We start from the raw sequence: 72,089 nt of genomic DNA, 5'->3' as shown, positions 1-72,089 counted from the left end.
AATATTTAAAATTTTTATTCTACCTACCTCCCCATCCTGTCTGAAACTGTAGACAAACCTGGTTAAATAGGCTGCAGTGCGTTAGGCAATTTATATCAAACTAGACTATGAATAATGTTTATAATGATTTTTGTCAGCAGTGCTATAGAGAATATGTTGTATCTCAATTAAATACAAAATTGCTGAAATTAAACAACTCATCAACATGTTATTTTTTAACATTTGAGATGTTTTCTTTGCAGTTCATAGGTTCCAAAGCCTACAATTTCATGCAAACAAAAATGTGTGACGGGGTTTGTGAATTCGAAATGACATGTGGGGAAACTTAACAAAAACTTAACAAAATCACGATACCCATTTAAAATAAGATAATTAAAATAGGACGAAACCATATTGTGGAAAATCTTACAGAAAATTATCATTACCATATAAATTATGGTACTTCTTTATTTATCTGTGAATCAAATTGGGACAAATATACGATGATAGCCAATGTTTTTGATTTAAAGTTATATATTTTTTTTTTGGTTTAAAAATAAGAGAAGAAACATTTTTGTGTACCTAAATCATATACGACTCTTTGAACCCTTATGCAAAAGTTATTGTTTTATTACGAAATAAAAGCTCATGGATTGTTTTTGTTTCTGTACATATCAATAAATATAAAACAGTGCATTTTGATTCCAATATCGCGTGTTTTAGTTATCGTGAAATTCGGTCAACTGTACCTGACACAGTAACCTTTCAATAAAACCTTGCATAATCGCATATTTTTGACTTTTTTACGTCTTAAATTAGTTTTCTCCAAATCTACCAACTTCACAGAAGGATACTTACCTACCTAATTCCTTTCGTGCTGAGCTGTCTTGGGACCAATGCTGTAATTGTCCCGTTGTCCAACCTCTGTCTTTCATCTCCTCATTCGGTGGATCGTCTCTATATCTCTTTTGGTCTGCCTCCCTTCCTCCTACTCGGTAGTTTCCATCGCATAACCACCATTGGGACGGAAACAGGGTGCATCCTGCAAACATGTGCTATACATCTCCTTTTCTTCTTTTGTATTGCCTTAGATAGAGGTACGATGTTTGATCTCTCAAAAAGTTTGTTTGAGATCTTTTGTGCCCAGAATTTGAGCAGGACCCGTCGAAGACATCGCGTCTGGAAGACATCTAGTTGGTTAATGATGGTATTTATGGTCTTCCACGACTCAGTCCCATACAATAATATTCCAAGGACATTGCTTTTGAAGATCTGTAATTTAGTGCTTGTTCTGAACTTTCCAAATGATCTTCGGAGTGGCAAAAGTCCCTCTCGCTTTTTGTATTCTGGTTTGTAAATTTTTATATACTTTCTATCACCAGTGATCTTGCTTTGGAGGTTCACAAATTCATTCACTTCCTCAATGCCTGCAGCTTTCAGGGTGATTGTCTCTTCAGCCTTTGGGTTGACTTTCATGATCTTAATTTTTTGGTATTGATCTCCAATCCAATTTGTTTAGCTGTGGTATTCATGTCTTCTGTTTTGTTCTGGATGTCTCGGTGATGATGAGATAACAAGACAATATCATCCGCGAAGTCCAAATCTTCCAGCATTTTGGCATCGATCATATGATGCTCCTTTTCTTGTTCTTTACAGTTTCGCTCATTATCCAGTCAATACAGAAGGTGAAAAATAGAGGACTAAGGAGACATCCTTGTTTCACCCCAGTCTTCAATTAAATTTTCTCGGTCAAGGTTGATCCACATATTTCAAGCATTTCAAAATATCTTCTTCCTTTGACATGGTAGGTTTGTTGTGTGGAATTTTCCTGCTAATGTCTTCGTCAAGCGGTATAGGGTTTGCATGTCTTGCTTCGAAGCGGCTGTTTCTGCTTCCTCTGCTGATCTCTGTATATATGCTTTTCTGTCTGCTTTACCACCCTTTTTCACCTCTTTCTCTAGTCTTTTGTACTATTTATAGAGATTTTCCTTCATTTTCTCTGCATTTTTTTCTTTTCCTTTCGTTTTTCCACCTTCTACCAGGTTTGGTCTGAAATCCACTCCTCCATTTTACGTTTCCTTTGTCCTAGTAGTCGTTTCCTAGTCTCCAGCAGTACATCGGTGAAATCTTGCATATCGGTCTCGTCCGTCTTTTTCATCTGCAAAGACTGTAAATATGTTGCGAACTTCTAGTTGGAACGATCGTTTAATTTGATCTTTTCCCTTGGTTTTACCGAGTTTTGATTTCAGTTTTGCCAGTACTATGGAGTGGTCACTACCAATGTCGGTTTTCTGTTTTGCAAGTACATACAATAGGCTATTTCTTAAATCTCCTGTTGATGATTACATGATCGATTTGGCTTTTGGTTTTACCATCTGAAGAGTTCCAAGTTGTCTTGGGGATGTCCTTGCGCATAAAGATGGTGCCGCCAGTCACCAAGTTGTTTTCCTGACAGAAAGTGCTCAGTACGACTCCGTTGTCGTTGTGTCACAGTAGGATAATGCCATACAATGGCTGCTTCTTTTGTTAAACATAAAGAAAAATTCCAATAAGAATTGCAATCATTCTTTTTATTTCGATATATATGACCATATATGATCAATGATGACACAGATTCTCCATGACTTGTTTCCTAACTAATTCATGGGAAACAAACCTTTATGCTCATTCAATCACTCGTTTGACCTTTTTTCGAAATAATCTTGCAAATTGGTAGCTGCTATGAATATAAATACAAAACCACAACCAAATATAGATTGGATTGGCATTGAATTGAGATGAATTCTTTCGACTTTGATATGGGAGAAACCGTTAAATTGCTGTTAAATTAAATGACATATATGTATTATCAATCGATTGAAAACACAATAATAGATATGACACTAAAACTATGATTTGTCGCATTTATTTAAAATACTTATATACTATATTAAATAACTAGTTATACGCATTTAAAAAAAGTAATTCTGCAATGCTTTGAAATAAATCATTTGAACAAATATTGCTTAGACGCGGGAAGATTCGAGGCTATGTCGATTACTGTTTTACATCGTGGTACAAAAGGATTAGCACAACGAAGAACATATCTCTTCATTGCTTTATTATTGAAAATGAAGATTCGAAAGAAAACGTTTAAAACACAAAGTCAGCTAGTCTGTCTTAAATCTGATGCAACTTGTTTTATCCCACAATTCTTCAATGCCTAAAAGTTTGTCTAAAAGATGATTTAAAACCCATCAACAGCTGTATGAAAAGTCCCCGTTGGATGATATCGGCCTAATTGGTTTATTTCTGTTCTACGAAACTCTAATTTAATGACATAAATCATGCCAGTTTTTCCTCATATTGAAAATAAGTGATGTGTTGAGACTTTTTACATGTACAAGAAAACATGTTACAAAATGTGAATTGAATAGCACAATATGAAAACACAGCGACAACTCAGGATGAAAATACCCAATTGGCATTATCTATGTCAGTATCTGAGTGAATGAGTATAACATAAATACTGAGTTACCTGTAAAATGTACTCATGTTATGTTTATACTACTAAAAGGATTATGTTTCATTTATGACAACTTTTGTTAAGAATAAATACATAATTGTTCTGCTACTTTGCACCCATGGTAAAATATATTTGCGCAATACTAGTTTATTACATATTACTTAAAATAAGTAACGATTTTTAAACAGATAGGCAGTCAAGCTGTATTTTGTTCTTTACCACAGCTATGAAAAATAAAGACGGAAGATTTAATTGATATGCATATCATAAAAACACCTTTACACTTATATCAATTTGATTATTAATACCATCATCCCAACTGATTTATTCATATGAAATGCAGTCACTAGTATTCTAGTCTGGTTATCATACTGCATTGCATGTTTAATAGTTAAATTTTCCATTCCCAAAATCGTTTATCACTACCTTAGAAAATCTCCCTAGCTCATGCTTTCAATACAATTGTCGGTCTCCGAGTGGATCATCTACTAAATCAAACGTTTCTTTTTTTTTATTTCATTTTTTTCTTTTGTTTCTTTTACTTTCGAAACTACGAATAATGTTCTTTCTGCACTCCATTGACCTGGATGATAGTGGCGTAATATCCTAAAAACAACAAACAATGTCGTGACAGGTTGAAGCCTCTAAAAATTCAACAAAATAGAAGCCATCCTTTTAATCCTGTCGGTAATGTTGCTCTATATCAAAGTGTACTCATGTTCAATGTCATAAATTTGCTATATTTGCGGTCATCAAGTTCTTTAATGTTGAAAAGTACTTGTATTTTAAACAAAACCTTCGGATTGAATTTATAGTCTTGCAGATTATGTCTTGCATTTAATAAGCAAGAAAGTTGGGTTAGCAGTTCTTTAATGATGAGTTAACGTCATTTTAATGAAATAAGAAAAGACATTTTGGTTGTATTAGGAAGAAAATATAGTCATATATTACCTAGTAAGGGATTACTAATTAATTAATTGGGCGAATTATAACATGTAACATCCAATCAAATGATAGCTTATGTACGAAAACACTCTCATCGAAGGAGAAAGGCATTTAAACTTGTTGTTCTGATATCAATCATTATTACTATTTAAAAAAACAATACGGGAAAGAGTAGGGAATAACTTATCAAGAATGTGGTCAAAATTTTGTCATTACTGTTATTCAACCCGGTTTTCTTTGCCCTATTAACAATTAGAGTAAAAGATTGCACATTTCGTTAGTAATCTGTATAATGTCTTATCAATTTATCTTAAAAGAATTTCAAATTCTTCCTTTGACGATTTAGAAGTCAATTATAATATGGCATGTGTTCAACAGTCCATTTGAGTTTTGTAAGTTCATTAATCTTCGAAAATATTCTAACCACTCATTTTGTTAATGCAGATCCTTTTCTAGAGTACATACTTAATCTATGAGATATTTTTAGAACAACATACAATAAACATTCGTATTAGGCTTAATGGTATTTCAATTTGATGCAAGCGTATTCTTTATTGAATTGGAATAATCATGATATTTGTAAGTTTTCAACTTACTAGAAGTGACCTTGTTTTATTATATGAAATGTCATTAATACGTAAAAAGAAACTTTGAATCCAAATAGCCAATTATTAAGAATCTACAGTGTTTCATTTTTTTCTGTTACATTAGCAATTTTTTCCGAAATATTTTTTTTTACTTCCAGTTAAACCTTTTGTTGAACTCAAGTGAGCTAACCGATTTGATTCAACGTTTCAACACGTTCCGAGTAGAATTATAGGCATTTTAATCATAATATTGCTGTCCAATGAAAAAGCTGGATTATTTCTAATTGAGGATAAAAAGTTTTTCATTTATACATTTATTTGTATGTGGTCCTTAAATGTAACTATCATATTATTCAAAATAAAGTACATGCACTTTATTTTGACGAATAGGTCTATTTAAAAATACGCACACTAAAATAATTTTTTATAGAAGCCAGGCATCAGAAAACAAACAAAATGTGCCCGCAATATCTCATACATTACTTTGGCAAAATGTCCATCCATTTTCTGTAAACTATGTTACAATATAGATGTACAGTTATATGTAAGTGTCAGTTTATGTTTAGGTAGCAGACAGTATGCGAGTGAAAAAAATATAGGAAATAACCCATTCAGGCAGTTTCATTGATCATTTGTACCATCTGAATCAAGAAATAATGCAAGGTTTTGCATTTCATTTGTTTAATGAGTTAGAAATGTATTTAAAATGCTCTGCAATAGAACATTGCAAGAGCTCGTAACGCTCTCAAAAACTCAATTTTCTAAAGTTCTTTTGAAAAAGTATCAAACATACTCAGAGATCAAAATTTCTAATAAAGAAGATTTCTTTTAGTGAAATTTTTTTGTCTGAATTTGCAGTTTTATTGATTTGTTCCAAGGTTTTAGTATAGTCCGAGTTGCTCAAATACTATTTTTGTCTTTGTACGTATTATTTTGGTTATTTCGTACTCTTTATTGTGTGTGTCTGTTTTCCCTGGCTAGTCTTTATCACCGGATTGTTTTTAGTTGAATTCCTCTAAAATCTTAGTTTCTTTCATTAAACTTGTCCAAAGACTTGTTCCATATTATGTGCTTAATTATCATCTTGTTAGAAAATGAAATGTATTTGAACGTGAATGTTTTTTCTCCTGTCCATATGAAAGTATTATGGTATGTTAGTGTGGTTGGTCTGTTATTTATTTGTCAACCGGGATTCCGTTAATTCTGATGAAATGCACATAGTATACACATAGTTTAAGGTGTCTGGATAATAGGAAACTACACTCCTTGTTTTAAATTTTTTCACTGAGCATATGTATTTTAACATTGAAAGCCTAGGCGGTGGCACAGCTGTTAATTACTTCATTAATAATGCATTTAAAATTATTATCATTTCTCATTAAAACTCATTAATTTAAGCCTACCAAGTGTAAGCGATTGTTGTTATAATGGGACTGGGCGGTAAAATATGTTTTAAGATGCAAGCAATAGACGCCCAGGTAAAAAAAATAAATGGTTTGTTCATCTGCTCTGCACATACATGAATGGTCTTAAAGAACAAAATTATCTTAAAAGACACAAGTTATCATCACAAAACAAGCGAATAGTACAGTCAAGAACCAGAATCGAGAATAACAAACAAATAACAAAATAGGTTTGAGGAAATGCATTCAGCGTTGATAAAAAAGACTGATTTTTTTGTTCAGAACGTAAGAAAATTTAGGTTTTTGAGTGCAACGGCTTGCAGTTTCTAAAGGCCTATACTTGCTAAAATCTACTCACTAGGTTATTTTTTAAAAAGGTGTTTCTATTGTTTATCTACTTTGATTCCTTAAAACAGAATCTTCTGTTTTATCAATAGGTTAACGTTACAATTGTGGAATAAGTGCACTGAACAACGTGGATTTTTGTTTTTGTTACAATAAATTAAAAAAAAGTCTAAATAATTTAAAATTAAAAATGAACAAAATTAATTTAAAACGTTTGAATTATACAAAACACACCAGTCCCTATTTCTCAGTCTTCTTTTTTGAATGTATTTGGCGGCATAGACATGTTAAATCTTCAAAAACAGACAGGCAGTTGATATACACAAGTAGAAAATATTTTGGTTGAACAACATATTAAGCAAAATATAAAACAGCACACCAAAAAAAAAATATTTGCAATATACAGTCCCATATGTGGAGTGACACCAAGTGTACCATTAGTGTTAAAATGTCCTGCTCCGCCATGGGCACCTGTCATATTATTGCAAGTGGGTAAATCCGGATAGCCGCAAAGTTTAGGTGGTTGCCAATCCAATGAGACTGAATATCCTCTTCTCTGTGAGTCATAAATTGCATACACTGTCAATTTAATTGTTATGATAAAACTTGTTTTTACATACTTTAACATACCCATAGAAGCTTATCGGACATTGTCATTTGTTGATACAACGCATCGAATAACTTACTCTGATGTTACCGAGATATAAGGTTACTCTTTAAAATCTCTACACAATCCATGGCTAGGTTGACAATACATGTATTTGGTTTAAAGCAATATGCAGTATTGGGTAATGTTTCGTGTTATTCTGTAAATTATAATTAAATTATTATGTTGACTGAAAAAAATACCGCTTATGTAACGTTTCTGTTAATGAGTATTGGTTAATAACTATCGACAAATTAAATCGATGTGCTTGATAAAACCACAGTTGATTTAAGTAAAGAAAATACAATATCTAAAAATGATCGATGTTTCTAACAGACGAGAGGTTTCGATTTCAGTTCAATACGATAACCTATATGTTTAATGGATTAATGTCTCTGAATATAGTACTTATATGTTCAAAATTTCTCTTTTGGATCTGTTTAATGGATGATATATCATGCATGGTGGGATAAAGCATTGTTAATACATGGATTATGTCGAATAGTGTAAAGATAGTCGAAATATTGGCATCTGAAATTTAAATATAACTATAATGAAAAGCACGAAAATGACGTAAATTCCTCTTTGTTTGATGGATTGAATATCATGTATACAGATATTTTTGCATTATTATATATAGATTCTGTCGAATATGTAAAGATTTTCTTAAAATTGAATATCTGAAAATGCGTGTATGGGCCTGTAAACTGACGTCCCTTAACCAGTCACCTCAAGCGAATGGCTATAGACAAATGAGGTGGAAGATGGAGTTTTTGTGTTTCACGAAATATAAAAAGTATTGAATTGAATATAAAGAGTTCATGAGTTGCGTGGTTTCTATTAAAACTAGATCCTAAACATATCACACTCACTCAAATAGTGTTTTTCTTTCAATAGAGAATATCCAACCTTTGGCACTGTTTCTTTCTTTACAAGTTACAAATGCATCATGCTACTGAAAATTTTTAAGGGGCATTTCTAATTTGCGAATTCACTATGTTTGCAACATTTTACAAGTATATTCCCTGTACTCAAATCCCCACTATGTAATTCAATATTGTTTTGGATTATTGTAAATTTGGGGTACGGAGAAACCGAAGTTAATGACGTCACATTTTTACACCGGGTGTTACAAAATAACTTGCTCCATCGAACATTACATGACCATAATGTTTCGCTTCGTTGCTGACTAGATATCATAAACACATCCTTCTCAAATTCATTCATATCTGGACGAAAATGTTTAAAAAGTTGTGATAGTTGATAAATATGTATATATCATACGTACATGTTTACATTAGTGAACACCACAAAACTGAGAGCTATGTACATGTATTTTGGTTTCCGATATATCAAAACGAACAAAGAAATAGCAAAAAAAGTGACTGTACTTACAGAGAAAATTAAAAAATTCTCTTAACTAAACAAATAAAAATAAATTGTTAAAGATTAGGTTTCAGTAAATTGAGCATCATCTTTTCTTACAGTCTGAAGTTTTTTTCTACTTAAAAAAGTATTGAAAATGATATGTTTGAACAGTTCGTTCGGAAAAAAACAATTGAATACAAGTTCCTATCATCCGCTCCATTGCTCCAGTTGCCGTTATCAAGGACTTTACCAACATTGGAATAAACGAAGGTTCAATTGTCATAAAAAAATCAAAGCAAAGCTTTTTAAAAATTGGAAAAGGCGACCATTTTCTTTCGATACTTACATGCTATCAGTTTCATCTGCATGGTGTATTTGTTTTCGGTACAGGTAATTCCAAAGGTGGAGAAATTTGATATTTCCCGAATCTGTACACATTAATCAGATCCGCTGGAACTAAAAATGATGTTCCTTTAGCTGCTTTTAATTTTAAAAAATGAACCTAGTAGTATGGTGAAACCTAAAGTGTTCGAATTTGTAGGCAGCGCCTACCCCATATTTTCTACATCTATGAAATAAACATACTAGTAGATATTTTGTCCCTATCTAATTCAATGAGTTTATATTTTTAAGATATTTGTACCAGCAATCATCTCTGTAGTATGGATAAATTGAAATTTATCACCCTCAAATGATGATATTTCATTGCATTTATCCCTTAATCTTTTACATTCTATGACTTGAGATTATCGATTAAGACAGTGCTGTTCATTGTTGATAAGGGTAAAATAATCAACCTGCTGATTTATTGTAATCTCTAAGAACATTGTTATTGCTCTGAGCCCATAATATAAAATCCTTGATTGTTTTTACTGTTGCATTATAATTATAACGAAGAAACTTAAGGAGGTTTGCTTCTCATTTTTAAAATAACGAGCTTTCTAAACTTTTGGCATAGATTTGTATACAATTGTCTTTGGAACAAAAATATCAAAACAAAAGAAATGCTAGATCAAAAATGTCGGAAAACTCCTCTTGATTTTGCATTAACACATTTAAGCCCTCTTTAAACTATGAGAAACTTGCAAGGATTTGACACATGACAGAACGAAGTATATGGTGATATGAGAAAAAATAAACATTGGGTCAATGAATAAAAAAGTGTTAGGCAATTAGTTTGGTAAAACCTGACGATCTCGAAACAAATTCCAAAATGAGACCGGTGGACATCCTTAACATCACAACAATCAGGGAATAAAAGCTGCACAAGTTTAGAGTTTGATTATTTTGAACACAATTTCACCTGGTCCATGCTCCCAGTTTTTAGTATAGTCCGAGTTGCTCATTTACTTTTGTTACTTTGTATGTATGATTTTAGTTACTTTATGTTCTTTGTTGTGTGTGTCTGTTTTCCATGTCTGGTCTTTGTCCCGGGATTACATTCTTTTGATTACCGCTATAACCTTGATTCCCTTGATTACTCTTTGATTACCGCTATAACCTTGGTTCCCTTGATTACTCTTTCACCTCTACAATGTAATCGTTATTGTTTGTGACTGGTATATGCATATGTAAAATTAAATGATATAACATTAAAAAATTTAAGTTTTGATTTAAGTTTTGTTTATAGATTATATCAGATACTTTATTAGCCCTAGCTTTTGATATCAGCCCAGGACTCGGACGATCAAAAAGATGAAATCGTTGACTGTATGGATAACTCCTGAAGATCTACTGTTTAAAAAATAACTAGGTAAATTTAAAGGGAAATTAAGAGCTTAACATGCATATAACAAAAAGGAATAACATGATATTATTTTTTCAATAAAGCTTTTAGTTTTATTTCTTTAATAAATTGACTCGAAACACGCAGCAGCAAAATGTTAGTGTAAAACCGGATTTACAACCTGTCATTTAGTTGTAATTGTCACGTTTGAAACATTTACACATAAATAATTACTGACAAACAGACACATGTACAATGTGTATTCCTTGAATGAACAATATCAAAACGTGACAGTCTTCCGTTATTTTATGTTATATTATAGCTTTTAACTACAATTAATTTATGACGTTAATTAAGTTCAAGGATCTGTTAATGATGTACTGGTGGAATATATTATTTATACTAAATGAACATTTATTGACAAAATTAAAACAGCGCAACTGCGACGCAAATGATCGTTTTGGGTACGAATACATGTAGTGAATGGTTAAAGCAAATATATATTGTTTTTCGAACACACAAAATATAAATTTAAAAACATTATTGGATAATACAAAACAAATCTTAACCAATTTCTAAATTACAAGAATGTCAATAAAATTCTCGGACTACGTGAAAATGTCGAAAAAGCGTTCAAGTCAAAAGCATGATAGTTTCTTCTCAAATATTTATATTGACCCAGCTATTATGGTTTAGATTTTGTCGACACTGAGGTAAGTGCAACGTCTTAACGTGTCATTTTGATTTTATGATATAGACAAAGACGATAAATGCACTTACATATGATAGGACAATGTCAATATACATTGCTAAGCATGACATACAAAAAGCACCATTCTCAAATGATACTGTCCTTCGTCTCATCCTAGAAATAACCTGGAAAAGACATATACTCCAACTGTATGTTTGTCTGAATTTAATTTTAGATGACTCAGATTTAACATTTCCTGATAATATTTAGTGACAAAGTACATTTCAAACAGGCTTAACAAAATTTCGCATTATTGGGATAATCAAGAAATAATTAAAGTCATTCGGAGATATGACATTTCAACAGTTTCAACGATGAGGGTATAGCACAAAGGTTGTAATTTATGTGCAGAGAAAGGGACTATTGGAGTTGAATTGATATGGTTTGGGTCTTTTTTAAGCACAGTTTGTTGCAAAGATAAAATATCGAAGGCATCAAGCTGTGATTTAAATAAATAAATAATAATAATAAAAAAAACAGGATACGTGTGATTCCTTTTGACAACACTAAATGCAGTAAACATGTCTTGTTGTGATGAATCAGTTATTGTTCTCACCTTATCTCAACCTTACTGTCTGGAGTACTATTCAGTACCTCAAAGTAATGTCCTAACGGCAATTCATTTTTCATTTCCGGCTCGCCTCAACATTATCATCTTACTGAATCAGCTGTCATCTTCCATATCTTAATACGACATTCAATGTCAAAAGTATTCCGACACATAAATATGTGTTAAAAGTCAACCTGTCGAACAACGAAACGATGTCATTTTTTAACTAAGGCACCTTACGTTCTTAGTAGTTAATATATCACAGCGTTAATTTTTTCTTCAATTAATTCTGTCGAACAACGAAACGATGTCATTTTTTAACTAAGGCACCTTACGTTCTTAGTAGTTAATATATCACAGCGTTAATTTTTTCTTCAACTAATTTCAAATGATGTTGGCGTTTTCCGTACCTACTTATTTATTTCATAGACAACAATATCTCGTCCTTTCTTTTCTTTTCAGCAAAACATCACAGTGATCAATACCATTGAGTAGAAATTCTGTGTAGCTTTATTTCCCTACGAAGAGTAAGGAATGGTTTATTGGGGAAGGCTATAGTGTGTCTGAGATATGGATTTAGTCTTTACAGGGTTTGAAACAAAATAGTTTATGTTTTGAGAATCTGTGTTCTTTCTTCATCTACAGCAGTAATAATTGTTTACAATGAAATTGAATTGGTTTTTAAATTATATTGTTAATATGTCAGTCTAAACGAAGTTGAAATTTTGAATCTTGATTTCACTTCAATGATCTATAGAACAAAAAACAGACAAACAAACAAACAATTTAAGCAGTCCATTCCGTGAACTATGCATATTAATTGGTGTGGTTTATCGGAAACGAAACTGCTTTGAATACTCTCAACACGGCCGTACCGTACAATGACTAAAGTTTTAAATTAAACGAATCAACAGAAACGTGCGTATAATTTATAAATTCATTTTCAATTGTTGCAAAGTAATCATAATTTCAGATTTGGAGCTTTTATTTGGGTAGACGAACCTTTTTGAATAAACGTCTGTTCTACTGAATGAAAATATATAGATATCACACAATCTTAGTTTGTAGGTAATGTACGATTCAAATGTTACACAATATCTGGTATATTTTTAAACATAAAACGTAGGAGATAATACCTGATAAGAAATTATGCTGTTTATCATCAAGTATTGCATTCACGTATTGTAATACTCCAATTGGAGAAATCATGATAACGAATACTTCAAACATTCCTGTTAATCAGACATTGGTTTAAGGGTGCAACACCTGTTCTGTTTTTTTCTTCTTTCTTTTTTCTTTCATATAATTACTGGCACAATTTCAAAGTATCTTTTGAAATCTGCACTGTTATTAAACAGACAAATTTTTAAAAATGTGTCTGAACCTTCGGCGTATTGAACGGACAAAAAAAAAATTTAAAAAAAAACCAGAAAATGTAGAAAAAAAACGGCTGTTATTTCTTATTCTTTTTCTTTTTTATTTTTTGCGATGCGTTTATATTTTTCCAAATTTTTGGAACAATTAAAATTGCAAAAATGCAATACGTATAAGAATAAAACTTATGTATTGTAATTAAGAGTGCAAACCTAATATTTCTGTGTAAATGATACCATTTGAAGAAATCACACAATGTGACATTGTATGTTCTTCTGTTGTCTTTTTCTACATAACCATTTTGTTAAAACAAGAACATATTTTATTGTAATAAGTAAGAATGATAGCTTAATTTGTATTTTTATTGATAAAATAACTTACAAGTACAGGGCGTAACACATAAATGTGACTTTATTTTTGTTTAAAGGTGCTGAGACAATTTTATCAGTTGAATTTAAAATAGCATATGTTTTACCAATAAGGTGTTCTATTTACTTACACACATAGTTAAACTCCTTTTATTTTTTTAGTAATTTATATGCACTTTATTACAAATATGATAGCTATTATCTCTAGCTGAACCGATTTTATGTCTATTATATGTATCAAAACGGAGATTTTCCATTTGGAGATTTGCCATTAAATAGATATCAGACGCATCGGAATATCAAATAGTTTTTGCCAAATTTATATAATTTTACTTTATTCATGAGTAAAATCCTTTAATAATGATACTAAATTCTAATTCAGCGTAGTATTTATTGATGTTTAAAAATTAAATGACGTAAAGTCATTTATCATCACATTCCGGACATTAACTACAATATCTGTAATTGACAAATGTTAATTATCATGCTTTGTTTTAGTTTTGTTTTACGTTTTAACATTTATCTATTCAGAGTTTTGCACTTCGTTTCCAGTTTCTACACAATTCATATAAACCCCTCAATTTTACACATACCGAATTTCTTGACCTCAAGTTTGATTAACTTAAGTATTGTACACCAAATATTCACTACACTGGACTACGCGTTCAACCGATATATCTTTTTACTTTGCTTAGAATACGTCTTAGTTTTCTTTTCGCCTTTGTTGATTTTAGTATCACTTTCCTGTAGTAGTCGACATGGCCACTCAAGTAGCTGTATGTAATCTAATATATTGAAATGAATTCATTAATAGTACACATGACTTAAAATAATAAATGCAAAAAAATCAAAACAAAACAAAAACAAACAAAAACAAAAACAACAAAAGACAACAAGACAAAAGTAACTAATCGTATACCCTTTACATAGATTCGTTGGCAATGTTCCCAATTTCCATTTTGATACCTGCAGTTTTATTATTAGGTGAATTTTAAAATTATCCCTGATCTTAGAAATAACGTTCACTGTAACGTTAGAACACGTAATGATAAAACCTTTTGTTATTGTTTTGAACTGCATGAATTGCGCTAGGCGATAAATAAAACAAATAACATTATTTATTTAAAAAAAGAAGACAGGAAATATAAACAGTTTAGCAAACGATGTATTTTGTTCTTGTGAGTATTTTTTTCATTGTTGTATTCATTTTTTGATATTTTGACTAAAGCCATTGTAGAAGTGTGTTCTTAATAGAAGTTTATATCGACTTTCTATAACAGACAATCCATTTTTTCATAAATATATTACTTATCACTGTAGAATTTAGATAAAAGAAGCTTAACTATATCTTCCTTATATTCAATCATACAAATTTGAACTTGTCAGCTAATTCTCAGGCACAAATCGAAAGTTTCTGCAACACCCTGTGCGCAAACATTGATGTATATTATATGAATGTAGGACTAACCCATACAAACCCTTTTGTGATTAATTAATAATCATTTCCTTCATTAATTAATTAATATCCGTTTTCTCCTCGGTCCTATGCTCGCTTCCCTTCCTGCATGGAATAGACTTATCAACATTCAGTATACCGTTAACGTGGAAATATGTTTAATTACGAACTTCAAATTGCTTCGATAAATATCGAAGGAAATGATGGTTTGCATTAGCTATCTGAGTAACTGTTAACCAATGGAAGAGAGCTCAGATAAATTTTATGAATAAATCCGAGAACGCGTCTTTATCTAGTCTTATGATCAGCCTTCAGCATCGTTATCAATAGTAATATTATCGAATGGTATCAAAAACTCCAAAGCAATTACAGAAATTCAAAGATAAGCCGTTTTGATTTAATGGGAACCTTAATGTGATACAATTACCTTTTTTCTGAGATAGTTTGCTTCGAGTCATATCACGATTGTCTTCAATGGGGAGTGGATTCAGAAACTTTTGAGTTTATTAACTCACTATCAGCTAAACAATGGACAACTTTAGTTTTCCTGCTTTGGGAAATACAACTTACACCTTCTCGGTAAGTGAGTATATAATGTAGTTCATGCGACAACGACAAGATAAAACATTCCTAAAACTGTTAAAATCTTTAAATGTACGTATTTTGTATTTCAGCTGATATATCGTAGTTTTGAGAGTTTTGTAATATATACATATATATAATTTATATATAATTTTAATATTGAAGTCCATTGATTATGTATACAATGTGGGATGTATGCAGATATATATTTTTATACTTTTACACAACATCATTTCCAAACATTGAATGTGATATATTGTACGATTAAAAAATTGATACACGTAGTAACTTTACACATGTTAACAATGATACCTTCAAGTAGTGTATTTAACAGGGTAAATTTATTTCAAGATAAATATATTAATTTGTCAAAACTGTCAAATATGTATGATAAATTTTTGGTTATCCCCCCTCCACCACCGCGGGACTCTAACTCTTACTGCTGTGACATATATGGCAACACCGCCTGCACAAAGTCCAGCGGCCTAGTCCACTCGACCAGCTAGGCTACAAAAAACATTCTGAGACATTAATATATACATATATAAATCGTCGAGTCATGAAGATGCAGCTCAAACAAAAAAAAATGTAAGTCTAAAGGATTGCACAATGATACCGAGAAAGATGTTAATACACTATGATAAAACATATAATAAGCAAAATTTTCGGTCAACTAATGACCTTCTTCGGTGCCTTAAATAAACTGAAAGTGTATGAAAGTAAATGGTCTATGAACACAACTCACTACCTAATCAGGTGAATACCTTTGACGTATTAAAATTTTATTGACAGTTAACAAAGATCTTGAACATTATGTTATAGACACACGTTGTGTGTTGATCTTGAACTTTGTATAAAACTATAAAACTAAAAGTATTTGGCCGAGTCGTGTAGGGCGCCGGACTTTGTGCAGCCGGTGTTGCTATAAATGTCATAGCAGTACGAGGCCGAGTTCCGCGGATAAAATGATCAAACATTTAAATACCACTTAAAGCAACAAATAGACGATATTTTATGTTGAAATTCCGTACTTAGTTTTATAAAGACAATTTCCTTTAATGACACCCGTCGTTAGAGAAACAAATGATATGACAATTATATCTATTACACAACCTTGTTAATACAAACTGAATCTATCTTGACGGTAACGTTATGTAAACCTATTATTGGATATATTTCGACATTTTTAATGCAGTATTTACATTGACACTAATTGGTGTTACATAACTACGCAATATATCGTTTGTTATTTATCCGTTCATATACATATGAGACAACTTTTTTATGGCAGTTACTTGCACATTTCCATCCAGCTGCAATCTATAATATCATTTTATTTGACATCATGGAAAGTTCGGCATTTCAACGTTGTTGATATAGGTATGCTAAGCTTTTAGCATTGTCAACTTTCCTAATTACCTGAAACTGAAATAAAACTGTCATTTATTTGATAGATGATGTTTGTTTATATGCTCCAATTTATATATGTATTGGCTATGTATCCCTTTCATACTGTCATATACCTTTTTTGTTATTGATACATATAATTGAAGTGGCAGTCTTTCTAGAAATCAGTCAAAATGGGATTCATACATGTCAAAAGCCCACCGAAAAAAACATTTATTCCTTATTAAAACAACAGTTACAAACCACTTAAACATTGTTAGTTTGTCATTCGGTTGTTGCACTTGTATATATATATACTTGTAAGATTGGCATGTCACAATAGTTTGCGTTCTTGATTTGGTTATGCTTTAAAAAATATGGATGTATAGCTTTATCACAAAATCATGAATGCTGACAGAGTATACAGCCTATTATTAAGTAAAAAACACAAAGACCGAAAAATCATCCTTTGTTCTTTTTTTTTCCATGAACTAACTCTGCATATTACGTAGAGTCTGGATCTTATATGGACTGGTATATAATGCCATTGATCTTGTACAAAATATTTTTAAATATATGACTCCGAAAACCAAAGCTTAGTGGTACATTAGTGTTCCTTATTCCTACAATGTAAATACTTTATTCAGAAAAAAGACAGAAATATGAAATATAATTTAATTAATCAATCACCTAAGCTTGTAATATATGATTGGTATTTTTGTACTTGGAAAGTTTTTCGCAAGTTCTTTAAGACTATAATTCATTATGCTCGTTTCTAAGGCCAGACGAAAAAAATAGAGAAGTGAATGGATTGAACATAAGGGACACACAAATATATGGAAATATTCCAAAATGATGGTAGCATCTCATACAGTTTTAGGACATACAGAGAGTCTGGAATTGATTGAACAAACCTGTTTCGAGACAAAATTAAGAAAGTTCAATTTATTTACAACATGCGATTACATAAAAACAAGACACAATTTTCTGTTGTTTACGCAAAACTGTTATCGTAAAACAACAAACTTGAAGCAAAAGACATGGTATAGTTCATTTAAAACTTGACCCATCGTATTCGTTTTTCTGTTGTTATTACATATGCCTGTCGTCAAAAACGTGTTAAAAGACCACTTTAAACCTGTGAAAGATAACCCTATTCTTTATCAGATTCATCATTCCCTATGAGGAGTATTATAACGTGTTCTACATTTTAATTGAATGGCATAGGCATAACATAATATTCTTGCTTCTTTTATACATGACGGCTATCTTTGCCATCCTTGTAGCATATGTCAATTGATTGAATAGCATAACGTATTTTATTTTTAAAAAAGTCTACTGAATTGCCTAATTTTCATCTGTAAAGTTTAACTTTTGCGTTGAAACGATATTATTTTTTTCTATATTTTTGTCAATATTTTTTTTTGTTTGAGTGTTTCGTTTTTCGTTGTTGTTGTTTGCTTGCGTTTTTACTTTTTCCCTCCTGATGAGGTTGTTCACCTTTGTTCTGAATTGACGGAGAACAATTATCCATCTAATTATATGTCCCTTTATTGACAAATTGAAATAGGTAAACGACGTGGGCTTTGCACGATGCAGATTAATACTAATTCTATCATTATGCCCTGCACATATGTTCATGGGAGATACTTTAACGTCAAAAGTTCGTCAATTACTATAGTATTCCATTAATAACGACACTTCTGTGTATACTTGATTTTTGTGAAACAATTTCAAGGCGTATAGTTATATTCTAATTGTAAATACTTAAAATCAATAGCAAGTAGCTTACTACTACTATGAAATAATTGGTAAATGCTTAATAAACCATTATTTAATTGTAACTTCTACCGCCACAAAACTTGAAACACTATTCTAGTCAGGGAAATTTCTTTAATATATGTGACGTCATCATATACAAAGAGCCAAATAATTTGTTTCGAATAACCGTAAAGTTGCCAGAGACAGTTTATGTTTCGTGTCGCTGGGACCAAAATAGAAAGTAATAAAAAAAAATCATAAAAAAATAAGACAGCCAAGGATATAGTCAAATATTTGAATTTGGAATGCACGGAACCGCAAAAAAATCCTGCCTAATATGTAGCTTCAACAAAAATGTTGGAAGCCTAATACCTATATGAAAAACAACTGCAATCAACAATAATTTATTAGTACATGTAAGTGTACATTTGTTTAAGCAGAAACACAGGAGTATTACTGTTATAATGACTCGCTTCCTAAATAATACAATGTAATAAGTTTATAACTTCTTAACACAAGTAGCCTTAAATAAAAGCTGAATTATGTTTGATGCAGATCATACAATTATCATACAGTCCTAATTAATAATTCAACTGCGTAAATTTACTTCTAACTTAATATGACATCACCATCATGTTATGTAATGCTGTGAAATCATATAACTTTTATGACCGGTTATTTGTTTTTATATTTATAGTTTTCCTTAACTGTGCCCAGTGATCCATATTCATTATAGGTCAATCAATAAATGAGTTTGAGTCCATTATGCCAAATAGGAAACCTTTAATATGATCTTTGCATGAATAATTTGTACAAAGAAAATAATCGGTGCTCATCAATTCAACATGACAGAAGGTCTTCATTCTAAACATATTTCCGTCATAGATTGATTAGTTTGATTTACATGCTGTTGATAATATTTAATGCTAACAACCAATGAAATGCCTGCAACCAAGAGGAAAATATTTATATTCATTTTGTTTTAGGCTGAAAAAGTTGTCACAACGCAGCAACCAGAAAAGTATATGCCTAATCTAAGTCTCCGTCAAGCTTGAAAAGATAGCTTATGAAAACATGTTCTGTTCCTTAAAACTGTAAAGGCAAACACCTTTTAACTTGTGGCTTGGAATCTAAACAGAAAGAGGAAAATGGTTTAAGGTGTTGTTTTATATGTCGATTTCATACAATTTTATGAATAAAGAACTTGGACTAATATTTAACAAATCAAAGTGCATGTAAACTGAAAAGTAGGCTGAAATAAGAAGACACTTAACCGACATTATAGTAAAATAAAACAAATAAATTGATGTTAATGTTCTACAAGAAACCTAAGGTAAACTTATAAATTTCTATAACTGGATTTTTAAAAAGTAGTTATAAGGCATTTCATATCCAACGAGTAATCAAGGGAACCAAGGTTATAGAGGTAATCAAATGAATGTAATCCAGGGACAAAGACCAGACATGGAAAACAGACATACACAACAAAGAACATAAAGTAACTAAACTCATACATACAAAGTAACAAAAGTAAATGAGCAACTCGGACTCCACTAAAAACTGGGAGCATGGACCAGGTGCACCGGTAGGATAAGCGTCTTCTGCTTTTCTAGAAACACCCGCCGAGTTGCTCATAAAAAAGTCAAGTCCGGGATAGACAAACGAGCAAAGGAAAACTATGACCTGTTGAATAAATCAGTTTTCATGGTGCTGATGGATACATCATAATGATCCACGAGTTCATGATGACGACCATAAAACTTCTGTAGTGATTTCAATCTTGTAACAACATAACCCTGTTCCAGAAGCCTATTTGTTAGACTTATAGCGCGATACAAAAAGTCTGCGTTACAAACACATAAATTCACTCAACTGACGATACTGCCAAACAAACCTTTCTGATAAACTACATTGAAGAGGTCATACGGCCACAATCTACATTATATAAGGAGATTAAATGCTCAAGGTCATTCTGCAGACCATTAAAATGCATTTTCGAATTATTGAAGATAAATGAAATATACTGTTTATTTACAACTCAATTGTACGTTTACCACAGTTTTTATTTTATATTAGTATATTAGTAGTATTGTTGCTTTTTAATTCATACACACTTTCATGAGATTTTACAATGTAAGGAAAAATATAATGCAAATACATATTAACCAATTTCTAACCTTTTGTTGTAAATGTCAAACTATAGAGCAAATCACATTAGCTGTTGTACGATATATCTTCAAGGTATGCTTTTTAATGGCGCAGTCGCAGCTGCCTGTTTGAGATCTTGTTATGTAATTCGAACATGTAACTTAACCGATAACTACTGCGGAAATGTTTCTTATATCACGTACATACTGTTTTAGCTGTCTTTGTAACTATGTAAAGCGTAAAAAATATAGTTTTGGGATTAGCCAGGAAGGTTGATTTATGCTAATTTTAAAACAATGGACACAAAATAAAGAAAAACAAAGACAAAGCAAACAAACAAACAAACAAACAAAAAACAAAAAAAAAAAAACAAAAAAACAAAAAAAAACAAAAACAAAAACAAAGACTGGTAGGTAGTGTCAACATACTGTCCTTTCTTGAACAAGATGCTAAAATTGTTAATGATTTTAGAATAAAAACACATTGCATTCAATTTTGCATACTAAACTGTCATGTTGTACCATCGATCGTTAAGAGGGATTTATAGCTAAATCAACAAAAGTGACAAAATGTCATATATTTCTAAATGTATTATGAAAAACTATTATTGACTATTTTTAAGATAGTTCGATATAAATATCGACGTTTCGTTTTGGTACTTTTTAAAATTAAACGATTTAAAATTGAATAATTGCATTTACATCATTAACAAACTAAATCCTCATTAGATAATCGGCTTTATATATGATGTTTCCAGAGTTCTAGGATTTTAAAAGCCCCCACACACTTACTGGAATATTTTTTTTAATTCTTTTTTAAGTTATATAAAAATAACCGGTCACGGTATTCCCCGGTAAGGATGCTTTGATACAGAAAACATATAATTCAAACAACATGCCATATGTTGCTGTAAGAATTGAATGTTTCAATTGTGATGTTTTATTTGCGTTTACCGACCGCATATTTTGGATATTAAGAGCTAGGGCACTTCACTGAAAATGTGCTATGGTCAACGCTTTACATGCCAATGAAACATGAAATATAAATTATTCAATTCTTAAATGAAAATATATTCATCGGAGGTATTGTATATTTGAGCATTTGAACGTATACAGATGTATATATTTTTCCTGTTTTATTACACGATGTAAACTTATATAAATAATACAATGTTAATTTAAAAATATAATGCTAACAATATACTAGTCTAGCTCTTCCATAATTGGACAATAATACAAAATGATATGTGCATTTTAATTCAGTAAACAGGTCATTTGTGACAGATCAGATTAAGTTTTCATAATATACTTTGTGTCTGGCACCTTTTAATATACAAACACAAACTAAGAAAACTGAAAACAGTGCCATGATAATGGAAGCGTATATGTAAATAGTTACCAAATTAGATTGCTGTAAAATAAGAATGAGCTTAATATTCTAGACATGTATTACGGTGTCTATATTCTTGAAAATGAGAGACATTAAAACTTGTGAATGTAAAGCAATTAAAGCCAAGCCTTGGCTGTTGAAAAAATCAGTTATATCGTATTTCGTTGAAAGGTCAACTGACTGGTGTTCAGTAAAAATATCTTTCACGCATGTTCGTCAACTGACAAAAAAAGAATCGTTTTGTCACTATAAATATGATATAATATTTTAAACGAAGGAGGATTTTGATGAAAAAACAATGTATCTGTAAAAATTGTCGGTTATCTCTTTAAACAAATGCCTGCACTTATGCTTTGCAGAAACATACTTGTGTTTTGCAATCTTAAATTAAAAACGTTTTTAGTTTTTCTTTTTTTTTTTATTTAAACCCAAAACATAGAAACAGGACAGAAATAGCTTGTTGCATCTGTTCAGATATCTCTATTTGGATCTTATGTAAAGAGTAATGTTACTATGATAGTTAATGATATAAAACTCAGCATGTCAAAACTGGTTCTTCTATAGTAAAAACTGAACTGATATCGCAGATCAAAATAAAATAATAAAAACTACAATGTACCTTATCAAAACCAATGAAATATCTATACCTATTTCTATTGACGTCATTCTTCCTTATAAATGTAAAGTAAAAATGTTCAATGAAGAATGTATTTCAATATAAACGAATTTGACAGACAGTCACTCGCAACTTTTAATAGCAAGATTGCTTGATAATTCCAAAATAATATTTATAAATTTGATTTGATTTTGTTGTAATTTATCGTAATGAAATGGTCAATATATCATTTTCACAGTCTTGGATGTATCTGCACTGCAATAAAGGGTATCATATTTAAGGAATCGAACAAATATAATATGTACCTCTATGTTAGGGAAAAAAACTAGCGATATGCTTTCACTTGGAACTGCCTTCTCCATTCAAAGCCATGCGACTATTTGAATGTAAAGAAAATGTTGTTTTATATAATTTGAAGAACACTGCTATATATAACAGTTGTCAGCCTTTTATAATTCCATTTTAAATGTACATGGAAATTTAAAATATCGTTATTTACCGGAACAGATTTAGTCAAATCTGTTTTTATTTGATAAAAAAAAATACAATTTACCCTTGGAGTGGTGTTTATTTTAATTACTTCAAAAAAATTTACATATTTACAAAATAATTCACCAGATTTCTATATAACCTGACTACAGCTCGTATGAATGAACATCCGGTACTTTTTTCCTGTATATTTTTTTCATTATAGTAACGAAATCTAATGATTGACGAGGTAGTTGAACTAGGCACTGTTAGATTATCAGATTTATTTTGCACAAAGCAGTTTCAGTAGTAAATATAAACTTGCCGTTGATTATCTGACACAATCATATCGTATCCATCTTCCCATTCTTCATAACATGCGTGCCGTTTTGTTTGCACTATACATGAAATGCAAGATTGTTATTGATCGACACATGTATTAGAGAGTGCTTCGAGTCTTCTATTAATTCAATTCGACGTATTTTGAATGTACTCGACAAACGAAAGGCTTTAGGTCGACAGCATCCACTTAGTGTATCGCTGTTCTATCTCAAGTTTCAGCAGTGTTTAAACCTCAAAGCTTAAACAGTACAATATGTTTCTTTTTCTTCAATACAAATTATAGACTTGAAAAAGATTTTTCTTACACCATGAATATCAAGGCATGACTGGTTGCCTTTAAGTGTATCGACTTGATTTCCCATGATCATATCATATTGACTGCATTTGGGGAATTCATTTTAGAATTCTTTCATTCATGCAGTATAACAGTGCAATAGTTTATTATGTTTTCAGTATATTGTAATTTCACCAATCTGTCGATGCATTTACACTGGCTTTCGGGGTTCTGTAATATCGTAAGGTATAATAAGCCTTGCGGCAAAACAAAATTGTATGGAATGTCATACACAGATTGATTATGAACCTCATTTGTGCCTTTAAAAAAAACTTTCATTTCAATGTAGGCCGTTTCCGCAAGAACATACGGCAGTTCATTCTATAAAAAATAAGCAAAATATCAAACTACATACAGTTGAATACAAGTCAAAATAGTTAACGTAACCGATGTAATTACTTACATGTTTTCAGATTTACGTAAATAAACGTTTAAAATTTAAGAGTAAATATGCTAAAATTGAAATATAAATACTTTTGCTTGTCCTTTATACTCGATGATTAAGAAAGACTAGTTTAACAGACGGATACAACTTTATGCATATTTTATGAACTAAAGCAGTTTATCACAGCGGGTAATTCTGGTTGACCGAAAATTCCTGTCAAATATAGTACGTTTTGTCACATTAAAACGTGTAATTAAAAATAGGATAGATTGAAAGCCATCTATGGCAGAAGAGGATATTAAGGGAACCAAAATATGAATTGCTATCAAAACACAATCTGGTGATAACGGTTAGACTACAATTATATACACATAACATAGGACTTGAAATTATCAAAATTAGATGTACATAGAAACAATAGGAACATGGATAAAATGCACTGGTAGGGTAAAAGATTAGTCAAGGGACATAAAAGACAAACGGTAATCAAAGAACATGTTCCAAAGATAAAGTTTAGACGAGGAAAGACTGATGGAATGCAAACAACTACATTGAAATCTTACTGAAATAAAATAGCCTTTCATTTTACTAATATTTACTCTCCATTATGCAATATGCAATGGTCGTTTTCTTTTAGGGTGTAGTGAGTGTCTATAATGTCTTCAATAACCTCTTCCAAATGCACATCAAATATTGAATTTAGTTGATGTTAGGAATGATGATTGCAATACTTATTACAAGAAAATGCTTTGGTTTCATCTCTGTCAATAGTAGGTATTTTTTGTAAACAGAAATGAATAAACTGCCGGTTATCAATTTTTCCATATCAAAAGTTTCATCAACTTATATACTAACCAGCTGACATGTGTTAAACATTGAACATTGATAATTGATTTGATCATAAAACATTTTGTTGAATGGAATGAAAGAGATGTTTTATTTATTTACAAACTGGCTATTTTATGCGTATAGACATATCATTTCAAACCATCAAATCTTTTAAGTGCAAACGAAAAAAAAAATCTCAATATAATATCTATCAGACAACACTTCTTAGTTTCGCTTTTCCATTGGTAGAATCTGTGTAAGGTATATATGCTTATTGCTATAAAGCCTGTATTGTAGTATTAACAGTAATAACCAAATTTCAAGTTAGCCCTTCGACAAAATGCTGCCAGTCACTGATAAACATGTTAGATACATGTATATAGACGTAGTAATTCACTACAAATGTTTGACTACACATATAAAAGGTTTGTGTATTACCATTGTCTATAAGATGATGTCACAAATTATGTTTTAAAGCAGATAAACATTTTTAAGTTAACATATAGAACATAAAAAAAGTATTTATTGTTTATTCTATATCAATAGCAAGCAGCAGGCAGCGAGTCAACAATACCTTTTAAATCTTTTTTGTAATGTTAATGCATCAGACCTATGTGGCTCTCATTTGTGATGTAAGAGCCATTTAAAATTTCCGCTAGAATCGTGGGTCCGTTGATTATTCTTTAAAATGCAATTCTTCGAAGTGCGCAGTTTGATACGACCGCTATGGTCATAAACAAATATGGCAAGTATGGACACACTATTCAAAATCGGTACAGATATAAATTTGATAGCGATTAGTATTGAACACATATGACTAGAATTAAAGTGGTAACTTGTGGTCTTTTATTCATAAATGGTTCCAGTTACAATCTTCAAACTCAATCTCAGTCTTACGGTAGATGTATTGTAATTTGTGGTACAATTTAATATATATAGTCAATTGTTATAAAGACGAAGAAGATTGCTACCTTCTGTACACTTTTTTAAACTGAATTCTGAACAGCTTTACACAACCCAATCTGGCTTTTGCGGTACGGCACCTTGTAGTGCTTTTTCAAAGAGATTCATTCACTTATGGTCTGATTACTGTCCGAACATAGTAAACATACTTGTTCTGGCAACTATGGTGCTCCTTATTCTTTTGCAGTTCAAGTAACTTTCCCAAGTTCTATTCCCGCAGTCTTTACTTGGTATGAAACCTGTTGAAACGAATTTTAAAAATCTACACACTTATACTCAGTAATTTGTACAAAAAACAAAACGAGTGCCTAACGTCTACGCAGATAAGTAAAACATGACACCATTATACGACTGAAAAAGTTTTAGCAGTTGTTTAAAAATGGAGGTGGATAAAAGAAGATATAAATGACAAGGCTGGGATTTCAGTGATCTGAGTGAAAAAAATCGAGTGGAAATATTATTCGATACAAAATGTATCAAATCCTCTTATTTCGTTTGACTTATTCCTTTACCTGACCTACATATCCATTAAGACTACACCTCTTTATTCTTTACATGCATGAATTTTAGTTGAAACTGTGCTTTACTACTCAACTGTATAAACATTTTCATACGATGGCATTTCTATTTACATCTATTTTGACAATTTAATCACTTAAATGCACCAGTTGATAATGTCAGCCAAAATTTTGATTCGTGAAAATTAATTAATATTCAATACTGACACCCAAGATAATGTTGATATAAAAGCATGTTTAATCTCAGATATTGTTCAGTAACGATCGCAGTGCTATGTTAATTACTAATAAAAGCATTTGTTTGCCAACAAAGGTATTTCAGAGGTATTTCAGAGCTATGCTATTGAAAATAATTGCAATCGAAATCAAAGCCCTAACTGTGCGTCATGATACATTTAAAACATAGATGTTTCAATTTGAGAAAAGAACATAAGCAGTTACAATATGTAAAAATGTTAAGACTTGGGTCTCAATAAATCCGTTGCCCCGTGCAGGTCCGGGTGTCAAAATAATAGGCCTGCAGCAGCGCTAAGCTTGTCGACTAAATAGTGCTCAGAAATCTAGCCGGGGGCTAGGCGCTCTGCCCACAGAGCAACTGGGATGTGTGCCCCAGATGGTGGAATGGGATACCCATGGCATGTTACATGCAGGGGTTGTCAGGCTATAATACGGAAAACCTGGCCGCAAACCATAGTGGTGCACCGTGTTGGGAAAGATGTTATGTTCCTCGCACTTTAAAAAACCCTGCTGTGGTATTCAATAGGAGTAGGAACCTTTGCGCTCCGCATCAACAGCTAACTTGCCCGACCTTACCCATCCATCCATTTTTTTTAGTGGCAATCAAAATTTTTCGACCCTTTTATCCTTGTGTCCCATCCCTTTTTTTCACCTCATCATCATTTCATGTTCATTTTATCATTCATTTCATGTTCATTGTCTGAATATACCTGAAATATTGCTGCTCGAATTTTAAACCCCAACAATCAATCAATCATAAATCCGTTTATTCTCGAAAAAAATGAAGAACTTAATAATACAAAGGATACAAGCTAGGGCTTAAAATATGAAACACAACAAAAGATTAGAAGCTGGCCCATATTTAAAGGAAACAATGAAAGAGTAATGAAGGGAACCAAGGTTATAGCGGTAATCAAAAGAATGTATTCCAGGGACAAAGACCAGACATGGAAAACATACATACACAACAAAGAACATAAAGTAACTAAAATCATACAGTAACAAAAGTAAATGAGCAACTCGGACTCCACTAAAAACTGGGAGCATGGACCAGGTGCACCAGTGAAACAATTCCATTCGTTCTATTTTTGTAGAGACAAACGACTTGCTCTAAATGCATGTTGGTTTAACAGCTTTTTATCGTTCAATGTGTTCCCTTATTTGTGAAGTCAATCATTCTGATGCTGAGTTAATATGTATCTTAATCGTGCGTGCATATGTTCTTCAACAGTTAATCGCACATGATGTAGTTTAATCCAATTAATAAACAAATATAATCACTGATTACTGGGATATAAAGTAATACGAGGAGCTTCATTGACTTGTAGGTACAGCATGGTGAACATTTACTGCAAGCATACAATCAGTAAACTTTATAATGCTATGTCATCAAGTTAAGCGTATTATGATTCTTCTTTCGACTGTAAATGCCAACAGATCCTGCTATGATTTCTTACGTTTTAAATTTCAACTACCTATGTAATGCTAGTCTTCCATAAAACATCATATTCCTCAAATGTATGTCACAGATTTATTTTTTTCATTTTATCTTTTATGTAACAAAAGGCAACCTATTTTCCATACAACGTGATTGGCGTTTTACAGATATTTCCCATGACGAAGCTAGCAATTTAGTATAGTTCATTTAAAGTTGAATGAAATGGAAATACTTGTTTGAAAGTTTTTTTTTATTTTTTAACAGTATTGGTTAAAATGATAAATGTCGTAGGGGGACTTTTTTTATCATTGTCAATTATTACATCCTACCCTTAGAAATGTATTCAGACAACAACAAATTAAAAAAAATACCGAGTTTTCTAGTATGAATGACAATTTACAATACTATACTTCTGAACAAAATGTCAATGAATGAAATGGTGTATGAAAAGGACAAATCACAGATATGAAATAAAAGATCAAAAGACTTAGTGCAGTAAACGGTACTTTCAAAATTTTATGATATTTGTAATGTGGTAGGAATTTATAAAATAATGCAAACCCCCCCCCCCCCCCCAAAAAAAAAAACAAAAACAAAAAAAAACAAAAAAAAACAAACAAACAAATAAACAAACAAACAAAAAACAAAACAAAACCAAACACTCTATGACACTTTTCTTGTATTTATTCAGTTTTATTTATGTACGCTTATGCTTGATGCTGGAATATATTTTATATTTTGTGGTGACATTTGGCTATGCATGTAGAAAAGTCAAAGTCGTCCTTAAAAAGGAAAACGCAATTTCAAGAACCGCAACCACACAAATTCAAGCAATCAAATGAGCATATTTCAATTATGCAAGACATAAAGACTTATGTGTGTTTATTTATCATAATTTGTTTGAAACACATACCTGGATATATTAAGGTTTACATTGAACATCGATGGAGTAGTGTTGTACACAAATTATATTTAGTATAATTCAAATCGATATATTCCAGGAGATTCAGGGTTAATGAATTAAGGCACATAATTAATGTTGTATTCAGGCAAAATTAGTCTGTTCCAAGTTAGGTAAATCAACGATATACGACATTTCATCTGAAGGCGTGAACGACCACAAAAGAACACGAGTACTAACAAGGATGAATAGTAAACAATGAAATTCTTTAATCGTCCCAGTTTTGTGATAAATTTTCATTTTAAGAATGTTTGTTCGTTTTTATTTGATCTATCTTTAAATAACAAAACCTTGTATCAACAAATGGAGCATGATTTCCAAAATTAATAGTAATTTGAAGGTACCAAGAACGTCACAATTACCAACTTGAGTTTAAAAGACCACGAGGGCAAAAATAAGGATTTTCAAAAGCATTACCCAGAAATTTCTTAAAATCCAATTTTACCGTTTGTTGCGTCGCTTTTTCATTCAAACATCTTTTAGTATCATTTTACTATACTAAAGTGTAAATCATGTTACATGTTCCTTGTACCATTCAGAATCGTAAACATAAAGAAAATGTTGTAATCAGTAATATTTACCAGTCTTGAGAATACTAGTTATTTTTTGAAATAGCTTTTGTAATGTGAGTTGAACCAACACTTTGAATAGCTATCATAACGAAACATTATAGGTATGAAAGTATTTCCCAATCCATGTAATAGTTTCCCAAGAATGTCTATAAAATAGACATTAACCGTATTCAAATTCGTCGGTCTCGAAACACATTCTTGTGTGTGTTATATTATATTTACTGTACACGGGAATATTTGTTTTCGAAGATTCTGCAATCAATCTGCTTGCCTGCAGTCTTAATATCGCGATTCTTCCTCATTATATTGTTCTTTGTAGAAAATATTCAAGACCGTTCAATTTTTGTCCTGCCACCTAAATAAACTTCAGCGAAAATATTACGCTTAACAGTGTTCAGTAATTCACATCATTGTCGGTTGTCAGTAATTTTCTTTTATGTCTTCATTTGTATTTTTACTTTTTCATATCGTATAATTTATTCTTTGTATTTTTCCAGCTATGTTGTGTCTATATATAGAGTTCCCCCATTTGTTACTTTGGTATGTACAAAGTTAATCTTTCAAGACTAAAAATTGACTAATTACTATTGAAGAAATAAGATTTTACAATTTACCGAGAATATAGATGAGATAATTCTTCAGAAAATGCTTGCCAACAATGTATGATAGATACATGATTCTTTGGAAAAGTCAAAAGAAAATTTGAAAGTCATTTTAAATGATTATTCATATTGAAATGATTAAATAATTCCAGTATTACCACTGTATGTATTTTCGAATTATCATAATATATATTTTGTACTAGCATTATGCACTGCTATGTAGTTATGAGTTTATTTTCACCACTTTCTTTACTATTCAAAATGTATTTTAAATATGTATCTCCAAACTTAAAAATATTTTCGGCGGTCATTTACGTCACGTTACGTCTAGACCTCCCTAGTTGGTGAAATCATGTCCATGTTTATAAACACATATGACTTGATTGCATAAGTGCTTAACGTCGAATTCGAGTCTAGACAATAACATACACTAGTCAAAATATTATGTTCAAACAAAAGTATTGAATAAGACATTTTAGACGCAACCATCCGTAATAATTAAACAATTATTATTCAAAACCTCTGTCAAAATTTTACACGCATCCGACAACAAAGACAAAACAGGCAACACATATAAAATATTACAAACGATATAGATTAAATTACCTAACAACTTTTTCTTCATTAACGGAAACAACTGTCAAACATTTCTTAAGTACGCCGTTTCATAAACTGTGTTTGAACATTTTTACTGTCACAATGTCTAAATATAATTACATTTATTTACGCTAAAAGCTTCTACAAAGTTTCCTCTAGGAAAGATTTTATCTCCTCATGATATTCTTGATACATTAGTGGCGTCTACACAGATAATAGCTGTGTATATAAAGTCCTATTAATTCTCTTGATATTTTAATCTTTGCCTGTCATCCTGCTATCACGGTTTGTATTGGGTCAGTAGTAACATCAAAGTGATTATCGGCACTTAGGATTGGTATGGAATCCGATTGATAAAACACATAGGTAAAGACAGTGATTTAATTGCAAGGTGAAAATACATCCGGTGCTAAAATGTCCCGTATACTAAAGATCTGAGTTGCAATTCATTTGGAAAGTTTCAAGGTACAAAATAGAGGTGAAATGAAGCATCATGATTTGGAGATAGCAATACATATCGTATTTCCAAACACATATAAAACGTTTCCAACGTCTTCTTTTCTTTTGATAAATGATGTACTGTTCTCTAAAATTATATTACAAAAAAGGCGGTTATTTTGCATATTTTGTGTAAAAGTTGAGTTAAATAACTCACATTTTATTATTTCTTTTCCGTTTAATGCATAAGTAAAATCCAAGCTGCTTTCCAATATGAAATTTGGTAGTTTCATAATTATAATTGGTCAAAGCAATCAGCTGTAATCGGGAGAACATTTTGATATCTTAATTTGTACGTTCCATTCTGGCTCTGCTATCTTAATGACAAATGAAAAGAACAATGAATGATTTTAACTCGGGGAAAATTAGTTTCTTATATACTGGTCATACGTCTTTCCCTCAACATTACCTGGCCTGGGTTTCATAAAAAAAATCTTAATCTGAGTTTTCTTCAAACATTCACTTTAATTGATCGGAATTTGTGTTGAGAGTAATCTCAACATCTTATCCAGTCATTTTTTTCGCATGAAATGCCAAAATTGAAACCAAAACAATGTTATGCCGTTTGCAATTCAACAAATTTTTATTTACTTATATCCGTTTGGTACCTTGGCAGAGCCAAACAAGAAAAAAAAATATTTAATTATCTATTAAATTCATAATTGACATTATTTTGAAATCACAGCATAATAATGACCGGAAGATGTTACGTTTAATGAATTCGAATGCTTTTTTCCGAATGTGTGAAATATCGATCAATTACTTTTCAATATACAGGAAATACCAATCACATGCATTTAACTCGCTTCATACACCAAGTTAAGCATAACATTATATGAATATACAAGTTTACCAGTTTAAGTATCAATTTATTTCTAGTGAAATTGATTTCCACTAAATTAATGTAATCGTTCAATTATTTGCCACGGGCTTTTCATTTACTTACGACCATTACCCTAATGATTGAAATATATTTGCTTAATGTACACCTGTGTTCAAATTAGCACTGATTTTACCAATCCTAATACCCAATTACTCCAGTGTAACTAGTACAACTGGCAAACTATTATATCTTAATCGTGCAATGAGATAAAATGCTTTGCCGTCCCAATAGGAGGTGTCATGTTAAATTAAAAACAATACGTCTGAATTAATAGAAATGTGTATGTTAAAAACAATTCGTCTTTCCTTTTCAATACCATATGATCATGTATTTTAGATGTGTTTATCTATGAATGATACTACCGATTGTAATTATAAAATATGTATTTAAGTGAAGGTTAAAGTATTTCAGAATCAAGACCAAAGAACTTCATTCATAATAAGTTGCCTTTAAGGTTCTATCTAAGCTTTGTTTTTTCTAAGTCATTCTTTTTATTTACAGGTTTGTATGAAGGGAACTTTTTGGTGTAGAAAGTTGTATGTTGGCAACACACTACTTTGATAGAAAAGAAAATTTACTACTTGACTTAGTAACACTTTTTTGTTTCTTATATTAGTGTTGAGAATAAGGAGAATAGATATAGTGAATATTTCAGGGAGACAACCCCCACTCCCCCTACCCGGCTTGAAAAGTATAGTTTTTGATAGCTTGTTGAGTTAAGTTGCTACAACAATCACTGAAAAAGCACATTTTTGGGAGGAGATCTATTTATAAAAAAAAGGTTTAGATTAATTCTATTCTAGCCTCTCCTCAAAACTTATTGGACAACCGCTCAACTAAGGAAATAATGAAAATAATAATGCTAGTAAATTAAATCTCAGGTATTCAAGAAAATATTGTTTTCTCATTCCATCTGTCAAACTAAAAACATATATTTACAACTTAACGCAATATTTGATTTGGAACATTTTTTCAACCTAGCCTGACAATAAATTTAGAATCATACATTTTAATTCAGAACTTCGCTGAACATTTGCCAAAGTAATAGACAAACTAGCTTGTTAGTTTTGCCTTGCTTAATTCGTTCTTAAACCACAAAAATCTGTGTTGTAAGACTGTAAACGATATAAATGGTTCTTTTACTCTCTCAACATGTATAATGACATAGTTGTTTTCGAATTATGTTTTTTTTCTTACACCTGGTCAAATGAGGACAAGGAAGCGGAGGTTAAAATTGCGTAATACGTTACTACGGATCATATAGAAAATTAACAAAATCAGGTCCGAGTATCAAACATAATATATAAATGCAAACAAATCGATACCTTGTAATTAATGTTTTAAAAAAATCGTACAAATGCTGTAAGTCAAATTTACTGCTAACTAAAAGAATAAGGTTGGCATATAAATTATGATTTAATAACAAAATAACACACTGTTTTTTTTTTTTTTTAAACTAATATATCCCAACGGACATGAACCCGGATATTGAAAGAAATAGTGAAAGTAAATATTGTTCATTCCCAATTTAAAAATTATCAATGAGAATATACAGTGTAACATCGTACAAGTGAACAGCATTTCGAAATTTGCACTATAACTAATTGGTATTTTGTACTTAATAACCATTGGGTCGTTGTCACTGCTGCTGGACCATAAGTCCCCGAGGTTATCAACCAAGTAGTAAGACTTCTCTGACCCCGAAATATATCAGAATTTATTTATTATATTTATCAAAATTTGCAGAATCTCAAATTTTAAAATACCTGAAACCCTGAGACTTCCTTACTTGTAATGAACAAGATAGAACCTCCCAGTGAATTTATTGTAAGTAAAGAAAAAAGTACGTGCTAATGGCAGTAGTATTGAAGTGTTTATCATAAAACACTGGTCAACAAAGGGACATTAAAACATATCAAGTTTTATTTTTATTTAGCTTTGAACATTGCGACAACTTTCTGATAAACACCAAAGATAAATTAAATTCCTTATGAATACAATAATCTTTCACAGATTGAACAATATGAGATAAACATCTTAAAACGAATCTTTGTATTTTGAGTTGACGTTTTAATTCCAGGCATATTTACTAATTACACAATACAAAGAACTTTTGCAGCCCTTGATTGCAACACAAACATAAAGCAAATTCAGATTGCCCCATTCCTTTTCCAGTTATTTATGTTAAGAATCTGTATGCTTTTTTTGTTTTATTATTATTATTATTATTATTATTATTATTATTATTATTATTTGTTTTTGTTTTCATGATAGTATTTTTTCTATTCCTTAAATCAGCCTTTATGTAAATTACATTTTAACCCCCTCTATCGGTAGAGCTTACCTTTTCCGTGCATCACAAATAAAGGTAAAGCAGAATTATAATATTTTTTTTTTCTCTTGCTTAGGGTTAAATCATGTTTTAATATTATTTTAAAATTACGACACAGTCTCATTTTTGAACTGTATGCTTTGACTATTTGAAATGGTATGAAAAGATAATTACACTGAAATACAACAGCTTTAAGATGTAAAATAAGGCAATAGTTGGTAACAATTCCCTTCACTAACGCCAACAGTCGAGTCTGAAACCAAACCTTTGCGACAGTGACGAAGTCACTTTTTTCACTATAATGCTTTTGTATAGTTTTACTGAAAATGACAAAACACAAATAACTAGATTGTTTTTTGTTTATTTATTTTTTTTTTTTTTGTTTTGTTTTGTTTTTTGTTTTGTTTTGTTTTTGTTTGTTTTTGGTAAATAAGGTTAACTCTATTTTTCTTAACAGAAAAGGGGCGTTATAATTGAGACGAACCTTGCTGAATAAATAGTTCGAGAGCAGTATCAAAACGTAATTTTAATTGAACCAATAAACTCAAGTGTCGTTCCCGCTTTAATAACTACCCAACACTTTGAATGGAACGAAAAGTATTGTACGTTAAAGGCTATTAAATGTATTTATCACTTTCCAATCATTTGTTTTTTTCCTATTGCTGTGCAGAGCATATAAAAATATTGAATATTTTAGACTGACATAAATTGCAGTAATATCTTATCTATTCAATATTGAAAATTAAAGGAATAAATAGAAAGCTTTTATCTACAGGTAGAATGTTATAACATGCACTTTTACATACTATAATGACGTAGCGTACGGTGTTGGTGTCATTTTTGGTAACGTCGATATCAAATATAACGTTACATAATATAACACACACGACATATTTTATTATTTAATTATCCGATTTGATATTAATTTTTCGTACGTTTTGGTCAATTGAAATGATCAGATTGCATCCTGATATGGTAAATAGTTTGGCATTCATCATTTAAAAATGATTTGAATGAAATTTTATCCTAAGAGAAAAAAATGTTAGAAATTATAAAGACAAATTTCGTGGTGCGCTAAAAATATTAAAACCTATGTAGATTTTTTTTTTTTTTTTTTTTTTTTTTTTTTACCTTAAATAGTCTATTTTAATGTGTTCTTTATTTAATTCGTCTAAACAAATGTACCATGATTGCATATGAACAGACAGCAATGCGTGCAAGGGGGGGGGGGGGGGTAATGTTTATTCATTACGTCCACAGTCGTCATAATTTAATCTAGTATCATAATTTTTCAATACATTTTATTGTTTTTTTTAAATTGACGTTAAAAGAGTTTTTACGTCGCAAAACAACTGAACGTTACTTTGGAAACGTCAAAAATTCGCTTTGTGACATTTTTGTTAGCATGGTTTTACATATATGTATAACCCATTTGGTACGCCAAAGAAAAAATGAAATGATAAAATCATAGGGAAGGATGAATACATTTTTAAGTATATGAAGAAATCGACTCAACATCATTTGCCTTTTTGAACAATTCGTTCGAATTTCGCATGGTGTACGTATGAATAATTAAAATATACAAATTTTAGATGTTGTGACATTTTGGTTAGACGCAGACAAAATGCTGCGCTTAGATACATGTTCAACCAAGTACCAATATTTTTAGAATGTACTATCTGCACCATATATGCATGCTAAATTCAAAATTTCATAGTTATTAGTTCACTCAAAACTAACGAAAAACATTTTTGATAAAAACTGGGTAGCACGCAACGTGTAGAAAACGTCGGGAAAAAGACAATGTGACATCACAACACGTAGCGTATTTACCTACTGGTAGACAATAAAACTCATTATTTTTTGGAATAAACATATTCTGAATATTTATGCTGTTCTTTGAGCGTGAATATACTTTGGTGAAAATTCTAATCGTTGTAATATTTTACAACCGTAAGCAAGAAAGTAGCCAATTGCCGACGTCCAAAAAAATAAGATTTGTGACATAATTGAAATACGGACAAAAAGGCTTTTAACAAAAAGACTGATTGAACATTTTATATGTTTTTTTTTTCATTGGGGTTATGTAATAAATTGTCAATATAGTCATTAAAAGTCCCGATTAAAAAAAAGCTGTTCGCATAACTTTAAAAAATGTCTTACCATTTTGTCTTCAAATTGGTTTCTTTTCATTTGTACAATGTCCACATCAAATGGGAGACATTTGTGATATCGTAATACGCTTTGATCTTATCATTACGTCATGAAAAATATGACATCGCCTGCAGCACAAACTGCCTTTTCCAAAAAAGTTTGTTTTATTAAAAATACGTCAAGAAACAACTTAGATATATTGGTGAAATGGGAAGCAAGCATTTCTTAATGTTCCCGTCCATATATGAAAATGGACGTTCTTATGATCGAATAATGCTTTCCCTCCACAATGACGGCATCTTTCTAAGATTTATGATTGTAATCCTAAAACAACCACCATTTTCAAACATTTTAATATCTATATTGCCTTTGATAACTCCACTTTGTAATAGCAATACTTCGGTTTTCGTAACCAGCCCTGGTTCAGTCGAATGTGACACCAATAGCGTACGCAACGTCAATGCATCTATGATTCGTGATTTCTTTAATTTTTGTATATTTGTTTCGGCTTAGATTTAAAATCAATACGTTTAATGTTTTTTTTTGTTTCGTTGTTTATTTATTTATTCTTTTTTTTTGTTTTTGTTTTTGTTTTTTTGTTTTTGTTTTGATTTTGTTTTTGTTTTGTTTGTAGCAAAGTTGGTCATTATCATCACACAACATTCTTGTTGTTTTATAATTCAAATGACCCCTAACGGAAAGAAGTTCCTGCCTTTGCTATTGATGTTCGTGATGCTTTCAAAACTAAGATATGAAAAGCTAGTCTTCGTTGTTGATGATGAATCGATATCGTTTTTGCCTGTGTTCATTGATTATTCACGGAAAATTTACTTTAAAAAAAAGATCGGTCACTAAAATACATATGTCTATTTACTTTAAAAGGTTTCAAATTTCTTATATCGGAAATGATAGTATTTTAGCTGTAAAATACATTAGCCAAAGATGTCCTATTATAAACAATAACGTCTATGAGCGATACATCAAAACAAGTGTTCAAATGTATGAAGAAAAGTAACCAGTAAGTTATAATCCATTGCATGATTGTGAAATCAATCAGGATTAAACATACAAAAGGATCATAACAAAATGTCCAAATTGTGATTAAAATACTCTAAAATGTGGTCCAATAAGTTGGATTTATGGTTCAAATATCAAATGCGAAGACATTCATTAGTGTCAACTTAGTCGTGCATTGCAATTTATGACGTTTTCATGTACAACTATTTTGTTTTTGAAATTACATTACCTTTATAGTCTTGTTTATAGCGAGTCGTTTTTGTTATCTTGAACCAAATGCCAAATGACAATATAATAGACAGACTATTTCGAAATCTTACCTTTAAAATTTCAACCAAGCATGATTTTATTAGTGCTTGTAAATTCAATTCACACGGTATAAGATTACAAAATTATTGGTTTAATTTTACACTAATGACTTTTGTTAAATGGCTTCAGTTCCGTTATACTGCGATTTTTTCTCCTTTTCCTTTTGCCATCCTTTCCTATTTGTGAGTCACTTGTGTTTATTCTTGCGTGGTTTCTATTTTGAATTTAATTGCTATTTTCAAATTAGCAATATAGAAAGATATTATATTTAGTGATATTGAAAAAGTAATCAAGGAACCAAGGTTATAGCGGTAATCAACAGAATGTAATCCAGGGACAAAGACCAAATATGGAAAACAGACATACACAACAAAGAACACGAAGTAACTAAAATCATAAATACAAAGTAAAAAAGCAAATGAGCAACTTGGACTCCACTAAAAACTGGGAGAATGGACCGGGTGCATCGGTAGGGTAAGCGTCCTCAGCTTTTCTAGAAACACCCGCCGAGTTGCTCATAAAAAGTCAAGTCCGGGTTGACAAACGAGGAAAGGAAAACTATGACTCGTTGAATAAATCAGTTTTCATGGTGCAGATGGATACACCATAACGATCCACGCTTTCATGTTGACGACCATAAAACTTCTGTAGTGATGACATCAAATTTGTAGAAACATAACCCTGTTCCAGAAGCCTATGTGTTCTAGCCCGATACAAAAAGTCTGCGTAGTTTCGACAAGCTCTGGTATAACGTATGACTTGTGGCATGAACACTCCATACGCAGGTGTTGAAGGGATGCTGCCACAGATGAAAGGAAAGCTGACAATTTTGAATGAAAAGTCATCACGTTTGTCGTAAAGTTTGGTCAACAGTTTTCCTTTACCATCGATTTCTAAGTGTAGGTCAAGATATGAGGCTGACTTCAAAGAAAGTTCAAAAAGCTTGGTTATTCACTATATGTGTATATTTGTCATTGTTTTGAATTCTGACATTATATCCAGACCCATTGCCACATTTTTATGTTTAAATGTGCAGGTGTCGCAGGGGGTCATATGAAAGAAATGTTGAAGACTCCAGTAGTGCTTATCCAATCTAAAGTACGCTTATGAACAGTTGTTTAACGAAGTTTTGCTTCAAAGTGAGGGGTGGTAATAATTCCACCCCCTTTTGCCTACAGGTATGATATCATGTCAAAGCAAAGACAAACAAATAAAACATACACAAAAACAAAACGCCAGACACAAGATTGTTTATATATAAAAATTATCATATTATATAAATTCAAAACCTCCTAATATGGGGGTCAATAACCCCTGCCAATATCATACCTTCGAATTGGTTCATTGCACAACCAATCTCATGTTCAAACGTCGTAGCATCAATATAAATGCGAAGTCGTCCGTCCCTAATGCCCCAATCACGACATCGCCATAGATTTAGTTATCAAACCAATGGGAATTATTCCTTACAATAATTTGAATTTACTTCGGATTGAGTAATCTTAGCTTTATTCAAAATAAAATGATATACAGCTTCCTAATTATCTGGTTAACTCTTAATAAAAGCACAATCTTTCTATAGGACAAAGAAATACAAACTTTTGACCCTTCCAACTGTTGTTTGCTTTCATTCAATTCAGTATTATGATGTTTGCTTACTGACCACAGAAATTCGCGTTCTATGCAACGCAATGTCTTTTCTATTTGTCAAAGTGTCAAATAATAACGAAGATTTGATGTTCTTTACCATTTATATTTACTGAATGAATTTGCTGCATCCTGCTTTTTTTATAAGAACCCAACAAGACTAAAACACACTACTGGTTATTACAGTCCTTCATAATGTATTCAATCTTTCTTTTCATCGGTAAATAGATAAGTTTCAACTTATAAAATGGAATAAGATAAGTTGTTTTTTTTATATATATATCTACGTTAAATTACCCAACATTGCAAATTTGAATATCATGATACATACAAGAGTTAAGTAATATCATAAAACGTAATGCATGTACAAATGCATATAACAAAAGTAAAACTTGATCACTCTTCCCTTGATTACTCTTTTACATTGCTGTATAAAAACGGAGTACCATGATATCAGCACTGCATGAATTAAATGGAAAAATATTGTTCTTAAACGGTCGATGAATATGGTTTTTCAAATGTTCCTTTTTATTAAATCTTTGCAGATCATATCTTCATGAACACCATTATCGTAAACAGTGTGCTTAATAAATATTTCATGAATAAAACATAGTGCTTCTAACTAATGCGAACACCCAGATTTTAGTGGAGTACAGGTTATTCATTTTCTTTTGTTTCTATAATAGTTTTATTTTGGCTATTTCACTTGCTTTGTTGTGTAATTCTATTCAATTCTATCAGTAGCTTTCCCTGGATTAAAATGATAAATGTTAGAGTCCTGGTACCCATGACTTTCCTTTTAATTTCGTAAAGCTTAAATCCTAAATTGATATGTGTCCAGTAATGTAAGGGTATAAGAAATCCGAAATAGTTTACTTGTAGTATTTACTACACTTCGAAAGTATATAGCTCTTCGTCGAAAAGATTGGTTTCTGATATTTCACTGTGCACCACTTTTTAGAAATTTGTTTTTTTTTTAATGTAACATTTTTGTTTGATTTGTGAATATTAATTTCGTTTGCCTGTATTTATTTGAAGTTTATTCAATAGGGTCTGCTCAGCTCATAGTACCAAACAGAAAGATCTTACATCTGTGTAGTACTACATATGATCTACTCGTGTATGGATAGTTTTGCGCAACATCCGTAAAAATGAAAATGAAATAGAAAAAAGGCGTTAAATTTATAATTGATTTACACGTAAAATACACATAATTAATATACTGTTAACATAAAATACATCAATCATTCGATGCGTGTTGCGCATGAGGCCATAAAACAAAGACGGTACAAAAGCTTAGTATGTAATATGTGTATTCCATGGTTTTTATTAATTTAAATAACTTCAAATTAAATTATTATATTAAGGAGCTGCGATTGCTAAACTAGTCACTAGTTATTTTTCTGATAAATAGTTGTAATCTGTTTACTTGCTTAGAGAAATCATTTGTTAGACAATTCTTGTATGCAAAATAATAACAAAATAACCGAACTGAAAATCTAAGCAGTAGTCAATTTAAAAGGAAAGTCAGTATGATTATATGAATGTCAAGGCAAAAACCGGAAAGGTAGAAAACCACCACAATGGTTCTAACTTGGTATAGGCATTCCAAAATAAAAGTTGTGTTAAACCAAGTTTTATAGCGCGCTTAACCTCCCGCTTCCATAATGATTCATTTTGTTTTGTATATTTCAAAACAAACGGGTAGCATAAAATTGCCACCTGTCAATATCGGTAAAAGCAGAAGTCAAATCAGAACAGAAGATATGAACAATTAATAAGTGAAAATTAAAGAACTAGATACAATGCATTTACCATGCTGTAAATCCTAGCCACGAGTTAAAAAAAATCTTCAACATTTTGTGAAAGGTGCGTCAATTTCAAGACGAATAATAATAATTTACAAGCAAAAACTACAGAAATGTTACATCAGTGCTATTATTTGCGAAAAGAGTACAAATATGGTTTGATCAATAGCATTTTTCTTAGAATAACAAATGACAGTGCATGCCATCAGATAAAGTTGTCAGAAACAAAGATAGCATTAATTTACATTAGGATACCGATAGTCCTTTCCTATAAACATCGATAAATATGTATTTATGTCGTAGAAAATCTTTGTAAAAAGCAGCAGGAACAAATAATTAATTTGTCTTTGGCATCCGTTGAGTTATGTCTGCCCCGATGTCCTGCTGACTTTATAATTATATTCCCATCCCAGAAACTTCAATGTTTATGTCATTATTTTTGAATTAAGAACTGCTCCTCTAAAAACCATGCAGAATCTTTCTTACATACTATCATTAGTTGATTCGTTTGATTGATATATGTATTCAGTTGATTCTAGCGTATTGTATGAATGAAGTAGCACTTGAAAATACCGTCGTACTTCTCTGTTTAAGAATCAAGCAAAATGTGTGTAAAGTATGGCACATGAAGAAAACACGTAAAGATTTGATGGCATTATTATAATCTTTATACATCATAACATCCTGAAACAACCACCAGAGTGTTTATGAAGTTTGCATTTTTAAAAATATCTATGTTATAAATGCTGAAGGATAAATTCAAATAATGTTTCCGTTGTTTCTAAAAGTATTGAAAAAGACCAAACTGAGAAAAATGATGTGCCACCAATTGTCCGATTCTTACACATAATATTGCCGTTCGAACGTATGGGTATAACCGTTGTGGTCGTCATTAGAAAAGTGACTTACGATGGATCCGGAAGGAGAGAGAAGTAAATTTCAGGCATAAACACATTCTTTATACAAAATCGTGTTATTCGCAAATAGACTGATGTTTTTTATGCAAAATCGTGTTATTCGCAAATAGACTGATGTTTTTATGCAAATTAAAGACTAGCATAATAAATGTCTTTTCGGTACCTGTAAAATTGTAGAAGTTTGTGATGAAGATAACTCCATCGTAGGTTTAAAAAAACTACTTAGTATTTGCAGTTTGAATAAATAAGGTATTATAGTAAGAACAACATGCGAAACATGCCAATCGTATAAAACACTAGTTATGTATTTGGTATTCTTCATATTTATCATTTATGTAAAAAGTTGTCATTATTACGAGAATAGTTTTTGAATTATTATCAACATTTGATAGGGGTATTATACATTTTGTTTTTCGCGAGGAAAATTTACCTGACATTTCACTTCTCATTTTAAATGTAAAAAAAGAAGGAATAAAATAATTTTTTTCAGAACATTCAGTTTCAATACACCACATGCACGTATATCATGTTGTTCTAATTTTTTTTTAATTTTGTCTTCATTTTGTTTTACTCATGGTTTACAAGGACGGTTTAAATATATTATTTTTTTTTAAAGAGTTTGCAACATGTAATTAAGAGTAATCAAGGGAACAAAGATTCTAACGGAAATTAAAAGAATGTAATCCAGGCATAACGACCAGACATGAAAAACAGACCAACATAACAAAGAACATACAATGAATAGAATAATACAGTCAAAGTAACAAAAGTAAATGTGCAACTCTGACTCCATTAAAAACTCGGAGCAATGAATTATCAACTGAAGCAATGCAATGAACAAGTATTCTTACTGGAAATCACTTGGCTCTAAAACTATAATGTTGTTGTTTTTTAAAAGTATATATGGTGTTCAAAATTAAAACATGCACGAAGAAACGAATAGATGTATAAGTGATGTTTCCTGAAAATAATTACACTCTTTACTTTTGTCGTACTGAATCAGGATAGATTATAGTACTTTTATGTCCTCACACGAAAACAACACAATTTATTGCTTTCTTCTCAGAAAGCCAAATGAGGTTATACGTGTACTCCGTGCAATGCGTTTCTACGTACGCATATAACTTCCCTTTTTTTCTGACACAAACGACATTGTGAACAATAAATACTATGATAATAAAAATTATTTATTGCATTTATATTGGAAGAATAATGACACGAAGGTGTAAAGTGTGCAACGTAGGTTTTGCTCACACAAGTTGAATTTCTGCATTTTTCAATCCTCGTTATTGTATTTACAACATTCATTATTTCTGAAATAATGTAAGGTTCTTTTTCACATCTAAATTATGTACAAAGTGGTGGAAAAAAGACTTAAGATATGGTAAGAACCATCGATATAATGTAACTTATGTTTGTGGTGTTCATTGTAACATGACTCTTATATATAGCTGTAATAGAGCGGAGTGGATTTTGGTTACGATTAGTATATCATTAATCAATACACAAACAAATACCTCCTTCGTTTCCTTACAGCTGCCACGATGGCTCATCTTGTTTGATGGCAAGTTTGTTTTGTCATGTAGAAATCTTTGAAATATAAAACGCCCAAATCATGCTTAAAAGATAATCTAAACTTTGGATAATATATTTAGAAATTCAGTTGTTAACAATCACTAGTACAAAATGTCTCAACTTAAATCTCGTCTCATGCGTTCGTTCAATTCCTGGAGCTCGTAGACACTTTAACGCATGCAATAAAGAACTTGAATCGATATGCTTGTGTAACGGAAGAAGCATATCATACCTTGTTTAACCGACCATTTCTATCTGAAATTGCGGTTGCCATGTTCATTAAAGATTTCATTTTAATAATGTTATTGTATGAGCGTTCGTTCTTTTGTCGATTTCCCTTGACTTTTGTCTGGATTTGTTGTCTTTTACTTTGGCAATTTCATGATTAACACTCGTAGCGTAATTGACCGAAACTAAAATGATCTTATTTGGAGACAGAAGCATAACCTATGCGTAAATGATACAATAACAGTGCTTAAGAGCCCAGTATGCATGCGGGTGTCTTCTTTAGGATACCAGTGCTATGTCAGTATAATAAAATAAACGAAATAAAAAACATAACAACAAACGAAATAAAAAACAAAACAAAAGTTGGGCAGTATTTGACGCACTGAATAATCATGTAAGACCTAATTGCATTCTATTGTAAATGAATACCAGCACTGGAATATCATACAGTTTCATGGCATTTGGCATACAAAAATCAGTTAGATATGGTACCATTTCCAGCAGCAGACGCGTATCAGATTCATTGGCTATTAAATTCTAATGGCTTAGGTAACATTGATTCATTCATCTTAGCTCAATAAACTCAGTGTTGACGTCGATTGATTGGCTTAATAAACGTAGATTGAACTTTATTTAGAAAAGTCATTTGATTTAAATTCACGATTTTGTTTAATTAGAAAATCTAACTTGAATTTCCTTTTTTTCAACTGAATTGAAACTAGGTCGCTTGACACGTCGCCCCTTTTAAAATTGAATAATATAAACTAAACTTTATTTATTTACATAAAAAGAAGGGCAGCTAATTTTTCTGTCGGTAGAAGTACAAATGTTTCATGAATTTATGATAGTGATTTGTGTCATTATGTATGGTTGTACAAACATTTAATCACTGGCCTGTTTAATAAAAAATATATTTTGACCTCTAGAATATGCTATATCCTGACATTTTTTACATTCATGAAACATGAGTTGTTTTTAATAGATTACCGTTTTTGGTTTGTTTTGTTTTGTTTGTTTTGTTTTGTTTTTGTTTTTGGTTTTGTTTTTGCTTTTTTTGTTATTGTTTTACTTTTTGACTTGATTTTATTGTATTTGTATCGATATAACTTCTATATTTGCTACAAAGCAGTTGCATTTTCCAATCATATCCCAGATATACCAAGCCAAAAAAATATGTATTTAAAAAAGTCTACTTAGTTTACTTACACATGAACGTTTGTTTGATACTTGTGATTTCGAAATTAATTGCGTCATTCTTAACTCTTCTCGTTATTTTTGAATAGTCTAGATACAAATACAATGATTTAGATATTCCAGAAGTCTCTATTGTCGCGAAGAAACAAGACATTCCGAACTAACGATTTATCAACTGTTTTTTTTTTTAATAAAAGGATAAAATACAGTATTATTAAAACACATAAGTGAATTGCAGTTAGTACGTCTATAGATTTTGAATCATATTATTTTATTGTCCGTCCATATAAGCACAATTTGAGACAATGAATTCAAAATGCGCTCATCTTCTCCATACAACATGTTAAACAAACACAATCTCATCGACTGTCTTCAATAAGAAGTGCTTCTACCCAAGGAAATCTAAAACCTCTCATCAGAGTAAAGGCAATTATCTTGGAAATTGCTACAAGAATTGATAGATGCTTTAATTTGATAGTAAAAAACTACCATTTGTCTGTTTGTTAGAATCAGTTGCTAAGCCTTATTAGCAGTCAAATTGAGTATTTAACCTTTTTACACTTGATCAGGTTTTGCTTGGTAATGACGCTTTATCTCGCGTGCTCTCTGTGCTTAGTACAACCAATGTCTTTGAAAGTATGATACGATATAGGTTTCGTCATCCTATGAACGATTATTGTCTGTAAATTTTGTGATGTTATTAAATAAACCTTTCGTACAACGTTCCCGTTTCAAAACAAGAGTGTGTATAAACTTTTGGTTTGACGGCACAATCGTTACATGTGCAACATTCAGTGGGGTACATTGATACAAAGTGTGGTATGTTTCATAGACTGTGGCTTTGCATTTCTTCATCAATAATTCTTTACCTTATATCATAAGCTTTTCTAAATGAATTATTATTATTCTGGCCCCAAGCTCCACGCAGTGGCAGACGTTTGTATCCTTTCTTCTATACCGGCCTTTAGAAATTCCAGGACAATATTCAAATCAAGGTCGTGTGATCATCGGATAACGTCATGTAAAATCATTTTAATTTGCATATCCTTGCTTTGTAAGAGGACTGGACTGGTTGCAACATCTAAAGTGAATTTCGAACGTCAGACGCTCTCCCGGAGCTTGGTTTTGGTTAATCATACATGTAATTACATTTTGGCTTTTTTTCAGCCGATGGTACAGCGGTTACAGAAATGCAAAAATCGACTCGCCAACCTAACAACGCCTCTATTAGGTACAGTGATTCTCAACCAGTACATGACGGCCAGTCATATTTAATTGCGTTCGCCTTTGATTCGTAATTTTTCCAATATTTAAACTATGTTATGTTTCAAATAAGCTTCACTATGGATACTATGCCAAACAAGAAAATACATGTACACTGTTGATTCAGGCATACAAAGGTAAACCTACGTGAAAATTACAATTCATTCCGCTTGCCAAAGAAATGATTTTCATTTAAGTATCAAACTTAATCTTTAACGAGTTTAACTAGATTGTTCGCTTATTCTGCAATTGAGAAGACAGTAAGGCAAAAAAGAATATATTTGTATGTCATGGTCAACGCTAGGCAAAGAATTGTCTGGAATCAGTTCAAGATACATGGTATAATATAGAAATGAATTTTTAAAGAAAATAAAATAAAAATTGAGCACTAACTTTGTTGTTATAGATAAACGTAATTTTGTAAATTTAACGTACTCAATCAAATTGAATATTTTTGTACTTTTCGAGTTAAATGACTAGATATTACTAAATGACTTTTCATTCTTGACAAAATTAACTTAGAAATAAGAATAAGAATAAATCAAGATGGGTATTTATTTTGCTTTCAGAACCCCATTGTGAGGGAGTATGGGATAATTTCTTGTGTTGGGATCCCGCTCCTGCGGGTCAGAAGGTCAAAATGCGATGTCCTGATTATATAGACGGTTTCAGTAGTTAGTAGTTTTATTGTTAGATAGTTATATATGCAACGGCAACACACATACACACACACACAAATACATTTACATTAAAATTGATGCACAGTGACTTTAAAAAGTGTAATTTAAGCACGTTTTATTCAAAGTTGGTTTAGACTGGTTTCAATGTTTAAAACATCAATGTCGCTAGTTTATATTATTTGGCACAAACGCGTTATAACAGCTCGTGAATCTTTCTGTCAGGTTTTATAATCTTTTCAACACAAAAGGTCGGCGAAAGAGTGGTCCTTTTAATATAAAAATCGTAAGAGTAAAATTAGTCGTAAGTTGTGACGTCACAATACTTATCTTTATTATGACATCATAACTTACGACTAATTTTACACTTACGATTTTTTGTGCAAAGGACCGCAGTCTTTTTAGTAGGTAAGCTAATTATTTGGATTGATTATTACTTTATTAAATTGATTTCGTCGATTGTAAAATCTCATAGATAATCAAATAGGGTTTTGACATAATATAACTAGAGTTGCACTGGCCTCGTTATTAACTCTGTTTCTATATGCAATTAATTTGGCTAACATCCTCCATCACAAAAACGTTACCAACAAAATTCCCCATATCTAAAGACAAATCCATACCAATTATTTCATATTCCTATACTTTACCCATTGCATCCAAAATTTTCAATTATAAAAGGCTATTGCAGAACCTCGAGATTGAGGATTTCAAGGCCAAATCACCTGACTGTTCTTGTAAAACCTCTCCATTGAAATATGGTCCTTCTGGTCACGTCGTTACGGGAGATTTAACCATCACCGAAAACGAATCTCTGCGTAATATGCTTTCTAAAGGCCCCAAGTACCGTGAACCACGCTCTATGAATTGGAATTATAACTTTTTTAAAGTTCTTATCGATGCCGTCGAGGACTATGCAAGAAAATGGATGAATAAAATGAGAACAAGGAGACATTGATTCTCTGTCAGAGTGGTTAAAGGCCGTGAGGTTTTTAATTTTGAAACGAATGAAAGTTTTAAGTGGATCATTGAGTGCCAAGGCTACATCAGACCCCAATGTAGCAAAAACATTGTCTGCTATACATGACAAATATGTTGTACCAGCAGACAAAGCCCAAAACAACTTTGTTTTTGTCTGCAAAACGTTTTACATCCAATGTTTATTATCAGAGGTAGACGTAGAAAATAATAGCAGTGATAAGACCTATACTGCTACCACACTCTCCAAAGAAGAGATTGTGGAAAACCATAAATCTGTGCTATCCTCTTTTGATCTCTCTACCAGGGACGATGATTGTGATTTACCGTCTATGTACTGGATTTCTAAACTCCACAAGAATCCATACAAACAACGTTTCATAGCTGGATCTGCAAAATGTACCACCAAACCTCTTTCAAAACGTTTAACTTCTATACTCAAAACTGTCAAAGAGGGTCTGCAGTCCTACCACAACACGTTATTCCCGTAGTGGTATTAATTCAATGTGGATCCTGAAAAATTCAGAAGAACTTTTGGAGACAATTAGTTCAAGAATATTTTCTGAATATAATAGCATTAAAACCTATGATTTTTCAACACTGTATACTTCTATTCCCTATACCCATTTAAAATCCCGATTTAAAAACAAACATTACACATCGTTGTTTTTCCAAAAACGATGGTACACCTAGATACAAATACATAGTTCTTGGTAGAGATTCCTCATACTTTGTAACAAATAATTCCAAATCATCTCCCAAATATACAGAGGAAGATGTTTACAAAATGCTGAAATTTTTGATCGACAAGATATTTGTCCAGTGTGGTGGACGTGTTTTTCAACAAACGGTCGGCATTACAATGGGAACAAATTGAGCTCCTTTACTTGCTGACCTATTCCTTCACTGTTAAGAGGCAGACTCTATAGCTGATCTGATCAGAAAGAAAGAATATCGTTTGCCTAGAGCCTTTAATATCAGTTTCCGATATATAGATGACGTGTTATCTTTAAACAATCCTGAGTTCGGGGATTTGATACATCGCATATACCCAAAAGAACTTGAGATAAAGAATACTACAGACACTGTGAAGTTGGCCTAATATCTTGACCTACACTTAGAAATCTTTCCTTTCATCTGTGGCAGCATCCCTTCAACACCTGCGTATGGAGTGTTCATGCCACAACTCATACGTTATCCCAGAGCTTGTCGAAACTACGCAGACTTTTTGTATCGCGCTAGAACTCTAACACATAGGCTTCTGGAACAGGGTTATGTTGCTACAAGATTGAAGTCCTCAATACAGAAGTTTTACGGTCGTCATCATGAACTCGTGGATCGTTATGGTGTATCCATCTGCACCATGAAAACTGATTTATTCAACGGGTTATAGTTTTCCTTTCCTCGTTTGTCTACCCCGGAGTTGACTTTTAATGAGCAACTCGGCGGGTGTTTCTAGAAAAGCAGAGGACGCCTACCCTACCGGTGCACCTGGTCCATTCTCCCAGTTTTTAGTGGAGTCCAAGTTGCTCATTTGCTTTTGTTACTTTGTATGTATGATTTTAGTTACTTTATATACTTAACTGTGTATGTCTGTTTTCCATGTCTAGTCATTGTCCCTAGATTACATTCTGTTGATTACCGCTAAAACATTGGTTCCCTTGATTACTCTTTCAAGAGTTCAAAAAATGACAACTTCATTTCCCATATATTGTCTGGTATGCAACAAGTGTACTGGACATATCACATGTATACATAACCAAAGAATCGTCATGCATATATAAGTTAAGGAATTATGCACTGTCCTTTAGGCAAATAGTCAATAAATGTCTCCACATTTTGTTACTTTAACCTGCAAATATTGTTATCTGTTTGTTTAAATGGCGTGTTATCATTTTTACACAGATCATTCTTATGCATACAAACAATGTACAGACAATGGAACCTGGTACATCCATCCACTTTTTAATAATACTTGGACAGATTATACTGGATGCAGCCAAGTTAGGTTCCCACTTGCAAAGGTAACTTGTTTCAACTATGATATCGTGGTTTATTCTTTTTTTCTACTATATCGGCCTTGTGGATACGAAGTAAGTTTATACGCGTTGTAAATTTCACATCATATATATGTCAAAGCTCTTGATTTTAAGCCGCTAGAAATTGTAAGGTTCCCTCTATAGATAGAGTTATCCGCCAGAAGTACTTGTAAAGAATGTTGATTTATAGGTCAGAACTCGCACTTGCAGATCATAAAAAAGAATTAAAACCTCATTATCTTTAAATAACTAACCTTAATCTGGTGTAATATTTCATTTCTACCCTATTCTCCTCTGTGGTAATGTTCATTCGTCAGTTCTTTGCAATTCTCTTTTATTATCTTATAAAGTGTATATAATATCAGTGTTTAACATACGAATACTTATCATTCATAAAAAAACTGTTCTTTTTTATCTAATTCCGTATACCTTAGGAACACCTTCCTCGAATTCAGTTAATGTACAACATCGGATATGGTCTTTCATTGGGTTCGCTGGTTATTGCTGTTTTCTTGTTGGCCTTTTGCAGGTAAGACATACCTTGTCGCCATAAAAAAAAACATAAAAAAGATGTTTTCTGTTTTATAATACATATATTTCAAGGTCTTTTTTATCTGATGTGAACTATATTACAATAGTTTTAAAACAATTGTTTAAAAGACAATACTGTCTGAATTGGCTCTCGAAAAAAATTACGATTGTAAAATCTTGACGGAGTAATTCCAATCGTATTGCCATGAGATCATTAGATATTGAAAAGTTTTAAACATTCCTTGCACATATAAAAAAGTGATTGCCAATATTTAAAAAAAATATACAATATATAAATATATATATTTAATTCAAGTGTTGAAGACTTTTAAATGACATTTGATGAATAATAAATTGGGATTGAAATTTAAAAAAAACACATTGTTCATTACATTTTTTTCGTTTTTTTTTCAAATATTATTTAAACCTTTATCAAAATTTGATTGTGCTATGCCCATTTAAGCATTAACTATATAAGTCTTGGTATCTCTTGGAAGTGTAAAATCTTTTTTGTTAATTTCACAGTCGACGAAAGCATTAATTTTTAGACAAGCTTGAATTATTTTCCAACAAACACTCAAACATCTTATTTTATCTTATTTTTTTAAAACTTATTACCCGTTAAAATATTTGCAAAGAACAAAATTTTTGAACATTAGCAACAAACGTTAAATATGTTTTACAAAAATTGTATTGAACGGTTAAGGATGCCATACTTTGGTATGATAGACTCATTAAATCTTGCAATAATAATAATATGGTATATTATTACATTTAGTAAATAATGTAAATAATGAATTTTTGAAACACCATATTTTGTGATATTGCACGCTTGACGTTTTGATTACAAGTGATATTGCAAGCTGACACCAGCTTTTGGTATTCAAAAATAATAGTGTTTTATGTAGCAAATAGCAATTGGTCAAATATATTCAATAAGCATTTTGCTAATTTGCTCAGCTAAAAGGGGCATCTAAAAGCAATTACATATAACAAGTGGTTATATTTAACTCGACCAAATTAATTGCATACCAAAATATTTATTTAATCGTGATGAAGAGAAATTCACACATTTTGGAATTCTAAAATTTATACACAGAAATGTAATAAAACAATTATGTCAGTCAAGTGCTTGCAATATCATAATTTATGTGACACAATAAAGAAATATCAACCTCGGCCATTGGCCTCGGTCCATATTTCTTTTAAGTGTTCCATAAAAAAATGTATCATATGCACTGAACTAAGATTACTATTTAGATATTTACAATATACGAGTTACAATTTTATTTCCAGAAGGCAACATACAAAGAGTAACACGTTGCACATCAATTTGTTCCTATCATTTATTCTGAGGGCTTTTATGTCATGTCTGAAAGATAGCTTGTTTGTCAATGGAATTGGACTGCCAGAGGACGTCATCCAAGAATATGGCTTCACAACTTTTAAACCAGAAGGAACTGTAAGTAGAACGAGTTTGTTAATGATAGATGATACCCAGATTCAGATGTAAATAAAACTACGAACATGTAAATATTGTGTACAAACCTGAATACCTTGAAATTCAAAAGCACCACAAAAAGCAATCAATGTATAATTCACATTTTACCCCAAAAATGTACACATTTACAGGAATTGTGTCTTTAAGAAGATACCAACCGAGTTAGTTGGTAAACAACTATTTTTTTCACAAAGTTTTATTCAGTTACTTATGTGTTTATTCACTGATATAGCAATCGCTAACCTTACTATCGATGTACCTCTGATTTAAGTAAAACGAGCCCTTGGGGAAGATACTGAGGTATGCAAAGTCAAATGTATGTTCATTTATTTAACGACTAATAGACTATGTAACCTTGTAAAAGAACCTACTGACATAATTCAAAGGCAAGAAACTTAACACAAATTAATTAAAGCGCCACAGGTTTTGCCAACTGCATCATTTTCCCCGTGGAAGCATTATAGTGACAATTAATTGAAAATGATTTTCATGGAATGGATGTAACACTTCCTCGTTTAAATCAGTTAAATCTTCTAATCAGTAAGGGATTGGTTGTTTTGAGGTAGAGAAAATTTAATTTTAATATTGTTTTGACATTTTTTTTAAAACAGTTGTTTTTCTCGTTGGATTGAACGAAACAATCAACTGAATCTATTTAGGTTCAATCTTGTTGTACACTTTTTTTTAGCTCACCTGACCAAAGGCCAAGTGAGCATTTGCCATCACTGGTGTTTGGAGTAGTTATCCTTTTTCAACATTTTCTTCTATTCTTATATCATTTCTTTAAGATTCCTACCATCATAAACACAAATTGGACCAAATATAAACAAGCTTGGTATGAATGATTCTTATGGTAATGTGCATAGAACTCAAGTGGGGATGTTTGATATGTCAAAAACTCATGACCGATATTACTGAAATAGAACATAGGGATCAATTAGAAGGGTTATATTACATTAATCTCCAAAAGCATTAGGTCTAGCCAAACTATGACATGGGGTCAACCTGGTAAGCATGATGGGATATATCTCTGGTCAATATTTTGTGTTAATCTGTTGTATCATGTTGGAGGTATTGCCCTATCGTTTTTTCGCTCTTTTTAATGTAATTTATTTTTCTGCTAAGAACCTTTGAACAAAATTCAATGAAAATTGATATGATTGTTCCTTTGATGTGAGCATTATGAATTTGTATCCAAGAAAAAATGGGTCTCGTTTATAATAATAGAATGCTGGTTATCAAACCGTGTAGGCGATTCAGACTCTGTAGAGCCTCTATTTAATAATGATAAACTCTTAGACTGATTTATTTAACTGCAGCACTGGAAATGTAAGCTTATATACTGTTTACTACTTTATGGCATGTCGGCATCAGCGATGTGGATATTCACAGAGGCACTATATCTACATATGCTAGTATACAAAACCCTCTTTACTGAAAGAAATGGTGTTAAGTTGTACATGTTGATTGGATGGTGTAAGTATGCCTTGGTCCTTCTTTTCGGTGTCGTAATAAAGACAATTAGACAATGACAAACATTTAACTTTATGTACTTATTTGCATCAACCATAGTGCTACGTTACATCACGCAATTGCTTGCTATTGCAACACAGTTTAGACATTAAATAGATAATTGATATTACAAAAATCTAAAACAGACAGTATGGAATATAAAAATTAACACACTTTCAGACAGAAATACTGATGCCCTTTGTTTGATTATTTCTTATTGAATTGGTTTTATCAATATCCGGACATCTGCAAATAATTGTTGATAATAATTGATATACTGGATGCGTGATTAATACTTATATGCACATTTTATTACATGATCAAATTAACAACAGGAATTTGAATGTAAACTTTACAATGAGTTATAAACCTCGTATGAAATGGAATTACCCTTGTCATATCGATAATTGCTTGCTGGGGCTCAAACACAGAATGACTTACGTGTCAACATTCAATTAAAAAAATCGGTGCTTAAGCATTTTATTTTTTATATTTAACTCAATTTTAATATTTTTTTACAGTAGCTCCATTAAATTTCCTTATACCTTGGATTGTTGTTCGTGCTGAACTAGAGGATATATAGTATGTAGATTGCTATACTTTACTTGTAGATATTACCAATACATATTGGTCTGTATAATAATCTTTACTTTTCTACTTGTATTGTTTGTCGAGTATCGTATTTCAGACATTATCAACCCACTTTTATTAGAATATAATACATGAAGTTTTTGCAGAATTATCCGCCCCCCCAGAAAGTTAATACACTGCATTCCAATGAAATTATAACTTTGACAATTTTTTGTCAAAATGATACGGAAAATCTTGTTTTTACTCCTTCGTATTTTGGTACAAGCAGTCAACTTACATTGTAAAATATGCGGATTATTACATATTTTTTCACCAACTGCCTTATTAACTGCAATTTACACATAGTCTGTGATAATCCCGCATGGTTGATTCATAGTCTGGGCAATTTACACATAGTCTGTGGTAATCTCGCATGGTTGATTCATAGTCTGGGCAATTTAAACATAGTCTGTGATAATCTCGCATGGTTGATTCATAGTCTGGGCAATTTACACATAGTCTGTGATAATTTCGCATGGTTGATTCATAGTCTGGGCAATTTACACATAGTCTGTGATAATCTCGCATGGTTGATTCATAGTCTGGGTAATTTACACATAGTCTGTGATAATCTCGCATGGTTGATTCATAGTCTGGGTAATTTACACATAGTCTGTGATAATCTCGCATGGTTGATTCATAGTCTGGGCAATTTACACATAGTCTGTGATAATCTCGCATGGTTGATTCATAGTCTGGGCAATTTACACATAGTCTGTGATAATCTCGCATGGTTGATTCATAGTCTAAGCAATTTACACATAGTCTGTGATAATCTCGCATGGTTGATTCATAGTCTGGGCAATTTACACATAGTCTGTGATAATCTCGCATGGTTGATTCATAGTTTGGGCAATTTACACATAGTCTGTGATAATCTCGCATGGTTGATTCATAGTCTGGGCAATTTAAATATAGTCTGTGATAATCTCGCATGGTTGATTCATAGTCTGGGCAATTTAAATATAGTCTGTGTTAATCTCGCATGGTTGATTCATAGTCTGGGCAATTTACACATAGTCTGTGATAATCTCGCATGGTTGATTCATAGTCTGGGTATATATGTATTTATTGTTGCTTTTAATTATCTTAGAATTAAAACATAGTTCTTTATCAAATGATACAGTTTGATAATTGATAAAAGTAAGTTTTCTCCTAAATACCTCGTGTATATTATTTATTTTAGCTGCTGGAGTACAACAGTGAATTCAAATTATCAGTGGATTATCACAGGACCACTCATGGCTATTACTGTGGTATGTGAATAAAACATTTATAGTGATAGTTTCATTTTCACAGAGTACCTATTTAGGTAGTTTTCATAGTTGACATAAACCACGAAATTTGGTTAGTAGTGAAAAGATTATATCCAGCTCTTTTTTGGTTTTGTAGAGTTGTAAAAGCTGCCGATTAAAAAATCTTCGTTCTAACGAGTTGTTTCGTCACTATAAAATTGATACCCATGCAAATAAGATTTGTACAGATTCAGAACGATCTTGATAAAAAAAATTAAAATATTTTTACTGTTTGAATAACGTCTTATTTGTAGGATGTTATTTGCGTTTTTGTTTAGGTTCTATAGTTTTTGTTTCACGTTTTTGTGCTCATAACTGAACATAAACATAAACCTAAAATAAATATTGTTCAATTTTCTACTTAATAATATTCAGTCATGTTATCAATCATGCCAACATTGTCAGAATGTTATACTAAATCAACAAGACTCTAATTATGCTTCTCAGGTCTCACTTTTTGTTATACATGTAATATGGGAATTCTTATGAGAAGTGAGTCCTGATTTTGATTTCTTACATAAGAAATTTCGTATTTTATACGAATTGTGATCAACGAAATGACTGAAAATCACAAATTTCTAATAATATATATATGTGTGATATCTAAAGCATGTTTCCCTTCTTATCTTTAGTTTTTAAGAAGCTGTCTTTGTAAGAATCATGCAAAATCTGAAAAATGTGAAACACCCTTAAAAAGGCCACATATTGTTATTTTGTAATTAAGTTGTTTTATGGGTCTATACTATGAAATATGTATTTATTCATTCATATTTGCCTGCTCTTAGGAGATAATCAACATTGAAAATCCAATAGATTCTACTGTAATCTTAATTTTGAAATATGCAGTGTATTCTATCTAAATTTGATCTCCTAAGAACATGGGTTATGTGGAAAACCGAATGTTGATTTCTATTTACTATGGCAATTCAAACAAAATACCAAAAATAAAAATAAGTAGGCTTTCCACCCATGAATCTTATTTTGCATGAATCTTAGCTGGAATACTTCTTAAGTGTAATCTAGTTTATTCAGTTCGTTTCATTCCGCACTTATCGCTTAATTTAGACATGAAGTGGTAGCCCTATACATTTAAGATGTGGCACGGACATCAATGTAACATGAACATTCAATTCTAAACTACATTTTATTACAAATGAAAAAATGCACTTATTTAACATTAGTAATACATATTATTGATATTTCAGTTCAATTTGCCGTATCTTCTATGTATCATCTGTCATCATATCTTTGAAAATTGCTATTCATTCATGATCTAATGACGTTTTCTTTGCAGGTAAACTTCTTCTTTTTCATTAACTTCATACGAGTTCTTTGTAGAAGAGTACACACAAACAAAAGAGTGACAAGGCGTCAAAAAATAAGGTCAGAATATTGTCATATTACGCAACCCTTTTATTGGAAAAGTGAAAAGTTCAAAGTATAGAGTTTTATTGTAATAATGAAATAAGGACACACTGAAACAAAACAAAACAAAACAAAACAAAGAAATGATAATGAATTAGTTTTGTTTCTCTCTTTTTGGGCGCTTGGTTTTTCGACATTTGATACAAATTGACAGTTGACCTGTACATATAAATTATTATTTTCAATTATAGGAATTCATTGAGTTTCTTTTGCTTTACACAATCCTGTGTGTAAAATACTCCAAGACGCCCATATTCAAATAATATATTTTTAATTTGCAGGAAGCTATCAAGATTTATATTGGTGACAATACCCTTATTTGGGGTCCTTTATATCGTTACATCTGTGCTCTATAGCCCGACTGTCGATGAGGAAAAAGACATCTATCATATGTATGTGGATATGTTTTATAATTCATTTCAGGTAAGAGTCATCACAGAATTATAAGGTTTTTTATATTCTAAGACCTTATGAATGACGCGTTATAACCTGTCCATTTAGTATGGTTTGATCAAAGACCAGACAGGGAGAAACTGAACCACACAACTAAGAACGTAAAATAACCAAAATGATACGTATAAAAACAACAAAAGTTAAATGAGTAAACTGGACAAACCTGGCAGCATGGGGCTTAGCATTATTGTTGCACAATGTGATTGAAAATTGTACATTTTCACTCTTGTTAGTACTTTTACTAGAAATCAATGTTTGATACTAAAATTACAATGCAAACAATGGGAAAGCGGCATCCGATTAACGACTAGACTCAACTTAAGCAGTAAATTTAATTTCAAAGATTGAAAATTATGACGGAAATTAATTATATACCTTTCTATCTTATGACGTAGATATGTGTGGATATATAATGAAATATAGAAATTCTTATTATAAAAAAAACGAAATAAATTGAAAGCAATTGTGAGGAAATGGTTTTTAAAATTTCAAATATATTCCAAAATATTTTTACAAGCAATATAAAGTGTTTCATACGCAATTCCTAATCAAGACGAGCATACATGCGTGTTTTTGGATGGCACCAAAGTACTGTAATTAATATCTATTTCATTATAAATGCCTGTTATAGATTCTATCATATTTTGAAAGGTTTGTGAATAAAGTATACATAAAAACACATAAAGATGGGCAGACAGCTATGTATTACATCACTATGACAGCCTAAGTTAAATTGTTTTGATTAAACTATGATAAAGAAATCCATACAAAATTAAGCAAATACTGTCTTCAGCGTGATATTCCGAAATTGTAAGACAACCCAATTTATACCATTGAAGATACTGACGCTAATGCACTGTTGGAATTAATCTTTAATGCGTTTGGAATTGAGCAGAAATATAGAACATCCACTTTATTTTTCGTTATTGAAACGTTTGATGTCATTAAAATGTTGTTATTTTTGGTTTTGAGATAAGGATGAATCCAGTAGATTATAATATGAACAAATAATATAATTGTTGGATGGGCATGTCAAACATAAATTGAGATTGAGCTATAAGATGAATGTTGCTTAGCGGATGTTATTGGTAGTTTGAGTTCGTCATTTCCGGATATGTATATTGCACGTTTTTTTTAAAAGTTAATTTCCTTTTATCCACTAGTTTCATTCATAATTAAATTACGTTCTGCAAGATCATGTGCTGCTATTAAATTGTAAGAAATGTTGTAGAAACTCAGTTCTTGTTTTTGTTTTGTTTTTTTTATTTTGTTTTTGTTGTTTTTGTTTTTGTTTTTGTTTTTTGTTTTTTTTTGATAATTAAATCATTTAGTCAAAAAATAGATACATAACCATATCGTTGTCTCTATGCATTTACCACTAATAGAAGCTGTTAATAGCCTTACATTCAAATTCAGAACGTGACAACGCGATTTAAAAAGAGATAACCATTTCGCTATTTCACATTTCTACTCAAAATAAAATAGAACATAAACTTCAATGTTTAGAAATAATCGAATAAGTAAAAATTAAGACACGTCAGATCAAATTTATTCTTGTTGGTCGGCTACCAGTTTAAATGGTCCATATTTTTTTGCGATCACATGGTCAATACAGCGGTTCGTATACCGTTTAATATATGAAGTTGCATCAATTGATATTTTTAAAACTATAATGTGGGAAACTTTCTTTCATTTTTAGGGTTTGTTGCTGGCTATAGTATTTTGTTTCATGGACGATGAGGTAAATAATTTATCTGGGTAGTTCTTTTGGGTATGTTAAGTAATATGTATGTGTCCTTGAAATCCAGGATAAAGTTACAACAAGAGATGTAAAAATTAGCTTTGTCAATAAAAAACATACGGCAGGTTTGTTTTTCTCCCATTCTAAGCCGGAGAAAAAATACTCGTGACTTAAGACCAGACGGTGATTAATTTCTATGCGAGTTTTCCCGCCATTTTGCATTTTCGAGTTTTTTACAGATTTCATGAGAGAAACAAATTATCCTCCAATACTAAAATTTCTTCACTCTCGATAGTTAAATTTTAGATTTCAACCCACTGGCTGAAGCTCGTTGGCTGAATTCTAAAATTTAACTACATCGAATGGAGAAATCTCATGAAACTGAAGGAGAATCTATTACGAATGCGGCATTTCTAAATTTGTCAATTATCTTCTAGTAGACGGTGCTGCACTTTGTTTCAATATGTCATAAAAAATGTTCATCATTTATTTTTGTACATCAAACTTGGGTGTAACCGAATGTGGGTAATTTGGTCACTATCCCGGTGTCACTACATTTTGGTAGTTGCATGCCGGCAATATAAACAATCTTGAAAATATCATTTATGCTATCAATGAACTCCTCAGAGACCAATACTTAATATAACTGTGAAATTATGCCATAATATTGTCATTAACTCCGTCTGGAGTAGAGATTGTGCTAAATATAGAATCTCATGAGACAACACAGGGGAAATACTTATTTGAAAAAAGTTACTCTACACTGTGCTAGATGTAGTTTTGTTTTTCTACAAAATGTGGCTATACAAAAAACAGAATTTTTTTCAATATTAAAGACATTAAAAATTATGTCAGGATTTGTATAGAATATATGGTCCCTCATTAAGTATAAGAGCTAGTGTAAAAGGATTGCTTTTATTTATGATTGTTTATAGCTGGGCAGTTTCTTTTTTTAATAACATCTCAACAAAAGTGTGTTATTCATTTGCAATGTACATTCAAAGTTAACAGTCAATACTGAAATATCTTCTTTATGTCATTTGCAAATACTTCTTTAAAATATACCATTAAAATGGTCCTCATTTTCTCCCGCAAAAGTGACTACAGTTTTAAAAATCCTGGCAAAAAATCTGCGGTGCATCATATGGGTATTATTGTTAATGAATTTACGGTATGATAACAAATCGTGTAATCCTAATGTTTTTATCAAATGTGTTCGACTAATGACTGTAGATTTGTAATTAGAGGCATTTTTTTATTTAATTAGGTACATATGGAGGTTAGAAAATGTTGGTACAAATATGCCTTAAGTAGACATGACAGTACAATGTTTACAAGAACCGCCATGCTGTCTTCATGGCGACATACCGGATCACAAAACTCGCGAGCTCATTCTCACATTGAGTCACAATCAGAGACATCTCTCAATGATAATCTCGTCCGTAACAACAGAAATGGTGTTAAAAAGTCTAAAACGAAACCAGCTCCAAATGTGCGAATTCGTTTCCAGTCTTCTGATTTAAGAAACTCTCGAAGTTCAAGTAACTCGTCTTCTAATGTAGACAGAGACAATAGGTACTTAAAGCTAGAAGAAGCCTATGTCACACGTGCTTGATAAAATCTGGAACTGATAACAAATGCGATAGTTATCTGTGATCAATGTTGGACTTAACAGAAACTGTTTCAATTGGTATTTCTTAAAATATTATACCTGACGTATTGCACATATTTATTTAAACTGCTTTGGTTTGATATTTTGTTCATGTTAAATAAATATCTTTATTTAGTCTATATACGTCTTGATTGTTGGTGCGGATTTGAAATCCGGGTTATCTCATATATTTCTTTGTCACATTCACTCTGAAATAAATAAAAACAAACCCTCAAATTTCTCCATAGAATTTAAAAATACAATGTCTCATGTTTGTTGCCGCCTTAAGTAATTCAATTCGCCTTGTGATGAAATGGAGTTTCCTGTTTGAAATTCAAAGCTAATGAAATATGTCAATAATATATATTTCTAATTATCGCATCTTCCATCCATTGAATTCTACATATTCAATATTAGACTCCCATAAGCGTTAATACCAATATGCTTATAATTCAACCTAAACAATAACATACCTGAAATAAAATAGTTTTACTGAAATCAAAACATTAAAACGAAGAGCCACAGTTTATGTATCGTAGATCTAGATCAGCTTGCATGGGATTGGATATTTAACAGAAAAGACCATACATTCAATATTTATTCAAATATGATTTATAATTTATATATATTTATAAAACCTTATTATTATCGACCAAAACAGAAATCATTTACGTGATGTGTATGTCTTTTTCACCCTTGCACTCATTATTTTTGTTTCTTATATAATGTAGAGAACAACAATGTCTTCACCAGATAATTATCAACTTTAATGTCTATTCGTTTTCTTTTATCGTAAATCGCTTCATGCTATTCTGAGTCCAGACTTGAAGCAACCGACAATGTTGCCAATAACCATGGCAAGTTTATTTCACGAACAGCAGGTATGTTTGTGAAGATGAGTGAAAGCGCCACATTTATATCTGATGAAAGGAGAATTTTAATGCATTTTCAAATTTGTTACTTACTATTAATTTTCAATCTATTCCATTATTATCAGTATCTTATCTTGCTTCGTGTTATTTTGAGAAATATTAGCTGCTGAAATTTCTTATCAATCAATGTAAAATTTGTGTAAAGATGTATACATTTTTGAAACAGCCAATATGATAATGCATTAAAATTACACTAGAATAATATTTCGGAATGTGTCCAATCCATTATTTATTCACATTGTACGTACATGCCTTTCAGGGATAATAACCGCTCCCTGGCATTTCGTATATTCTAGTATACCACACCTTAAACAACATGACTAACAGGGTTCAACATATCTTCTTTTGACGGGTTATATCTGTTCGAAAGAAAATCTTAATCATGAACCATGTAGTCCTTCATGAATATGAAAATAAATTACTAGAGGTATGTGGAATTGGACTAGACAAATAAATTCGTAATAATAAGTGTAAATCATCGAACAAATATGTGTTCTTATTTGTATAAAATGTTACAATATACTACCTTTTTTATGATTTTTTTATTCCTCTTTACGTCTATCGTATCTAATATTTTGATGTAGTAGAATGTATTAACAAATTGTGACCAACCAAATAATATATAGACAAAATCCTATTTTTATGTCGATGCATCAAAAACAACTGTGGTATAATTAGCAAGGTGGTATATTTCGTGGGTAAAGTAAAGGAGCAATAAAAGCTCACATTTGCCTTAAATGCGACTGAAAATTAATCAGAAAGTGTACGAAGACGGCTACTTGAATCCACACCAATATGAAAACATAAAGACTTTTGCTTTAAAAAGGACAAAAACGTCACATAAAGTTTACCAAAGTTCAGAAATCCTGTCAATTTTGTACATTTTGGTCACTTTACGGTCATTTTTTGGCAAGGAAATAGTTTCCACATCCAAAAATAACTTCCCATTTAACGAATTCATTCACTATTACATACTTTAGTATTTAATGAAATATTAAGGTTTTTTTGGAGTTGACATAGATTTCTGAATGGAAATTTGTCCTAAAAAGACTACAAAATTTATAACTATCAGCAGACTTGTTACATTTTGTAAATGGCATATAATTGTGGCATCATTATGAACAAAGTCCACAAAACATTATTGTTCCTATTATCTATATATTTTACAATGTCCTGAACAGTTTTTTTTATGTCATCAAAACAAAACTAATATTTCTTTCACTATTGGCATTATTCTGTTTATTTTCGAAGGTAAAACAACTTTTACATAAATATTCATCGAAATTTTTCGATTTTGTATACGAAAATGCCTGGATATCAAATGAATCAGCCAGGAAAACTTTGTAGAAAGTTGTGTTTATCGGTCAAAGTTTATATGAATGCTAGTAAATCCAATAACACTTACTCAATTAGCAAGTAAATTTAATGTTGTTGGTGCACATACAGTGGAGAAACCTTTTCCGTTATAAAATGATCTTTGTATCTTATTTGCCAGAAGGAAATTATTACTTATCGAAAGCCAACACCATTCAGATTGATTTACTCTTATAAAGTTTTACAAAAAAAAATGTTTACAGCACGATTGAAATCTGGATAATTGTCATAATAAGAGTTTCCATTTTATAATTAAACATTCTCTCTATAGTTGTACATTGTTAATTAACAAAGCGTCTAAATATTTTTAGAATTATTTCTATGTTCATTTTCTTTCAAATGTTTTGTTTTAATCTTTAGTTCTTTTGAATAGAAAAACTTTGATTTGAGAATGCAGATATAATGACCTTTGCGGGTTATCTATAATGTCTACGTATTGTCCCCAGCTATGTGGATTCTGCATTTCAACATTGCACCTATTAACAAAGTAAAGTTATTCCTTTTTGTAAGTATTTCACGGATCATTTTTTTAATACGATCAAACCATGAATTGTCATTTTGTATCATACATAGGTCTGAGGATGATATGAGTTATGTATAACATATGCTTCTCCGTTTACCAGATGCACACGGCTTTATATTTTATAGGCTTTAATTCTACATTCACTTCATTCTTGTATCGTATCGACACAGTTAATAAATTCACAGGATTTCCTAAAATCATACTTCAAAATATATTAAAGTCCGATATAACATTGTATAGTATTCTCCAATACAATTCAATATATTGCTCCTTGTTTAACTACAACCAATATATCTATGAAGTTGCACGTAATAAACTACAAATTAGAAATATTTGCCTGTGAATAAAACTTGGTGCTGCCAATAATGTTTCCTGGTTCGTTGTAAATGTCGAATTACTGGCAATTAATTGTCATATTTTACTTGTTGGCCTTGCTGTATCATGCCAAGCATAATGCCATACATCATTGATAACTAGGAAATATTTCATACATTACTTCGCAGGCTGTAGTTTTATTTAACCTTTTTCTTTTTATAACATTGTTTATCAAATTATTAGCAAAATGCAAATAGTGTGAAATTAGGCAAATGTAAAGAAATGGAATAAGCCTTATTACTCTGAATTCTTTCATTTGATTAAACATCTGGTTTAAAACTCACCTAAAAGCACCAGTCAAAATTAGGGATATCTAGTACGTTATACGATTTAAACGACAATTTAAAATATGTTTGTTTACTTAACACCTTTATAATTTACGACATGTTCGTCTTTGGCAAATATACCACATAGTACTGTTGTTGGTGGATAAAACAATTGTCAGTTACATCTTTTAGCCATAAAAGTAACTTACGTCTGTTGACATGTTTTATTTCAATTATGTATTAGATTTATGTACATTTATAAGAAAGCAGTAACCCCTAATGTACCCGAACACCAGACTTTAATTGACTGAGGAAAAATGGTTTTTGGACAGAGTGAGAATGCATTATTTTGCTTCCGGAAGACCACTAAATAAGATCAGATTAATTTGACAAGTAAACACTAATAACCTTTCATAATCTTGGACCACTGTTAAAGAGGTGAATAACACTGCATTTTGTTTAGTTGTATGTTTATTACCATGCCTATGAAATAGAAGAAAAAAGAACGGATATGGTACAACGAAACAAAGATACAAGTGTTCAACCTAAATACAAAATCGTTAATGCTTTGAGATCACAGAAACAGTATAAAAACACTTTTAAGTAAGCTCTGGGAGGCCCCCGACAACAAAGGTAATACAATCCAAGATAACTGAACGATGACAATTCCTTAAACTCAACCTAAAAGTTAATTAGAACATTTAGAACATAGAAATCGCGTGCGATGGGGTGTAACTAGTTTTAACATGTCGTAACCACCCCATTTTAATGTAAGGTCACAAACAAACTGGGAGAACAAATACTGGACAATTCATTCAATAATGCATTCACTTCTATCAGTGAAATATCTCAACATAAGCCATATAGACAAATGAGATATCCACTCAAAGAACATTCGCAGTTACCAAAAACTAGCTAAGAACATATCAATTAATGAAAATACCAAACAATATCATTCGAAAGAATCTGTCACTACAATTCCAGCATGCTGGATTTGGAGTAGTCACTCCAAGTACTTAATAGGCAAGATTCGATGTAGCACAATACTCAAAGACGACTTCGTTTTATGTTATGATGTAATCTCTATTTGTGAAAACAAGGTTCACAGAATAGACAATAATTTAAAATATCCTTCATCAATGAATATATTCAGGGCAGTCTATAAACCCATTAGAATTTCTATGAAGGAATGTGCTTTATTGACTAAGTACCCGTAAAAAGACTGGGTGGTCATTACCGTTTTTAGTAAAGAACCTGCAAGTGATATTATATTTTTGTATCAAAGTTTTGTAACGTTAAAAAAATAGTAAATGTTTAAAGAAGTCTATTATACCGATACCCATGGTGCAAAAGTTTTTTCTGAAAAGAAGTGCGATATTATACTGTCTACGAAATAAGAATAATGAGATACTGTTCGCGAAGCCAAACGTCGCAATTTCATATATAATTTGTTTGCAAATGAATAATAAAATAAAGTTATATATGTTCAATTTATTCGAAAACACATGGCGCCCCTAATCTAGTTCATGCATATTCTTTCTTTGAAGTTTGTTGTAGTCACTTTAGAAGATAATGTGACTGAATTTAACAAGTTTTCCTCAGAATTCTTAAAATAAATCAATGCTAACGAAGTATTACATATACAATGATTTACATTTTGTGCCTTGAAGCTCCTTTGCCAGAAGCAATTTGGTAGAAAATCAAAGCGTTTTGTACCAACGAGCTGACATTAATATCGCGTATATAAAAAACTACAATAATATTTTTTTTCAAAAAGTGTCTCCTTATACGATGAAAATAATAACATTCAGACAACCACATCTTAAAATGTAATATACATGTTAGGACTAGACTGGCTTCCCTGCTTTCCCCTTAAAGTACACGACCTATGATATAAGTAGTACTGTTCTTTTTTTTTTCTCTCTCAGATTAACAATATTCGAGTTTGTTGTTTGTGGGTCTGTGTATGAAAAGTTTTCTTTTAAGGTTTATAGCTTTCTAAGCTGCATGAATGTTCGTGTTTATGTTTAATTCAATTGTGTTGTTGATCTTTATACAAATATTTTCTGTTTTCCGTTCTGATACCCGATAAGCAATGTTTGATAATAATTTAAATGTAATGAAGAAAACCCAACACATTAAGTAGCACTCCAGCTACGAATCTACAAAATGGGATTCATGGGTGAAAAGCCTACATAATTTGTTAACTCAACTGGCCGATGGCCATGTGAACTATCGCCATCATGTGGAGTCCGTCGTCGTCGTCTGCTAACAAGTCTTCAAAAATCTTCTCCTCTAAAGCTACTGAGCGAAGTTATATGAAACTTTACACATTTATTCCTTTTGGTATCTTATACAACACTTGTGCTTATATTTTTGGCACGGCAAAAAATATGATCGCCGTTACTAAAAATTAAACATAGGGGTCAGACAGTAGTTTTTCCAGGTTTAGCCGGAGTAAAAGTGTTCGTCGTTATGAGATCTATCTGTGGTCACATTTTCATTATAATTTGTTAAGCCATGTTGGAGAACTGATGTGGGGATTTTTTTATCCATAAAAAAAACATAGCTGCCGTTACAAAAAATAGAACAAAGGGGTCAGACAGAAGTTTTTTGCATATTGTATCGCCAAAAACGTTTGGTTTAGCCAAGTTCTTTCAATTGCTGGAATGATCATTATTATAGGGCCTACAGAATCACAAGAGACCAAAGTTGTCAGACGTCAGAGTTATTGCCCTTGAAAGATGAAAAATGGCATTGTTTTCAGTTTTCAGCCAATATTTTTAATATTTGATAGATTGAAAGGAACTTGCATTTGCTGATATGGTCCTTATGATAAGTCCTTCTGAAGTCTTCTTGAGTCTTCTTTCTAAACTTATTGCCATTGAAAGACAACATTTAACCAGGTGAGCGATTTAGGCTCCTGGGAGTCTCTTGTTAATTTTTTGTTTAGATTGCCAAAGTAAACAAAAATTAACATTCGGTTTTTCATATAACCCGTGTTCTTAGGAGATGAAAATTATATAGAGTGCACTGTAGATCTCAAAATTAAAGGAGATAGCCTCTGTAAATGACACTCAAATAGAATAGAATCTATTGGATTTTCAATGTTGATTATCTACTAAAAACAGACAAAATGGAATGAATGATTACACATTTCATAATACAGACCCATAAAACAACGATTTCAAAAATTGAAATATGTAGCCTTTTTCTTTTTTTTTTGGAGTGTATCACATTTTACAGATTTTTCCTGATTCTTACAAAGACTTATACTTAAAAGTTAGTTTCTATAGAATAAACTTTACATAGTGCACATATATCCATGTATTTATCTTTTCCTTTAATCTAATAAAAACCCATGATTCAGATAAATGACAAAATATGTTTCCACATCAAAAATGTAGTGTGTTTTTATACAAGTTTCTATCATCTGCGCAATGAAATGTCGCGACAATAACAAAAAAAAAAAAAAAACATGGAACAAACACTAAACAACAGTATCTTACTGATTAAAAATGCAAAAAATACAAATTAGAGTACATTCTGTGGTAATAAGTTCAGGAACGGTCAATATCACTAATTATTAAAGAGATTTTTATTCTAGAATCACTCATCAGTTCTGCAATATCAGTATACCGTAATGTCAAATGTCTAGTTTCTCAATTAATGCTAGCAATGTTATTTCATTTGGTTGATGTTAGTAGCATTGCTTGAATGACTCTTTTCAATGCTCGTATATTTACCGTAGTTGTTATTACTATTCTTAGAAGGTAAGCAGAAATGAACAAATATGAATCATTTAAAGAAAATTACAAAGTTTATTCTATTCTGATGTTCTTATTCTATTGAGCGAGTAAGGAGAGTGTCGTGCTGTTGTTATGAAAACAATACAAATTTGTCAAAAGTTAGCCTGTAAAACAAACATACAAAACTAAGGTTGAATCCATTTAGGCAATTTCGACTATTCGATATTTTATCTATTTACATTGATGACAACATTCTTTTGGAATTTCTAAAAAATTATATCAAGAGCACTTTTTATGATCTAAGTTCCTAGTTGGGAAAATAACAGTGTTGGTATTACAATGGAAGTAATTAATGTCAAACTCTTACTATCCTTTTAAGGCAGGCTTGACTCTAGTAGCTGCTCTTTTTGCAAAAGAAAGAAAAACGTTTCGTCGGGTTCTTAAATATGATTTTTCTCGCAATGGACTTAAAGCACATACATGTATATGGTATGTTACTTGGTTTTTTGTTTTTGGTTGTCTTTTATTTATTTTTTATTATTTTTTGTTTGTTTGTTTTGGTTTGTTTGTTTTTGTTTGTTTGTTGGTTGGTTTTTTTTATTGTTACATAACACCTTAAACTGTTTCCATTATTTTTAAAATTAACATTTTGATATCTATGTAGATCTTACTTTTGCATTACTTTCGAGCATACTATTCTGTAGTAAAGTGCTTTGGAAAAATGAAATAAATAGCGGGACTTCTTTATTGTCGCATTAATTGAAATTACATGTACACCAACACATAAATTTACGGTAATTCAGGATGGAATACCCTTTAAAGTCATAGATTAGTTCGCATTGTTTTTCCATAATTTAATGGACTTTTACATGCTCCTAAGACAGCTTATATATAGTGGAATTAATGGTTCGTGGATATTTCTTCATTGTTGAACGCTCCTGCTGGTCCAAAAAGCTTATAAGCATCTAAAAAATATAAATTAATCCCTTAAATGTACATTATTTGTCTTTTAAAGTTCCATTTAAGCGCCGCCAAACGTTTTTATGTTTATCATGGTCTTAAATATTTTTTTTTATTTGCGGTAAATGTATATATGTCTGTCCAGTTGAAAATAATGTATTCCCCGCAGGTTAAAACAAGAAAGGTTAACGGTTATTTGTGACCTATATCATTTAATGTGTAGACAAACTTGAAATTATGTAAATTTGTTAATTTTTAATAAAAGATACTTTAGGTAATTGCCTTACATAAGCATTATTACTTTAAACATTGTGCACCTGAGTTGAAGATATCACATGTTAAAGACTAGACAATGCCTTGTATTGTTTTTGTTTATGATTATACGAATAAGAAAGTAGACGGGCTTAACAAAATATGAAAAAGCGACCCAATATATTTTTGTATATTATAGTCATGTCTAGACAACGTGACGTCGTCATTGAAAATTCTTTTCATGAACAACGATTGTTTCCTCGTTTAATTCGTATAATTACTATAAAGTCCTTGGGTTATGCACGCGGTATTTTATAGTTGATTCAAGATATTGATATATAATTTCTTTGAGCGCAATGTTATGTATAAATCAGTTTTTTTCTCGTAAAGCTTTGGAGAAGGAACGACTTTACATATTTTAGCAATTTAAAAAAAAAACTTTGCGATCACGAATACCAGGTGTTTACTTCGCGCAGCTTTCAGACTTAAATGATTATAAAAGACAGAATTGACTACACATTTTACTGAAAAGGAACGGTTTTTCGTCACTGTATCGATAAACGAGAAAAATCAACAATATTACTACAGCATACAGTCTGTATAAGAATCATCGTGTAATAGTAAAAATTTGAACAAAGTGTCAATGTAAATTAAATAATGTTTACAACATGGGAATCCTATTCAGGGACGCAAGAAGATTAACAGAAAATACTTTACTTAAAAATGGTCATATTTTCACGCATCGTATAAGAGATAAGCAGTATTTCGTAATCAAACGAAGTGGAAAAACAAGACCTATCTCGGAGTGGTTCTAACACGCGTTTATCATATTATTTATATTATGATATAATTTAGTCATGCTACAAGTAAAATTTTTTAATGATAAGTTCAACTTTGTTCAATCAATTATACATAAAATATTCTATATGTCTAATTTTATGTTAATCCTTTTCTGACTAACCGAACATATATATGTTCCAAAATGTGATAAATGGGAATCCAAAGCTCTTTTTATGTGTAAAAAATGTAATAAAAGTTTATTGCATACCAATGAAATCCCCCCCTTTTCGATGTAATTTAAAATGTTATGTTTGAAATAAAAAAAACCTGATTAGATGTTTATATTTACCTGTAGACTTCTTCCAAGAACCCTGACACCCCTGTTCTAGCCTTATTCAATTTCATAATGCATTGCGTCATGCAAGTGTAAATATTACACTTCAGATATAATCCATATTTTCTTTAATATTTTTTGCATCATACATCATATACTATTTTATTGTACATTTTGTTTACAGTTTTAATGTTGTAAATGACACAACTTCGTAACCATATTAAACACGATATAGTCTTTCTAACTAGCGAGTTGTTTACTTATGGAAAATTAGGGGAATGAACTGATAAACAACTAATCATTTCATTTCAATTCATGTTAGTGACAGCTTTTCATTTTCCTATTATTTTTCTTCGTTATTTGTTATTTTCTACCACAGTCATATCTAGAATCGTCAGTTTGTATGAATCAACTGTCAATAAGCACGGGATTTAAAAATGAAACCCATTGTTCTAACAAACATACATATGGATTCTTCGCGATAACTTATTACTTGTTAGATCATTGACCTTTGTTTTCAAATCTAGATGAGAAATAACAACTGACTATTTTGATATGCCAAATGCCAATAATTACCGTACAATATGATATTTGTATCCTGAACCTAAAACTCCATTTACGGATTAAGTTGAAAATTGAAAAAAATTTTGAAATTTTTTTTCAATTAATATCTTGGAAAATACAGTCCATATTAATATGTACCACTACTTGTATGATATTCTTTCTTATGACGAGCCAAATTCTTACTGATATGGTCCTTTTCTTCTTCATTTATCGTATTTGTGCTCATCAGTCTATTTTTTAGGCTTAACTCAATTATATCATAGTTTGTTCACTGACAGTACAATATCACATAACTCAAGATCCCCTTTTACCGATGCTTTGATAATTTTATTCCCATGCAGGACAATGCATGCCTCTTATTCACGTTTTGTACGGTTATCTGTACTTTTAATCATTAATATTTGAATTTCTAATTTCAAATGAATTTTGTTGAATGCTGTTGATAAAAAATTATTCCTTAGAAAACGAGTACACCGAATAAAATTAACAATTCATTTATTGAAATTATATTCTTAGGTAATGAGTAAAATTATTTTAAAACAAGTACTATCTTGAACACAAAGATATCCGACGCAGTAATTGTTTTTCTTTT

The 72,089-nt window shown here is 31.2% G+C and overlaps 1 protein-coding gene across 2 annotated transcripts; it reads left to right on the top strand.

The window, feature by feature from the left end:
- The first annotated feature begins 15,172 nt into the window (after window positions 1-15,172).
- On the top strand, window positions 15,173-61,528 carry LOC148603351 (parathyroid hormone/parathyroid hormone-related peptide receptor-like). Of its 2 annotated transcripts, XM_088552551.1 has the most exons (14): window positions 15,173-15,582; window positions 30,429-30,471; window positions 46,860-46,923; window positions 47,525-47,629; window positions 50,516-50,634; window positions 51,084-51,178; window positions 52,477-52,642; window positions 54,001-54,157; window positions 54,715-54,775; window positions 56,010-56,079; window positions 57,413-57,501; window positions 57,825-57,966; window positions 59,696-59,737; window positions 61,005-61,528. In XM_088552551.1, the coding sequence occupies exons 3-14, from the start codon at window positions 46,863-46,865 to the stop codon at window positions 61,350-61,352; spliced, it is 1,455 nt and encodes a 484-aa protein (XP_088408677.1). In that variant the 5' UTR covers window positions 15,173-15,582; window positions 30,429-30,471; window positions 46,860-46,862; the 3' UTR covers window positions 61,353-61,528. The 2 variants fall into 2 exon arrangements, with proteins under 2 accessions (XP_088408677.1, XP_088408676.1); XM_088552550.1 differs by lacking the exon at window positions 30,429-30,471 and having other exon boundaries at window positions 15,174-15,582.
- The last annotated feature ends 10,561 nt before the right edge of the window (window positions 61,529-72,089 follow it).

This window comes from Perna viridis, chromosome 11 (assembly GCF_037379345.1).
Source record: "Perna viridis isolate PV_CMFRI_1.1 ecotype Kerala chromosome 11, ASM3737934v1, whole genome shotgun sequence".
In the NCBI taxonomy this organism is placed as follows: Eukaryota; Metazoa; Mollusca; class Bivalvia; order Mytilida; family Mytilidae; genus Perna; species Perna viridis.
Note: the sequence above shows the minus strand (reverse complement) of the source record. Positions and strands in the feature narration are given on the sequence as shown.

Excerpts from the sequence above, each read along its gene's own strand:
- LOC148603351 (XM_088552550.1), top strand. The coding sequence starts at position 15,532 with ATGGACAACTTTAGTTTTCCTGCTTTGGGAAATACAACTTACACCTTC. Across the intron at positions 51,179-52,476 it reads TTCTTGTTGGCCTTTTGCAG|AAGGCAACATACAAAGAGTA; the intron begins GTAAGACATACC and ends TTTTATTTCCAG. Across the intron at positions 54,158-54,714 it reads GTACATGTTGATTGGATGGT|TAGCTCCATTAAATTTCCTT; the intron begins GTAAGTATGCCT and ends ATTTTTTTACAG.